The 72089-nt window shown below is 35.7% G+C and overlaps 3 protein-coding genes across 7 annotated transcripts; 1 reads left to right on the top strand and 2 right to left on the bottom strand.

Moving 5' to 3' along the window:
• Window positions 1-3401: 3401 nt before the first annotated feature.
• Window positions 3402-21203, bottom strand: LOC149781686 (SH3 domain-binding glutamic acid-rich-like protein 3). Its single transcript, XM_089935774.1, has 4 exons — window positions 21056-21203; window positions 9301-9468; window positions 8558-8630; window positions 3402-3816 (listed from the first exon to the last, which is right to left on the bottom strand). The coding sequence occupies exons 1-3, from the start codon at window positions 21098-21100 to the stop codon at window positions 8565-8567; spliced, it is 279 nt and encodes a 92-aa protein (XP_089791900.1). The 5' UTR covers window positions 21101-21203; the 3' UTR covers window positions 3402-3816; window positions 8558-8564.
• Window positions 21204-27799: 6596 nt separating this feature from the next.
• Window positions 27800-28276, bottom strand: LOC149781687 (uncharacterized). The gene has a single exon (XM_089935001.1). The coding sequence runs from the start codon at window positions 28274-28276 to the stop codon at window positions 27800-27802; it is 477 nt and encodes a 158-aa protein (XP_089791127.1).
• Window positions 28277-32786: 4510 nt separating this feature from the next.
• On the top strand, window positions 32787-58966 carry LOC149781688 (myeloid leukemia factor 1-like). Of its 5 annotated transcripts, none has more exons than XM_089935777.1 (7): window positions 32787-32805; window positions 37967-38177; window positions 38328-38459; window positions 40316-40423; window positions 46138-46297; window positions 51810-52024; window positions 56970-58966. In XM_089935777.1, the coding sequence occupies exons 2-6, from the start codon at window positions 37983-37985 to the stop codon at window positions 51983-51985; spliced, it is 771 nt and encodes a 256-aa protein (XP_089791903.1). In that variant the 5' UTR covers window positions 32787-32805; window positions 37967-37982; the 3' UTR covers window positions 51986-52024; window positions 56970-58966. The 5 variants fall into 5 exon arrangements, with proteins under 5 accessions (XP_089791903.1, XP_089791905.1, XP_089791901.1 ...); XM_089935775.1 differs by lacking the exon at window positions 32787-32805 and adding an exon at window positions 33096-33297; XM_089935776.1 differs by lacking the exon at window positions 32787-32805 and adding an exon at window positions 34307-34386.
• The last annotated feature ends 13123 nt before the right edge of the window (window positions 58967-72089 follow it).

The following is a 72089-nucleotide window of genomic DNA, read 5'->3' on the forward strand; positions in this document are numbered from 1 at the left end:
GTTTTGTTCTTTAATTCTGAATACAATGTTCCATACACCTTAAGCTCCGCCCACCTGGACTTGCGCAATTGGTACCGTTATACCTATAGCAAACCTTAATTTTTCCAATAATCTGTGAAATAGTTCGGGACTGTATAAGTAACAAATATACTTAGTCTCACTTGTGAAAAACAATTTGATGAGGTACTAACCTATGTCTTATATGAATGTGTAAAGAAATGTCATTGAGCTGTTTGAACTATTGTTTTCATACTTTTGCTTCACTATCAAAATCATCTTTTGAAATAAAATGAATTCTTTCAACTATGAGTTGTATCTTATTCATATCAGCAATTATTGAACTTCACATAGGTGATATGGGATAAATCACATTATATCATATTATGTAATAACTAGGTCAAAGGTCAATGTACCAAATAGTATGCACCTGTCCTACTTCAAAATGTACAATTCACCTAAAAGAAAGGAATTTATATTTGTTTGGTAGGTGCAGAACTTAACATCAGAGACAGGTGGACATGACCCAATCTTATTATAAAGTATAAGCTTTGACCACTTTACACTATCTACAGATACAAGAGGTCACTAACCACCAGTCCTCACACAAAGGTCCACCTACCCATCCTCTTTGTAACACAAATAGTAAGCTTTCCTCCTTTGTAATGTGAATAAAATTGTTTCAATAAGCCAGTCAGTCACCAAATATAGTAAATCGCAGCTTCTAAGTGGTTATGTTTTGATTGGGAGGTGAAATTAGGGGAATAAAATACAGAAAAATGCCAAATATAAACACTAAGTATAGCACATCAAATGGAGTTAAAAACAGGAGGAAAGTGTTTATCTAAAAGGGAGAGGTAGCTTATGATAAAGGAATTAAAGGTGGCAAAATCAGCAATGCGAAAAATGAGAAGTGAAAGTTTGATGACCTTACCTTGGACAAATATATGGGGCAGGGCCCAACAGGTCCAAGGACAGCCCAAAGGCAACTGTGCTATAACATCCCTTACAGGACCCAAATTTCAAGTGAAGTTGTGTTCATTTCCATCTAATATAAAAGGGTGAATAATTTAGATAATATAGATACATATAAAGTATATTTCTTCTACATAAGAATTTAATAATAATTGGCATAAGATAGAGAGAAACTTATCTCAGAGCCAAGCAGAACATACCTTATCAGTTTTTAAACTTGTAAACTTTACTGTGAGAAATTATCAAATTGCTTCTACTTACATTTGCGTCAAGATTGAGGGCTAATATAATACTTCACAAATCTTCTCTTTATTTTCATAATCAGTCACTGAAAATGTGAGATTTTATTTCCTTGAAATGTTATGACTGGTGTAAGGGAGATAACTGAATGATATACATAAGGTGTGGTAACCTTGAATACATTATCCATGTAATATAGATGAGTTCATCAACAACCTGTATTAACTTCATTGCAATTAAATTATCTCAAAATACATTACTGACAAAGTGAGAACCTAACATTTAGACTCCTATGTTTAGTGGAGACCTCAAGAGTCATGTAATTTTAATTTCTAAGATGACGCAGCTCTTTCATATCACATAGTTCATATTTTCTACAATGCCGGCATGTAGAGTGCAGCCTTCCATAACCATGCAGATATCATCTCATGCCAATTTGGATTCTTGCGATGGGATGCAAAGTTTCAAGAACAGTGTGGATTTGAATGGAATGAATACGCACTGTGTGACTAAAATGGTTATCATTCTTGTAATGTTGGACCAAACATGGAAATTCCACAGGAGCAGCTTGACAGAAAGAAATAGGATTAATTGAAAGTCAATAGTAGATTATAATTGGGCTTATACAAGTGCCAATGGGAAATGCTGACTTAAGGAAACTGTTCTTGTTTGTTGGTATTCACTGCTACTTCAACAAAAGGGAATGCAAGAGAACTGAACTAACTACATGAACAATTTCAAAGCAGGAGAGTGTAAAAAAAAGGGACAATTAGAGCAGGACAATTCAAATCAAAATGGGAAGGAATACCAAATCCTTAATAAATTACCTAAAAATTACTCATGCCAGAACATCCCACATGGTACAAGTGATCTATCTACAAGTGTACTTAGAGTGTTCTCTATCCTGGTTTATGGCATGCCTTACAAGAATAAGATAGTTGTTTTTGTACACATGATTTTTCATCTTTTGCAGGTACAATAGCCAATATTTGGCCAAAATCAACTATATTATGTTTACATAACTTATTTTGTTGCATGCATTCCAATCTAGGAGGTAACAGCACATACATAAAGGCATCAGGTAACACAAGTCTATATCTATCATAGCTATAGTTATCAAAAGTCCCCATCCAAAGCCATCTTGTGCTATTTTCTAAAGATTTTATACATTTTATTCTTAAAGAACTTTCAATATTTGACCAAAAGTGTTCAGCACACATTTGTTTTCCTACATCAAACTAGTATAGTTCATAAATGCCGCCCACATGTATGCGTTTCTATGGAAACACTGTGAGGCTATTCTTTCCTTTAGGTATCACGGTACCAATTGTTTTTCCATATACCTCAATGCTAATGTTTTGTGAAATAAATATACTTTCTGTCCTACTTGGGCATGCATGTCACACGCTGTCATATAGAACAATGCTAGATTGTCAATTTGACAATGACATAACCAGGTACTCCATTGCATTTAAGAGAGATAACTCTACTGGAACTAGACAGGGGTAAGAGTTATCTAGTCACAACAAGCACATTTTCAGTCATGTGTACCATATTTTAAAAAACTCATAAAAAATACAAAATATGATCTAGATAGAAATTAACACAAACTCACATGTTGCCAAGAGGCTCAACTTTTTTTTAAGCCAAACAGAAAGTACAAGTCTTACATAATGCACCAATCACAGCTAGTTTTGTTCTTTAATTCTGAATACAATGTTCCATACACCTTAAGCTCCGCCCACCTGGACTTGCGCAATTGGTACCGTTATACCTTATACAATGACACATTTAAACCTGTTCTGTTTAATCACTCTGATATACCAATACAATGACACATTTAAACTTTCCCTGTCATAATCACCTTGCTTTACTAATACAATGACACATCTGGACTTGCCCCGTCATCATCACTGTGCTTTAGAAATACAATGACACATTTGGACTTGCCCCGTCATTATCACTGTGCTTTACTAATACAATGACACATTTGGACTTGCCCCGTCATTATCACTGTGCTTTAGAAATACAATGACACACCTGGACTCGCACCGTCATTATCACTGTGCTTTAGAAATACAATGACACAACTGGACTCGCACCGTCATAATGTGGCTTAACAATCTCGACGTCGCTAGATGTCAAACTGCAGACAATGGAATTAAATTAAAAACACATGACTAATTCAGTGCTGTTGAGCAGATTTATTACGTACTTCTAAAAGCAATGATTATGTGAAAAAGTAAAATTGTTTTATTGGCACATCATATCACGTGGTACAAAGATAACATGACAGACATAAATTACAAACGATGTAGTTACGAGAATTTGGCAGGACAATGCATACATGCAGTTGCACAGCGAAATCTCTCTCTCTCTCACGCGCGCACACACACACACAAACACACACACACAGACTTATATATATATCACACACACACATTTATATATACATATAAATCTCAAGACAAATAGACCACGATATCAAAGGTCTGTTCTTTTGAATGCAGGCAGCAGGTAATAAGAAAAAAGAATGCTTGTGAACAGCTTGGCCATCTTTCATCTTTTGACGTTGATTTTGTCGCTCCCTGAGATGAACGTTACCTGAAATTAAAGTGAGGAAACCAAGATTCACTTGCGCTAAAAGCACGTTGGTAATAGTATTTATGTCAATTTTGGCACAGCTTGTTTTGTCGTTCATGTTGTTCAGTGTGTGTGTGTGTGTGTGTGTGTGTGTGCTTATTTTCAAGAATATAATTTGGGTGGTTTGTTTGTACAAGTTTTGGTTAAATTGTTTTAGTTTGTTCCCATGTTGGGTACTTTTTTACTTTTATTATTTCTTCAAAATGGTTTTGATATATGTTTTGAAAACCTGTTTATATTTTATTAATTCTATTTTGAATATAGAAGGCTTAAAGAGACTGATTTAAAAAGATAAAAAGTGAGCTTAAGTTCTCTTAACATCTTTACTGTTGCAATTTTATAATCGCCAAAATAATTTAAGCCATCAATATTATACCTTTTATCATCTAATGTGTTTAAAATAGTTGTATTTATCTTACAAACGTCCAATTTATGTTTTATTTGATCTCATTGTATGCACTCTGCTGGCTAATTATTTTCCATCAAATAAAATTTTGTATACAAGTCTTGTGATTTTAATACACTAAGATAAGGTGTACACGCTCTGCATTATTATTATTATTATTAGTAGTAGTAGTAGTAGTATTGAATATATTTTAAATCGTATAAATTCGCTAGTAGTTTTGCTATTTGTCCTATCTTTAAATGTATCACATAGATGGATCTTGTTTGTTCTCCTTAAAAAATGATGTTCTGGATAGTCAGCATAAAGACGTACATCTTCATATACATCATCTGTAAATATTGCCAATATATACATGTCTGCGTCGGTATACAATAATCTCACTTTCTCACCATATTTTATTTTTAAATTATTATAACCGAAAAGTATACAATAATAGTTCTGATAAGCATAGCACTTTCAGTGCAAATATTAGTTTTTATGTATTACTTTTTATATTAATTATTAGTTTTTGTTTTTATAATATACATGTCAACGAATCGTTCCTTAAATAATTTTGTGCTAAAAGTACTGGCTTTCTGAATGCTTTTCTTATTGTTTTTTTCTGATTTGCATAATTGCACAGATACTCTATGTCCTGCATCTTCAATTCATAAACAATTATTTATATAAATTAGATTCATGGTCATGATCTTGCTGGGTTTTTTAATCACTTCTTCTTCTTATTATTATTATTATTAGTATTATTATTATAGAGCTTCATCCATGGGGTTGTGTTTGAATGTCACTATTTTGTGAATGCTTGTGAGTTTAAATACCAGCAGAACATCTTATTTCAGTACTCTTTGATGCAGGACATGTTTTTATACTTTCATTAGAATAGGTACACATTTTTTAACTCCGCCAATTTCCTTTAAACGTAAACAACTCATGATAATCTGCTAACTGACTATACTTGACTTTAATGGCTTACGGTGCTAATCGACCATACTTGACTTTAATGGCTTACGGTGCTAATCGACCATACTTGACTTTAATGGCTTACGGTGCTAATTGACCATACTTGACTTTAATGGCTGACAGTGCTAATCGACCATACTTGACTTGAATGGCTTACGGTGCTAATCGACCATACTTGACTTGAATGGCTTACGGTGCTAATTGACCATACTTGACTTGAATGGCTTACGGTGCTAATCGACCATACTTGACTTTAATGGCTTACGGTGCTAATCGACCATACTTGACTTGAATGGCTTACGGTGCTAATCAACCATACTTGACTTTAATGGCTTACGGTGCTAGCTGACCACATTTGACTTTAATGGCTTACGGTGCTAATCAACCATACATGACTTTAATGGCTTACGGTGCTAATCGACCATACTTGACTTTAATGGCTTACGGTGCTAATCGACCATAGTTCACTTTAATGGCTTACGGTGCTAATCGACCATACTTCACTTTAATGGATAAAGGTGCTAATCGACCATACTTGACTTTAATGGCTTACGGTGCTAATCGACTATACTTGACTTTAATGGCTTACGGTGCTAATCGACTATACTTGACTTTAATGGCTTACGGTACTAATCCACTATACCTGACTTTAATGGCTTACAGTGCTAATTGAACATCACTATGTCCATCATGTACTTTCTTTCTGGATATTTTATACCAACTTCGGAAATGTATTCTGCATAATTATCATCATCAGTATTTAGTATTTCATCAATGTTTTTTACTGGAACATTCCATTTGAACTCTTTGTACGAAAGCGATTTTGTCATTGATCCGGAATGTATTATGGGGTCTTTTTTCTCTTCATAATCTGACTCAGATTTATCTTTTGCAGGCGTTTCTCCACCATCAATTGGTATTTAACATGTCATGTTTATAACTTCTCTTTTTATATTCTAAGAATATTTGTTTCTGATGACATAGTCACAAAAATAACTGCAATTTGATTAGTTACTTGTTCTGTTTCCATTGTTATATATTATGCATTCCACTTTTAAGCCTTATTTTAATTTTTAAGTAACTTTATATATATATATATATATATATAGAGAGAGAGAGAGAGAGAGAGAGAGAGAGAGAGAGAGAGAGGAATATAAAACACACCCTATTAGTCTATTATTGGACAAATATTTCGTAGCAGATTTTATAATGAAAAGTTACTCTTAGAGCGGATGATGTTGAATTTAAAAACTATAATACACTTCGTTTTGTTTGGGAATACTTTATTGGAAAAATTTCCAAAGTTAAAGTTATTCACCATGTGGATAATAACAAGATAGATAATAAGTCTGAACATTTACAACTGATGACAACGCGGAAAAAATTATTTTTAAAAAAATACAAATCAATATGACTTTCCTTTCAGAAGGAGTAGAGATAACAAGATTGTCAAAATTGCTTCTTTGGCGGCCAAATTGGACTTCAGATCGGCGCCTTTTTAATCTAGGACCAACTAGACATCATAAGATGTGTTTTAGTGAAAACCTAACGCTAATACTACCATTCATTCATGAGTAGTAGCGATTAATAATAACTCAATTTACATTTTCTAGATGGCTGATGTGACGGACATATTGGATGTCAGATCTGCACCATTTTCATTCAAACCCAATCGAACATCATAACAAGCACACAAAATACAAGCTGTGCCGGAATTGACAATTATCCTACTACTAACTTATCTGGTATTTCTGCAAGCGGAAAAGGCTTAAGTCCTTAAAATATTGGGTGTTTCTCTTAAAGATTCTTTTAGAAATTCCAATATTTTATCTAGTTGTACAGAGATTGATATTTCGAAACTTTAACAACATTATCGCACACGGTTGAGGTTAATACATTCGACACGAATGTTTTTCACAGTTGGTGGGTCTTGGCAACGTGTGCTTTCTGCTCAAGAATCATCTTACAATGGGTAAGGCCAACACACAAGCGTCACATTATTACCTCATCTCAGAGATTGGTCAGGAAGTATGGCCTACACATTAGCGTAACATTACTACCTCATCTCAGAGATTGGTCAGGAAGTATGGCCTAAACACATGCGTCACATTACTACTTGATCTCAGAGATTGGTCAGGAAGTATGGCTTACACATTAGCGTAACATTATTACCTCATCTCAGAGATTGGTCAGGAAGTATGGCCTACACACATGCGTCACATTACTACCTCATCTCAGAGATTGGTCAGGAAGTATGGCCTAAACACATGCGTCACATTACTACCTCATCTCAGAGATTGGTCAGGAAGTATGGCTTACACATTAGCGTAACATTATTACCTCATTTCAGAGATTGGTCAGGAAGTATGGCCTACACACTAGCGTCACATTAGTACCTCATCTCAGAGATTGATCAAGAAGTATGGCCTAAACACATGCGACACATTACTACCTCATCTCTAAGATTTCAGTGGGTATGCATCGGTTAGGAGGTATGGCATATACACAAGCGTCACATTAATACTTCATCTCTAAGATTTAAGTGGGTACGCATCGGTTAGAAAGTATGGCCTATATACAAGCTTCACATTACTACTTCATCTCTGAGATTTGAGGAGGTATAAATTAGTCAGGAAGTATGGCCTATACACAAACGACATATTACCACCCCATCTCTGAAAATTGGTCAGGAAGTATGGCCTATACACAACCGACACATTACCACCTCATCTCTGAAAATTGGTCAGGAAGTATGGCCTATACACAACCGACACATTACCACCCCATCTCTGAAAATTGGTCAGGAAGTATGGCCTATACACAACCGACACATTACCACCTCATCTCTGAAAATTGGTCAGGAAGTATGGCCTATACACGAGCGACACATTACCACATTATCTCCGATATTTGTTCCGAATGCAATTCTAAAATGATTGGGATAATATCCCATGGAATGATTGGGGTAATATCCCATGGAATGTTTATGAAGTTTACCGAGAAGATGCAGATTAATATAAAAGTCTGTATATGGAATCTTCCTGTTAGATCTGTTAGGCTACAGGGCGGCTTTGGCTTCTTTATCTGCTATCTCATTACCCTAAATATCAATGTTACCGTGTACCCGCTGTCTCATTACCCTATGTGCCAATGTTACTATGGAAATATGGCCAATTTTGGTTCGCAACAAAAAATAAAAAATGATGGGAACCACTCGATTAAATGACATTTTGGGAAATTCATTTATCTGAGACAAAGTGGTGGTCCGTTTGGCCAAACGAGAGAGAGAGAGAGAGAGAGAGAGAGAGAGAGAGAGAGAGAGAGAAACGATAAAAATACCTTTTCTTCATTCCAATCCTAAATATTTTTTCAGCGTTCCGTCTTCCACTGCGTCTTCGAATGTCTCAAAATCCTTGAGAAGAATATTTTTAATCGTAAGGATTTGATTTTCAGTTTCAAAATCAAATTATTAGATTTAATGAACTTAACTACCCTTTACTAAATACACGATGAAATAATGAGTTGTTAAGAAGGGCGCACTCCTTCTTCTAATGGGGGGTGGGGTGGAGAGAAGAATGGATATACTGTACTACTGCAGTCTTGATAAAACAGGAATAAACCGTTGCTCCTTACCTTGAAAAATTCCCACATGAATGGACTAGGGTAACTTTCTATGCCCCTTCCACATTTGTGGCGTTGATATAAAATTAACTAGTTTTATAGAAAGACCAATAAAAGGGATGGACTTTTTAAAGGGATTTTAAAAGAGTAGACCAGTTACATTTACATTCATCAACCTTTATTTTGATAAATAATTTGGAACAATCATAATTTTCAACGACCATTTAGACAATGTTATGTTATTTAGATAATGTAATGTTACTTAGATAATAGAATGCCGTTATGGGATCAGGAAAATATGGAGAGCTTCTTGAACAAACAATACTGTTTGACTCATTAATTTCCAATTATTTATATTTGCGGTCTCTAGGCGCAAACATTTTCCGACATCTAGCGTGCTAAACAGAATTTATGTTCTGATGCGCAAGCGAGAACCAGAATAGAAAATCGAATGAGCTCACCCCGCAGTATATGTTCTCATTGAAAAGTGCGGGAGGAAGCAGATCAGGAATTCCCGCCTTTTCTCGCATTTCGTTCCTCTTGTCCTGGTCTTTACTCAGATCTATCTCTTCGTACTGTATTCCTTTGGCGTCCAGAACCTGTTTGATCCGAGTCTGACGGTTGAAAATCTAAATAAAAAGATAAATAAACACAATAAATAAATATATAATAAACTTATAAATAACATAACATTTGTTTATTACTGGTCTGCCTGCTTGCACGCCATAAAGTCTTGAAATAGCCAAGGAGCTTTCATATACTTGCCATAATCACTACCCCGAATAGATCTTTACTTTTCTTTCGTTCGTTTGTTCGTTCTTTGCGTCTTTCTTTAGTTTTAATCAAAAACTTTTTACCACTGTTTTGTCTGATATCTTTTTCTTTGTTGATGTATATGTGTTCAGCCATGTTTAAATTTAGTTAGTCCTTAAACAGGAAATCTGCTTACACGTGGAATCGTCTCTTTGGATCCTTATACACACTGAATTAGAAACGTTTTATATTACAACGGTTATTTTTTTTAAATTAATGTCAGCACTGATCTTTCTTCCTCAAATTATTGGAGTTTTATAACATATTTGTTCCATGAACTACGCAACCGATTGTTTCAATGCACGCTGGAGTAGCGAAAACACCGTTTTCACATGGCCGCCCGACTTAAGAGTAGCACAATGTTAATCGAAGGCCAACTTTATCATGCGATGAAAGTGTTTGTAAAGTTAGAGGGCAACGTTCCAAGTAGTTTAGGAGAGGACTAACGATATTAAACATGTGCTAACGGACGAACGGAGACTGAACGGACAACAGACAACTGACCAATCTATAAGCTTTTCTGGTCAATGAATGGCAAGCTTTCTCACATACCCACATTGGCCGAACCCGAGACTCAAATCCACGCAGACAGAGGTGAGATGGCAGTGATCCGTAACGGTGAGCGCTTTAGACCACTCGGCCACTCGGGGCCCAACTATAGTAAGTATCAATCATTCTAACATGCCAAATAGCAGACGACAGTTTTGCAACAGAAAAAAATTAATTAAAACTTTCTTATCATTTATACACCAAGATTGGTATGAACAGAAATTCATTTTAATGGCTTTAGTCAAAACTAAGTCGCTGCTAGGATTTAAACGGTCTTGACAGTTTATGAATAATAAAATGAGAGAGAGAGAGAGAGAGAGAGAGAGAGAGAGAGTCCAGAGAGAGAGAGAGAGAGAGAGTCCTCACACGGTATATGGGAGCCAATCTTGTCTATCAAGTAAATACCAGGGACAGAATGAGTTGTTTCCCTTTCCCGATCAACTCGTTACACCAATGTTCTAAATGCACACGGTGAAAAATATGCTGTATTAACTGATGCAGTATTAGTATTAAATCGCGTCACATGAATTATTATTACGTAAATTTAACAATTAAAAATCGCAATGACACGCAAGAAGTTACCGTGAGGAATGTCAAGCAGTGAACTAACGTTATTGGGAGTATTTTTTGTAATTATATCGGGTACGTTATGTTTTGATATATGGGGACATGATATATGGGGACATGCTATATGGTGACATGATATATGGGGACATGATATATGGGGACATGCTATATGGTGACATGATATATGGGGACATGCTATATGGGGACATGATATATGGGGACATGCAGTCCATTCAACACTCAAAACTGCTTAATGACGTTGTCTTTCTTGAGTCTCTCATATTTCTACAATAAACAAATAATAACTTGCCTTATGCATTAAACAGCAGATAACTCCCTACACATGCATATGAGTGACGCCCATGCCAGACGCCCTTAAACGTGCATAAATATTGTATTCTATTTTGATTAAGAATAGCAAATGTTAAGATTGTCTATAGTCAAAGTCCAATAATCTAACTTGTTTTAGAAAATGTCATGACTGTCTATTTAAACAATCCCGTTATCTAATTTGTTTTAGAACAGCACATGACAGGATTCACTATATTCAGTCCCGTAGTATTACTTGTTTTAGAAAATGTCATGACTTCCTATTTAAACAATCGCGTAATCTAATTTGTTTTAGAACAGCACATGACAGGATTCACTATATTCAGTACCATAACGTTTCTTGTTAAGAAAAGCACGTCATGATTCAGAATGTTCAGTCCCGTAATTTAATTTTATTTGAGAACAGCAAATGTCGTGTATGACTGTGTTTAGTCATGTAATCTATAAAAAAAATAGTAAATGGTCAACGTCCTGTACCTTGTTTTAGCATAGTACATGTCATGAGTGACTGTGTTCAAAGTCCTGTAACTTGTTTTACAATGGTAAATGCCATGATCGACTGTGTTTAAAGTCCTGTAACTTGTTTTAAATAGTAAATGCCATGAATGACTGCGTTGAAAGTCATGTAACTTGTTTTAAATAGTAAAAGCCATGAATGACTGTGTTCAAAGTCCTGTAACTTGTTTTACAATAGTAAATGCCATGATCGACTGTGTTCAAAGTCATGTAACTTGTTTTAAATAGTAAATGCTATGAATGACTGCGTTGAAAGTCCTGTAACTTGTTTTTAAATAGTAAATGCCATGAATGACTGTGTTCAAAGTCCTGTAACTTGTTTTAGAATAGTAAATGTCATGACTGACTGTGTTCAAAGTCATGTAAATTGTTTTACAATAGTAAATGCTATGATCGACTCTGTTCAAAGTCATGTAACTTGTTTTAAATAGTAAATGACATGAATGACTGCACTGAAAGTCCTGTAACTTGTTTTAAATAGTAAGTGCCATGATTGACTGTTTTCAAAGTCATGTAACTTGTTTGGGAATAGTAAATACCATGATTGACTGTGTTCAAAGTCCTGTTACTTGTTTTAGAATAGCAAATGTCATGATTGACTTTGTTCAAGGTCCTGTAACTTGTTTTAGAACAGAAAATGTGATGATTGACTGTATTCAAAGACCTGTAACTTGTTTAGGAATAGTAAATACCATGATTGACTGTGTTCAAAGTCAAGAAACTTGTTTTAGAATAGTAAATGTCATGATTGAGTGTGTTCAACGTCCTGTAACTTATTCTGGAATAGTAAATGTCATGAGTGGCTTTGTTCAAAGTCATGCAACCTGTTTTAGAATAATAAATGCCATGCTCGACTGTGTTCCAAGTCCTGTAACATGTTTTAGAATAGTAAATGACATGATTGACTGTGTTCTAATTCCTTGTTATAGAATAGTAAATGTCATGACTGTGATCAAAGTCCTGTAACATGGTTTGGATTAGTAAATGCCATGATTGGTTGTGTTCAAATTCCTGTAACTTGTTTTAGAATAGCAAATGTCATGATTGTATTCAAAGTCCTGTAACTTGTTTTAGATAATAAATGCAATGATTAACTGTGTTCAAGGCCTGTAACTTCTTTTAGGATAGTGTATACCATGATTGACTGTGTTCAAAGTCATGTAACTTGTTTTAGAATAGTAAATGACATGAAGGGTTTGTTCTAAGTCCTGTAACTTGTTTTAGAATAGTAAATGTCATGACTGTGATCAAAGTCCTGTAACATGTTTTGGAATAGTAAATGCCATGATTGGCTCTGTTCAAAGTCATGTAACTTGTTTTAGAATATCAAATGTCATGACTGTCTTCAAAGTCCTGTAACTTGTTTTAGATTAGCAAATACCATGACTGACTGTGTTCAAAGGCCTGTAACTTCTTTTAGGATAGTGTATACCATGATTGACTGTGTTCAAAGTCCTGTAACTTGTTTTAGATTAGTAAATGCCATGATTGGCTGTATTCAAAGTCCTGTAACTTCTTTTAGGATAGTAAATACCATGCTTGACTGTGTTCAAAGTCCTGTAATTTGTTTAAAATATTAAATGTCATGACTGACTGTGTTCAAAGTCCTGTAACTTGTTTTAGATTAGTAAATGCCATGATTTACTGCATTCAAAGTCCTGTAACTTCTTTTAGGATAGTAAATACCATGCTTGACTGTGTTCAAAGTCATGTAACTTGTTTTAGAATAGTAAATGTCATGACTGTGTTCAATCTCCTGTAAATTGTTTTAGGATAGTAAATGTCATGATTCATTGTATTCAAAGTCCTGCAACTTGTTTTAGAATAGCAAATGTCATGGCTGTGTTCAAAGTCATGTTACTTGTTTTAGAATAGTAAATGCCATGATTGACTGTTTTCATAGTCCTGCAGCTTGTTTTAGAATAGCAAATGTCATGATTGACTGTGTTCAAAGTCCTGTAACTTGTTTTAGGGTAGTAAATGTCATGATTGACTGTGTTCAAAGCCCTGTAACTTGTTTCTGTATAGTAAATGTCATGACTGACTGTGTTCAAATTCTTGTAATTTGTTTTAAAATTATCTGAATGTACATGTCACTGTGTTCAAAGTCCTGTAACTTGTTTTAGAATAGTAAATGTCATGATTGACTGTGTTCAAATTCCTGTAATTTGTTTTAGAATTATTGGAATAGTACATGTCACTGTGTTAAAAGTCCTGTAACTTGTTTTAGAATAGTAAATGTCATGACTCACTGTGTTAAAAGTCCTGTAACTTGTTTTCGAATAGTAAATGTCATGACTCGTTGTGTTCAAAGTCCTGTAAATTGTTTTTGTATAGTAAATGTCATGACTGACTGTATTCAAAGTCATGTAACTTGTTTTAGAACATAAAATGTCGTGATCGACTCTGTGCCAAGTTTTCAAAATGACTTAAACAAAATATTCTCCTTCCTGAAAAGCAATGCATTTTTAAAGGAAGTTACCATTCCTGGAACATTTTTTGGGACAGAATTTAGAAAATTAAGTTGGAGGTCAAACTTCTGCAAACCATATTTTTATCAGGATTAAATTTTGATCAAAGAGGCTCTGCAACAGGTATATGTTATCATTAGATTGCTACTTATAATATTTAACCCCCTTAAGCCCCCATTTATCTCTGCAGTGATTACCACCGAAGAAGTTATTTTTAACGGCACTTTTGACAATTATTGGTAATAGATGCAGAACTAATTACTTTGCCCAAGGTGACACTGAGTCAGCCGATATAGGGCTTGGGTTGGTGGATAGACAATTGAGCTACAGAGGTTGACTCTATGGAGAAAAAAATGCACAAAGAAACAGAAACAAACAGCAATCTGTCTGAAATCAGCAATGGGAACTGTCATCCAAGACCAGCTGAAACTTGAAGTTAAACATAACAAGTAAGAATTTCGCTGGGAAGAAGCAAAGGAACAAGCGCTACACTAAATAATACGACTGTGAAAGCGAGTCAAGTAATGTATGTGGATGTTATTGTATTTCTCAGCGCTCGAGTTACTAATGTACAATGTCAGAAATATATGTCCAAAATCAATATACTAAGTATCGTCCTGAATAAATAAATAAATTTGCATTAGCATAACTATAGACTTTTGTTTAACTTGCAACACATTACCGGCCTGTCATTGTGGTACTTTTCTTCCCTTATTTGCAACACAATTTCTTGGACCTTCAATATTACCGACGTAAAATAATAATCTAAGCGGAACAACAGCTGCAAGATGAAATCACCAAGAGAACTGCACTGCTTCTAAAATACAGACACGCGAGACAAGCGTGTTTGGTACTAGATGGTACTTGTGGACTTGCCACAGCAACAACTGTTGTCTTAGCGAGGCTGGAGTGACAACCAAACAACTATCGTAGGTGTATCAGTCAGAATTATCGTCGGGACTATATCGAGATAGAGTTGATGGAAATGGAAAATCACCGAAAACTCTAGCCCAAATAAGAAACCACATAGCGGGTTTAAAGACAATAAAAGTCGAGTAAAACGTCTATCGTGATAGTGGCAATAGCGATTTTTCCCGAATACTGATCTGCGTTACGGAATGACTAGCTGTTTGCATGGGCCACTTCACTTTTGTAAATTATTAATGGTAATAATCCAAGGGATGAATAAAGCTTGTGGGTTGTGGGCACAAATCCAGGGAACTATAGGTTGTGACCTAGAAAAGTCATAGTAGAAGCAATGATTATAAAAAGGTAGTCAAGATCCATATTTGAAAATAAACCGGCAGTCAAATGCATGTGGTACTATCGACTAATCCAGTATACTAGTTACCCGGAGCTTAACAGTCCTGTATAATTAAGACAGTATGTTTACTCAAGAGCAGGTATGCACAAGTTCCTCCAGGGCGCGAGCCGGACAAACGATTTCCAAAACCACAGCCTGTTATACAAATAAGCGGATAAAACCAGGTCAACTCATGACTGACCAACGGGTCACAATAACCAGTGAGTTTTGACAATGAACATGATCCTACACTGAAGTTACTGTGCAGAAACCATAATTTTCCTATTAGTCCTACAATGACCGTGATCTCCGATATATTGGCTGCTTTTCCGACTTAAATGCAAGCTATTCATAAAATTTGGAAGTGACTGCTGAACAGGGGTTATTGTGCAAAACCCACTTTCTCTGAACCACATTAACTTTGTTCTTTGACATACTGACCCTAAAGTTAAGATACATCTACCATACCTGATGTGCAAGCCCTCCACAAAATGGTTGATTTGGTACTAAAACTAGAGTTGTTATACGAAAATCATTTGTCTTCTTTCAGTCACAGCAACCTTGATATTTGATTGTTAGATTCCAAAATCTACAAACGTCCTCAGTACTCCGACTGCAATCCATCTAAAACGTTCAGACGATGCTTTTCACGCATTTATTGTTCAGTCTCGGCGATCCTGACATTTGACTTAACAATTAATAGATTTTCCTATCATTTACGATGTAAATCATTGCAAAATGAGTCTCATATACCTTTCCATTGTAGTATTCCGAGTGTACAAATATTAACGAAAACAGTTTTTATTAGATAGACGTTAATAGCTTTAAACATTTCTCCTCAAATTTGGCGCCCAATATAACCTTGCGCCTAAAGCAATCTCCTAGTACGCATATATGGCTGGGCCAGCCCTGGTTGTACTTTACTATCAAATATTATTTTTTCTGATTTCCTTTAATTGTTGATATCACAATGGAATAAAGGGATTCGTCAGACATTTTTAAATGTTAAAGGAATGGTATTTTTTACCCTAAAACACCCCCGATAGTAACCATTATTATATTACAAACTGCTGAACATAACATAGCAAATGCTTTAAATATGCCATAATTTACGATAGGCAAAGAATTCATTTATATTATGGTTGAGCGAGCAGCAAGAAAAATAGCAGTTTTAAAATAATTTATGAATCAAGCTAACTTCATAGAATAGCTGTATGCTATCCATGCGAGGCAGACTTTTGTACGGTATGTTCCCAAGCGCCCGCAGAATCAATTACCGAACAGAGGGTAAATATGATTTTTCTTTCATTTACAACCTTAATGTATCCACATTTATGTTAAATAATTATATAAAAAAACATACATGAAAATGAACTTAAATATTTTCTTATAACCATGTGAGTAAGACTGCGTAAACATCATGTTCAAACGGTGTAGGGGTAAATTCAACCAACCGGGTATATCTTATTGTGCTATGCTGGTCGTAAGCATAGGACATTTATGATCCTGGTCATCTCTTGTTTGTTTCTGACAGTATCTTTATTTTCAAAACGACCTTGATAAATATTTTGATTTTTTTCTGTCATCAAATATTATTTTTCAACTTCCTTTCAACGTCTGACATTACAATAGATAATGTAGAAAAAATATTGTCAGACATAACTACATGTAAATGTTTAATGAAAACTATTTTCTTACATTGAAATCACCATCTAGTACTACCCATAATTGTATCCTGTATGGCCTATAATTTATTAAGCCATATCTTTGGTGGGCATAAATTTATTAAAGGTTAAACTTCACACTATATTTAGTATGTTTCAGCAAACAGCAAAGAAAAAATACAATATTAACATGGTTAATATACGATACGATGCTAAATTTCATTGTACGGAAATTATTTTTGTGGGTTTTACGCATCATTTTTTCATTTCAGCAGCATGTGTTCTCACGTTGGACTTCTTTGGATCATTGTCTAATCATTTCCTTCAAATGGTCCATAGATTTAAACCAGCGAAATATGCCTACTCTTTGGTATCGGGCTCGATACCCTCCTAGGTAAGCTGCCTCGGTGTGTCCTTGGGAGAGGCACTTTGCCTTAGTTTCCTTAGTATGATATAGCTAATAATGTACAAGAACACTTTTGAGGAGAGAACATGCAATCATTGTGACAAAAGTTAATATCGTGAGCTAATTTCATTATTTGTTCAATTGTCCAAAATTTCACAAATAAAGAAATAACTTTCTAAAACCATTCAATGATCGCAAACTCTGTGATGCAAAATTACAACACTTATATGCCACCAATACTTGCAAAATTCCATAAAAACGTGCTGAATTTGTTATTATAATAATGAATGAAATACCATATATATATATATATATATATATATATATATATATATATATATATATATATATATATGCCATTTGTTGTATTTGAAATGTCTCGTACTTCCGATTGATATACTATAATGTTTTAATGCGGTACAAGCAAGATAGTTCTCGTATTATACTTAAACTTGTTACCGTATTTAAATATTCACACATTTTCTCCCAATGTTTTATAATCATGCTGTTATTTGTAAATGTGGATCAGTGATGTCATGTGCATCACCATAAGTTTGTATGTCACTTTATTAATTCGTAGCAACTGTGGTATTCTTATATGGTACCTGTGCTGTGTGTAGCCTGAGATTTATCTTCATTAATAAAAAGTTTTTTTCTTATGTTTTCTGTTCTGTTCGTGGGCTGCCTTATCTCCATTAATTAGCTTTGAGTCTCATGTGTTCTAAAGTTCCCGTGTTCACTCAGGGCGAGCCAAAACCGCCAGAATTTTGTTCTGGTTGCATCACTTATTGCACACTTGCCGGTTTTATACAAAATGTTCAGAGACTGGTTCCCAGGGTTAAGATTCTAGTGCAAACAACTGTTACGTGACCGCCATTTGTATTTCTTCAGACTGTATAGAAATGAAACTTCTGTTTATTACGAGGTATGTTTCAAAATCATTTATATATACTCTTTCTTTTCTGTCTTTTGGAGTTTGTTTCGGTACACAGATGGCTACACTTTACATCCAAAACGCCTAACAACCTACCATGTTCACAACGATTTTCCAAACAAAATACTGTACTCACTGCGTAATAATGGCCATCCCGTTTATTATCATCGGGGCAACGGAGGTGCGAGGCACGCAACCGGGAAAGAGCACAGGATATGCTGTTAAACTTCCAGTACATACCACCTTCGAGGTTAACCCTAACGATCAATCCTCGAACGTATGCTAAATGTCATTCGAACCACACCGGATATTTAAGAAACAATGATTGTGTACGACGCGAATAAATCGAACTATTGTTTACTTTTATTCACTCAATCCAATTGTAGAAATAGCTCAGGTGGTTCAAATCAACGGCACTACTTTTGAGACGACCTTTCTAGCGAGCAAAATGTATGATTCGTCTGCAAAAGACAATTCTGACATCCATCGAAGCATACTTTTGTATCACTTGAAAAGCCGGTGTAGTCCGAATATATCCAGTTGGTATGGGACACCCGGACAGTCAGGATATATAACTTTCTTCCTTGTTCTCTTACAACGGCCTACTTTTACGCTATATTTGGCGAAACATTTGAAGATACTAAAGCAAAGTTATGAACACCCGATGGATACTTGTTTATGAGATAATAATGGCTAGTGGATTACAATTCGTATGTGTCTTACAAGATTGTAACATTTCATAATTTAGTTTTGCACGCATTAAGACGATGTCACAGTCATATACATGGCAAGTCACAAGCTGAAAACCCATTAGAATGTATCCATGTAAGTTTTATATATTCCAGTAACTTTAATATTGCGTATGAAGCCTCAATTTATTTTGGGCATATCGAAATGACCAGTGTTTAGAACAGACCAACTTAACTATTCTGCACACTGTCACTGGCGTTATTGTAAACTTGACTTACAGGAAAGTTAATTTCCTATCAATGTTTTTCATTCAGATAAACAATACACAGCACCTTCTCTGAAACTAAATTTAAATGTATTTACGTGTATGCAATGAAACGGTGTCTGGGCAAGAATATAGCCGCATTTGGAATGTAGCCCACTCTGATCTACAGTAACTTAAATGGTAATGTTTAGTTTCATAGACTTCAAATTCTTCTTGGCCAGAAGTATTCTTTACACGTGCAAATGACACCAAACGTAAGTACAACTTTCAATGAAACAATTATAATGAAGGCTCAATACTTGTGTTATATTTACTGAAAATGAATATGCCGTAGGTCAATAGGTACTTGTATGGTAGCTATTTTGATACACTTGGACACATTATGCTCAACATTTCAAACATGTATTAGATCGGTAAAATAAACTGTCAACATTTATTCGTTAATAGCGCATACTTGGTACTTCATTGAAGCATTTGACAAGGAGACGTTTTAGCTACACTATTTACGGACCCCTTTGTGCCAGTACGCAACTTCCTAAAAGTGTTTCGACCAGATTAATTAAGTAATGCCCAGTGAGCGTTTAGTAAGACTAATTAAGTAATGTGCAGTGCGCATTTAGTAAGTTAAAGCAGTCGTTTGACTTCAATATGGTCCAAGAGTGACTGCAAACAAACAACAATTTGCAACTGCAGTTTGTTCCATGAGAAACCCTTGCATACATATTGTACATTCGGAATACAAAGTACATGAACGTGACACTTTATCGTGAACAAGAATGGAGAGATCTCTTTATCAAACTATATATGGATGCTTATTCATCTATGTATCCATCATTCTACTGTGATGATGTGTTTATGACCACATAGCCGGATCAGGGAAAATATTGTTTTTTGTGAGGGATTTTATACGTTTAATTTTTTTATATTGAGTTATCACACCTTGTTTCATAGTGACTTATTGTCTTTTATTTTGTAGAACTTCACTATATTATTTGGTAGGATTTGTCTTCCAAGATTTGTTCATTTATTTTTAGAAATTCTTTTTAGTTGTGTTTTTAGAACTAAGCATTTAACTGGAATTATATCGTCAGTGTTATGCTGACGTACCATTCAAGCCTCATTCATACATACATACATACATACGGACAATCATACATACCATCATTCCATCCACCAATCTACATGCTCGCATACACATACACATGCAAACATCCATCGATGTATAAAGTCATGCGTACATGACATAAACACTCGTGTGTGCGCACATACATACATACATACATGCATACAGACAGACAGACAGACAGACATATGAACCAATCTGCAATTAATACCTCACTTTCCACTTTAAAAAGACGCTCTGGTTTAAAGCCTTACAGTTCATAATTTTGTATTCAAAGGAAAAAGGAAATGGAGCGATGAGTCATGGGTCTAGGCTCTAACGGAACGCTTAGTTTCCTAACATCTATCGATTTTCATTCGCTAGCCGTTACAAACAAAATTACCGTTCTTTATTCTATCACAGTAATAACATAATATGTTATTGGCAGTCGGCATGCCGTTTTCTTATATACTTATATTGGTGCTAAAACTGTCATTCAGATTTACAAGCAGGAAGTCCTGAGGATTTTTTGCATAGATAAGCATGTTTTATGAAAAAAAATGTATGTCCTTATTCCAAATTATACATTATTAAAAGCCAACTTACCTCTCTGCTTGTTGTTATGGATGTAATATACAGCTTAATAGTCATGTTTTGTACTATGGAAAGTGACGGCTACTGTGTAGGTATCTCTTACAACCAAACATCAGCATTTACATTGATTCACTTCAGATGTGTAATGCTCTTGAGATGGATGGGGAGTGCAAAGGGTAAATTGATGGAAAAATCTTTTCTTTTTTTTGTAAAAATAAAAAAAACTTCCATTACATTTCACCTCCGTATGCAGTTACTGTAATTTAATGTTACATAATGGTTCAACGAGTGTGTACGAGACGAATATATCTTACGGATGACAAAAAGTTAAAATATGTACATTAATTTAATGTGTCCGTCGAAACGTCCTCCCTCGAGCGCCCCTCAAGTACTGAGTCTGTATGAAATTTGATAGCACAGACGATGAGCTGTACCACAGTGTAACAAAGGGTTTCTGTCCATTGCTCAGCGTTCGTTTTCTTTAATATGTTAATATAAAGAGACATATTTAATGTTAAGCGCCTTAACACTTGTCATGATAAAGAAAAACAACAACCATTTTTGCCTTGAAAAAAGCATCGTATAGGATGCATGGTGATCAACATCTAACGCGTATTTCATTTACGCCCTCCTCGAGATTTTTTAGAAATCCTCGTTACTTTGGACGATTCCAAAATTAGCCAGACATTTCCCATGGAATTTTACAGAATGAGCGGAAATCGACAAGTATGAATGCTTGAAGTAAATTTTAGAACAAGTGTAGAAAGATAAAAATAAAAAATAAAAAAATTTAAAAAAAATAAAAAAATGAACAAACTGTAATTAAACGTGTCATGCATGTCATTATCCTTAACATCGCATGCAAATTCCGCATTCATGTTATCACTTTAGGTGCATTCCTTTAATTATGAACACTTTAAAACACTCTTAAACAACAAACAAAAGAGACTATAAAATAAGAAGTTGTGAATTTCAAACATCTGTAAGTGACTGAACGGAAATTTTTAGCATGGTTGATTGAAACAAGCGTCAGGAAAATAAGGGCACGTTTGTAGAAATAAATAAATAAATAAGTACGAGATGAACAAGCGGTAATTAAATGATTAATTAATATGCAAATTCATCGCCCATTTTCTCTTTTTAATCAAACTCCTTTTGTTTGGAGCATTTTAAAGGTACTTTTTGAAAAAGAAGAAGAAAAAATATGTAAAAATAAGACAATTCTGATTTTCAAATCTCTGGACATGAAATTAAAATCAACATTGATCTCGTCCTCTATTTTTCCAGGGAAAATAAAGCTTTGTACATGTTCTGTTTGTTTAATCTAGATAAGATATTTTACCGTGTCTAGTTCTAATGACAAGATAAAAAAAAAATAACGTGTCTAGTTCTAGTGACAAGGTAAAAAATAATAACGTGTCTAGTTCTAGTGACAAGATATAAAAAATAACGTGTCTAGTTCTAGTGACAAGATAAAAAATTAACGTGTCTAGTTCTAATGATAAGATATTTTAACGTGTATAGTTCTAGTGACAAGATAAAAAATAACGTGTCTAGTTCTAGTGATAAGATAAAAAATAACGTGTCTAGTTGTAGTGACAAGATATGTTAACGTGTCTAGTTCTAGTGATAAGATATTTTAACGGGTCTAGTTCTAGTAATAAGATATTTTAACGGGTCTAGTTCTAGTAATAAGATATTTTAACGTGTCTAGTTCTAGTGATAATATATTTTAACGTGTCTAGTTTTATTGACAAGATAAAAAATAACGTGTCTAGTTCTAGTGACAATATATTTTAACGTGTCTAGTTCTAGTAATAAGATATTTTACCGTGTCTAGTTCTAGTGACAAGATATTTTACCGTGTCTAGTTCTAGTGGTAAGATATTTTACCGTGTCTAGTTTCAAGAAGTTATTTTAACATGTCTAGTTTGAGAATGTACTTTACCTGGTCTGGTCTAAAGCTTAGGTCAATGTTATCATATATGTACATTTATTTAAATTAAATATTAATTGTTGTTCTAAAATTTAACACTAAAAAAAGATTTACGAACTTTTATTCAATCCTGATTGTTGGTAGCCAGGTACTAAACTGGATCAAGAAAAGAGGCCGTCGGACCAGTGGCGCACTAAGTGTAAACGGCGCTCGGGGCGACGATGAAGGCCCAAAATGGTTTTGGCGCCTCAAGACCTTTGGCGCCCGGAGCAACCGACCAATCCACCCCCACCTACCCCACCCCCACCCTCAGTTAGTAAGCTACTTAGTCGGACCTATCGTAAGTGATAACCGGTTATTCCGAATTTGTTGTCAACACACGCTGCTTTCATTGTGACATAACAGCGATACATTCAATCCGGTTTGTAATGCATCACACCTTTAGGTTGACCTCGCCTAAAATTCTCATCGTATCTGTCTAGTTTGATAACATACTTTAACGTCTCTAGTCTTGTTTGATAACATACTTTAACTGTTCTAGTTTGATAACATACTTTAACTTGTCTCGTTTGATAAGGTACCTTCATTTGTCTAGTTGATAACATACATTAACTGTTCTAGTTTGATAACATACTTTAACTTGTCTCGTTTGATAACGTACCTTCATTTGTCTAGTTTGATGTAAAGGGGCTCTCGTCGTTGACTACCTTAGGTTGGGGTGTGGTGCTCCCAGTAGTATCTTTAATTATTACAGAAGACTCACCCTGGCTCGTTTTTGTTAGAAATTGAAGTAGTGATAGAGATGCAAAGCTCCGAGCCCCCAGTCAGCGATGCCGACAGTTAATCTACTGAATACAAAAAAGGTGAAATTCAAATAAACAACTAATTTAATGACATTCAATTACAGATAATTGTCCCTCAATTGAAATTCAATATCCAAAACCCTATCACTCGTCTTTCACTCGACCAAGTGACGGCCTATTTCATCATCTGGCTTAGTATGATAGATTTTCCTCCTGTCCTGTGTTTCTACTCATCCCATGATCTGTAGTATTTCTTGACTGGTACCCAGTACGCCTTCAATCCAACAACCACGTCTTTCACCCTTCACTTCCTCCACTTCCGTTCTCTCCTTTTCTTGTCTCCCAGAGATTCGGGACCAACTGTACCAGGGTATTTTCCTTCTCTGTCTCCTACAGTTGCTCCGGTCCCTAAAAGCTTCATTTCCGAAGCTCCTTTGTAATTCCCAGAATAATAATGTTTCCCGCCAATTTCAAATGACGTCGGAGTAACTTAGAACTTCCTTGTGTAATTCCCGCAAGATGGTTTAGCGACTACTGACGTTTAGTTTCAAGACAATAGATTTAAACTTGCGATTCCAATGGTGGCCACGTCTTGCTCAATTCCTAGTGGATGTCAATTCACCCGTGGTCTACATAATTAGCAGACATTGCCCCCTCCCAGGCAGTCTGTCAAGGGTGGATTTACGACCCTCACTTGATGTTCTTTTGAGTCAACAGCGGCAATTCCTGCCACTTACCTGTGAATCTCACTCGGCAGAATAAAGCGCCAGGAACAAGTTCCTATGACCATGTTATATACAACTGGCTTCTCTCCGTCTTTTTGATGTCGTCGTACACTCACAACATTTCTGAAGCGACTAATTAGCCTCAGGGTCTAGCATATACATGTTGCAATCTGGCTATTGTTCCTTACTTATAACGTGACGTTTGATAACGTACTTTGACTGGTCTGGTCTAGCGTGAAAACATACCTTACCTCAGGGGTCGGCTACCTATTCTACACAGCGTGCCACTTTTTTCCAGATTAATTACAAAATGAACGAGCGCGTGACATTTGTAAGAAAATAACGCTTAAATCAAGATTTTTGGCTTCCCTTCATATGCCACACAAAACCTCGTGACGTTCCATCTTGTGGCACGCGTGCCGTAGGTTTCAATTTTTTCCGACCCCTGACTTAACTAGTCTAGTTTCATAACACACTGCAACTATAATAACTTGATAACGTACTTTAACTTGTGTAGTCTGATATTATACTTTGATATGGTCTAGTTTAAATGAGTATAATCCCCAAACATGCACACTAATTTTTGAGGTGAGACAGGTGTGCTTACCAACAGGTGGGGCTGTCCGACCATGTAGGCAGACTTGGAGGACGCCTAGGGTGGCAGTCTATAATATGCCATAATTAGACGGAAGTGATTTTTTTTTCTCGGGGTAGGAGGATAAGTGATAGTTGGCATTGGGAGACGAAAACGCTTGCATATTTTGCTCTGCAACGCACACACTAATTCAGTGAGGCAGATGTACTCCCCTAACATACACACTAATTAATGAGGTGCGGAGATGTACTCCCCAACATAAACTCTAATTAATGAAGTATGACAGTTGTATTCCTACATAAACACATTAATTAATGAGACGCGAGAGATGTACTTCCCAACATACACACTAATTAATGAGGTGGGACAGGTGTCATCTATAAACATGCACACTCATTAATTAGTGAGACAGATGTATTCCTCAAACACGCACAGTAATTAAGGAGGTGCGATAGATAGATGTGTTGTTTCTAAAGCCACTTCTGTAGGCCTATACATATAGCGGTGATTTTGATTACTTTTTGGGAAAGGAATCGTTCATTGGGGCGTTTTAAGAACCATGAACATATCATGGGTGTGAACAATGAGGAAAATATATGCGGTACTTTTCAGATATAAGGTGGGGGAAGTGTGTTAAAGGCAGGTAAATGTGAGCAATAATTTCCGTCAATGCATCGTAATTTCCAGATGAAAACTCATCTTTTGGGCCCGAGAATCATGTTATCGGATTTTGAAGGTAACGTGGATCCTTTACTTTGAGAGACATTTCCATATGCAATCTAAGAACATTTCTGTATTTGGCACCTTTTCCCTTATTTTCGTACTAGATTTTGTCAACGTCAACCTCCAGAACAAGAAACGTATGTATATTGCTATAGCAATTACGCAAGTTCAGGTGGGCGGAGCATAATGTGTAGGAACGTTTTATTCAGAATTAAAGAACAACACTAGCTGAGATTGGTGCATTATGTAAGAATTGTACTTTCTGTTAGGCTTAAAATAAAGTTGTGCCTCTTTGCAACATGTGAGATTATGTTAATTCATATCTAGATCATATTCTGTATTTTTATGACTTTTTTTTAAATGTGGTACACATGGCTGAAGCTGTCTGTTGTGACTAGATAACTCTTACCCCTATCTAGTTCCAGTAGAGTTATCTCTCTTAAATGCACTGGAGTACCTGGTTTTGTCCTTGTCAAATTGACAATCTAGCATTGTTCTCTATGACAGCGTGTGATATGCATGCTGAGGTCGAATAAAAATTATATTTATTTTACAAAACTTTAGCACTGCAGTATATGGAAAAACAATTGGTACCGTGATACCTTTGATAGAATGGATATATAATTCTGCTGTGAGAGTGCGTAGTAGGGACGGAATGGTTCCATAATCTGTCAGGCGCGACAAGACAGTTTTGTAAACCATTAGCCTCGACCCTAGGTTATGAAGAATCGTTGCACAATCCTGTACTAGTCTCGGTACTTACGATGACAGAAGCACGATATAGTGCAGAAACGTTCTCCATGGTAGTAATAATACAATCCAATTCAGAAATTTCGACAGTGTGATTGATAAATATGTCTGAGGAAAAACATTTTAGCAGTTAAGTTTGCCGATGTTCAAACATGCGGCCAAGGAATATATATATATATATATATATATATATATATATATATATATATATATATATATATATATATATATATATATAATGTTACTGTCAGACCTTCCTGCTTGCAATGGGTTGTAATAGCTGTCCTTGCTATATCTATATTCTTTCTCGATTTTACATTGGACAGCAGAATTCATCTTATTTTATTTATTACGACTGGTTCCGATACATCTCCCTTTGACTGGTTCTGATAATTATAGTCTCAATATGTCTGTACGAAGTATTTTTCTATATCTATCTCTCTTCGTCATTCGGAAGCATACTTTACTCTTTTGGTGATTTGATGTGCCCTTTTTGTGTTACCAGACGTTGAAAATAAAACTAAATATATCTAAGAAAGTATACGAATAAGAAAACCCAACGGTAAATATTTTCTAAATCATACTTGGTACCCTGGTGTCATTGAATTATGTCAACATAGGAATTACAATATTGGCATAAGAAATGTTTGTCCATCGGTCTCAATCATGGCCACAGCTTGAATTATGTGTTGTTTAGCGTTGTGTACGGAGATGACTAGTGAGATCAATCTGGGCACGCAAGTCTCTCCCGCATGTGGAGAACACAAGGGTTTGTGTAAAAGTAGAAGTGTTGCCAGCTCTGGCATTAAGTTTGATATGTTTTCTCTGCGCCTTCGTAATTTTCTGCTATTCTGCTGTGCGGCTGCCAGATGTGATCTTGCTAAGCCAGGAGAGACGGTCTTGCGGAAGGGTCTCCGATTAGGCACTGTTGATGTATAGGTTTTTAAAGGACATCTTCAGTGTGTACTTGAAACACTTCATTTGCCCTCCAAAAGTGTGCTTTCCGTCCCAGAGTTCGCCATAGAACAGTTGTTCTGGAATGCGTTCCTCGGGCATTTGAACGATATGTCTTGCCCATCTAACTTGGGCTCTCCGAAGCAACGTTATGACAGATGGGATACCGTTCCTAGCGAGAACCTTATCCGCATAGCTCATGTGGAATTGACTGAGTTGTCGGGAATTTCTTTTACAGGAGGGTGGTACGCACTGTAACATGGTAAACCATCAACTTGCTGATATTTCCTCTCCGTCCCACACATTTCCACGAAGTCTCCTGAAAGCTGGGCTGACTTTGGCAATTCTGCTGTTGACCTCAGTGCTAATGTTGACAGGTCTTGAGAGGTTGTTGCCGAGATACGTGAAAGTGTCGACAGCCTGGACTTCGTGACCATTCACTGTGATACTCAATACACAATATATTTTCCCAGGACCGGTTGGTACAGTCTTTTTGGTGCTGATTGTGGGACCGTATTTTTCGCGTGCCCGAGCAAATCTGTCCATGCTGGTATGCATGTCTTTTTCCGAGCTGGCATTGAGGACGCAGTCGTCAGCAAAAAGAAAATTACTAATAACTATTTCTTGCACCTTCGTGACTGCCTGCAGTCGCCTGGGGTTGAACAACCTACCGCCAGTCTGGTATGTGACATGGATGCCCTCAACACTGTTTTGGAACGTATCTGTGAGCATGGCAATGAACATCATCCTGAAGAGTGTCGATGAGAAAACTCAGCCTCGTTTGACACCATATTTCACTGGGAAGTCATCTGAGGGTACACCATCATCCATTACGTGGGCCATCGTGCCATCATGGAACTAGAGAATGACAGTAATGGACTTATTAAGGCAGCCGAATTTCACCATGATCTTCCAAAGTCCATCTCTGCTGACTATCCAACGCCCTGGTCAGGCCAAAAAAGGTTGGTCCAGTGATTTCTCCTGGAGTTGTCGTGCAGCGAATTTCATGTCGACTGCCCCACGGCCTGCACGGAAACCAAACTGGTTTTCTGGACGAAGACCCTGCTCACGATGGTGAATGAGGTAGTTGAGTAGGACACCAAAATGTGTCTTGCCAGCGATTGACAGGAGGAGATTCGTTTGTGGTTGTCACAGCACTGAGGGTTGCTATTTCGCTTGTAGAGGTGGAGTATGTATGCGTCTTTCCCGTGAGATCACTCCTTCATTCCATATCGGTTGGAAGAGGGCTGTGAGCTTTTTCAGCAGTACAGGTACCCAACTTGAATACCTTGGCAGGTATGGCGTCTGATCCTGGGGCTTTTCCACAGGACAACTGACTGATGTCTTCCTTAACCTCTTGCGCAATCGGTCGAGTTTCTAGTTCAGCGTTAGTTTCCATTTGAGGCTGATGGATGGTTCAGGACATCACTGACGTATTCGGCCGATCGTTCCAGGATCATAGCCTTTTCAGTCCGCAGATTTTTCCTATCATCACCGAAGACAGGAGAGGACCCAGAGGACTGTGGACCAAATACAGCTTTCAGGGCGTAGAAGAAGTGGTTTGAATCGTTTCTGGCCGTATAGGCCCGAATCTTGTCTGCTTTACTACTGAACCAGGAGTCCTGCATCTTGCGAAGGTTCTCCTGAACTGTCCTGCACATTCTTATAAAGACTGCATCTTGGAAGCTGATGAAGGGCTCTGTATATGCGGTGTTTTTCTACAGACAGTGTCTCTTTTTTTGATCGCAGTAAGAAACCGGGTTTGAATATTTAAAAATAAAAAATTTCAAGTCAAATCTGGTCGTTGACTTCGACCCAGGCGATCTTTCAATACATGACTCTTGCAGAGGAAGCTCGAGTGCTGGAAATCACAGAAGCCATTGAGACCAGGGGTGGGCATCTGTATAGGCAGATGGAATTACTGCGTGTGTAGACTCCCCAAAGTAATAACTTTATGGGCAGCTGGAAGACTGCGCGTACAGGCTTTCCAAAATAATACTTCTAATAGTAGCTGCAGTGACTGCATCTGTGATCTCCTCAAAGTAATACCCCTATGAGGAGCTGAAAGACTGACAATGCATGCTTCCCAAAATGAGACTTCTATCGGCAGCCGGAACTACTACATGTGTTGGCACCCCAAAGTAATCTCCTAATCAAGGACTATGCTTGAAAACCCGTAGAAAGACATAGCTATCTTTGGAACATTTTGAACTGATAAAATTCTTTCATCAAATTCCACGACCATATTTTGCTTTGCTCACTGCTAAGTTTACTTAATTTTGCCACAATCCAAAACAGTGACCTGTGTATGTTCACACAATCATCAATGTCACATTAAACTGTCGTTCTAAATTATTTGAATTTTTTTAAGTATAACATTTTATTTCTTTTGAAGCAAACCTTTATTTCTTCATATATTTGTGTGATGCTTCAGCGGTAAACTGATTAACATGACATGGATAGAGCTGTACTAACTTGTCTTTTAGTTTTGTCTTTACATTTAAATCTGAAACCCTCAACGTTAGTCAATTGATTCAGTGCTAAATCCAGTTCTTATTTTATAAGCTGGATTCCTTACTATTTTTCACAGGTCTACAAATGGACTACTGTATAGATATCTGTATCTAATGTCTATTATTTAGATTTTAATCAAATAAGATACTGGTTTTTATTATATATATATATATATATATATATATATATATATATATATATATATATATATATATATATATATATATATATATTACGTTGAGTAAGTGTTTTTCCACGTTTATACGTAATTATTTCTGAATTACTTTCTCCTTCATTTAAATTTCTCTGATCTGATGTATTTTAATTTGAATGATTTTACACGCTTTTTACCTCATTTTGAATTTCTCCCCCCACCCCCACCCCCATCCTGAATCTGCTTGCCTTGGTTACATTTATAACATTTTACAGCTTTAACCATAATGCCCACGAAGTCATTGAAAACAACCACAACTATCCAAAGAACAGAAACTAATGAAAGATTAGTGGGTTTCTGTGAAACTAACAAAGTAATTAGGCTCTGAATTTCGAAAAGGACACATGAAAGAAGGGAATAAAAAGCAATGGCGTGAAAAGAAATGAACGTAGTCAAGAAGTACAACCAAAGAACTCATTTACTTTAGGAACTTATACCACGACGCTAATAAGACTTTGTCAGATGTAGAACCAAAAGTAAACGTTTGTGAAATAACATAATTAAAATGTACCGTGATTCCTATTTCGTGAATAGATACAGTATAGGGCATACTATGATGCTATAATTTTAATACTGTTTGGTGCTTTTTCTGATCATCCTTTCTACTCATTTTTGTCTCTATTTCGATGTAAATTGATTTTGTTTTTGAAGAGCATGGGAATTTTTAACCCCTATGCACACATGCGCATACAAGCTTTTATTCATTTTGATCTTTTGTTTGTTTAGATTTTGACAATGATAGATAGGTCTCTTTTGCTTGAGAGGTATGGGTAGCACTATAAAAGGCCATCTAGCAAACTTCTTGGACTCTGCATCAATAACTCTAACTGCATTGATCTCTTGCTCCGTTTAAGCCCCAAGATCGCATCGTCGTCTTTGTTGTTTTATTTACTGTAGCTGCTGCGGATCATTTCGAATGTATGGAACGTATAATTACTTTCCTCTAAGACTTGATTATAGTAGTTTGATAGAACTATCTCATCTCTCCGTTTGGTCAGGATGCGGTTGCAGAATACAGTCTCTCCGTTTGGTCAGGATCCGATTGAAGCAGACGTACAGTCTGTTGATTGGTATAGATTTCAGGTCTAGCTGACGCTTGTCTCATCCTTGTTGTTGTATAAAAAAATATAAAAAAAAACAAATTCTTTCTCTTTCTGTCTTCGTATAAAAGTATCGTTTTTGTGGCTTTTTTTAAAACCATCGTATCAGATGGGGATCGTACGTAATTCTTGTTATGACAAGGCTCATGTATGATATATCTGTCAAGAGAAAGAACAGTGGGTGTTACAGTGTTCAAAATTGTCCCGTTCACACTGCGTACTTGTAAGATGGTGTTTTGGTTAGGAAATATTTGTGCTGGTCAGTAAGTGTCGGTTATGGTCAGTCCATGTTGCATTCATTAGCAGGTGTTTGTTAAATATGTTTAATATTAACATTTCCCCTTTTGCTCATTCGATCACATAATGTTAAATATATTGACATTTGTAACATTACCTTTCCCCTTGTACACATACAGTTCCATACCTTAAACCCAGGAACAATTGTAGCATTAAATTTCTCTTTGTGTGCGTGCAGTCCCACATCTCGTTCCCCTATGCTACTAATGTTAATAACTTAATTTGATTGTGGGTTGTGTTTATTTTCATTTTGATGATATAGTTTGATGGGTTTCATTCCTTTATTTTCTAAGTGTTCTGAGAGGTTTTTCTTCTTCAGTTTTTTTAAAGTTACGTTCCTCATCACACCCACTTCAGGGCATAGTTTTCAATTTTGTTAGTTTCCTTGCCTTTCATCTTTTCACATCTTTATCTCCATTTACCTTATGCTCCAACAGCAACTCTGTACCTGCTGTCGGTGGGCACGGCCTGCCATCATCAATGCTTTTTACCTGGGAGGCAGAGACTGAGTTTAAAATTATTACTGACCAAACATTAATGGTTCTCCCCACTAAGGTATGGGCTATGTGTGCATCAGTCTTGTCTGCATCGCATCCTTTATATCCGGGGACATATCTGATACAATTAAATTGTTTTGAATTTTATATTCATTTCCTAGACACACAAAAAACCGTGTGTAAGTGCATTTGTTTCTGTATGGTGTTTGCTGTAACTTCCTTTCATGAGATGCGCTTTTGTGTAAAAAGTTTCCAAATTATATCCCCTTTTTGCTAAATTTTTAATTAAAGACCTCGTTCTAACTTGGCATTCGTTTCGTTTTAATGCATATTCAGTACAATCGGAACATAATCAGGATATTTCCGTCAAGACGGAATAGGCAGAGGATAGCCCAATTATAATGCAGTAATAAGAATTATCGCCCTTACGGCAACTGTCCAAGTTTTACAAAAATCAGCATTCGCAACTTCAGTGTCAATGATTAAGCTGGAATGTCGATATCAGTCATTCGGACGATTTGGGCTATTTACAAAGCAAAATATTAATAGAGATTGTACGAGTGAACGTTTGGTCTGTGGGTCCTACAGTCACTCCAATCAGAGATAGCCAAAATTATTAGGATTAGACTGAGTTTCTTCTTTTGCGGTGAAATAGTAAGCGAACAAAATGTATAATTTTATAGGCAAATTACTGTGCCTACATGCATACCCGGTATCGTGAGTTTGAGTCTCAGGCTCGGCTAACGTTGGTACGTGAGAAAGCCTGCCAGTAGCTTCTCGTGGGTCGGTGGTTCTTCGCGGGGTTTTCCAAGGTTCTTCCATCACCAATTATACTGGCCGCCATTTACAGCCTATCTTGTGCTGAAAAATGGCGTTGAACCCTACAACAACAAATAAATATTTTGTATATTTTGTTTCGCAGAAATAGCCGAGAAATTCCGAATGAGAAACGGAAGTCGACACGCACTATTGTTTCCGTGACCTAGATACGAGATACCTTACCAATTCGAAACTTCTAGACGTGAGAAAAGGTTTAGGTGAGGCATTATTTGCGCAACAACTGAGACAAACTGCTAAATCAGTCTATCATTTGAAGATGTTGGGACGCTCACACTTCAGAGATCTGAGTGAAGATCCCTTCTTCGCGTAAGTTGGTCTTGACAGTTAAAATTTAAACAAAATGGTGGCATTTTGCTGGAATGACCCATCTATGTTGTAAATAGGCTGTTGGTAAATGCACAATTAAGTAAAGGTGGGTGGGGATGGTACTTTGATTAAAAAACACAGTCATGTCCCATCTCTTTCCACTAAGTGTTCTGCATGACTTCTCAACGAGTATGTCATAGAATAACTTTCCATCCACCGATTTTGATGCAGTGTACACAGTATGTAGTCTGTATGTAGTGAAACGAAATTTCACATTTATGAATAAATAATCCATTTAGTGACAACGAGAGGTGATTTTTTATATAAAAAAATTTGTATTACTTTCGATATATAATGCTTGGAAATGAAAGATTTTTGTTAATCGGGAAGTTACTTACTTTTAACAAAATGGTAGGAAGGTCTGTATCGGCCACAAGCAGCATTGTATGATGAAGACAATGACACAGTTATACATGATGTATTTTGAAAATACTGATCCAGTTTTTAGTCCCTAACATGATAATTTAGTCCTACAATGTAAAACACCTCACTTGAGATTTATGTTATTAGTGCGACATTTAGTCCTACATGTAAGACCTTGATGCTGATATTTATATTTTGGGCATCAGTGCTGTGTAGTGTATTTTGATGTCAACTAACATCGTAACGAAATACAAATTTTCAGGAATATCTCACACAACTGGCAATTAAAATATTGTCGCTCTTCTACAAAGTAAAGTCATAATGTTTTACTCAGACTTACTCTGATGTCTTTTCTCTAATAAATTCAGATTCTCACAAAAGAATCAGTTGACTGGAAAGCAATGAAAGCTGGGAATGCCGAAATCAGGTTAGGTTGAAATATTATTCTTTAACGAAACAAATAAAAATATATTATGCCTATTGGAACTAAAGCAATGTTTCGTTTCGTTCAAGAAACATATTTGCCACATGAACCTACTTAAACATACTTCTGCATACCTCAACTACTGTCAGATTGGAATGAATTCAAATGTATGTTGACGGAACATGAAAATGCTTTCATTTGCTAATGTCATATTTTCATTCCACCAGGATAAAGACAGCACAGTAAGTATAGTGATTACACATCAATTAGTGGAAGAGTGTCGATATATGCTGCCAAAAGTGAGATATTCCTGAAATTTTGACTATTCCTTCCGATGCCAATGACATTGGAACATGCTATACAAGGCAGTTATTTGGATAGTAAGACATAGCACTAAAACAAAACTGATGTGGTATGTCATACATTGTAGGACTAGTGTGATGTCTTACTGCCTAAATAACAGCTTTATTTAGTGGCCCACCTTTTAACTTGAATATAATTAAATGAACTCAGATATACTTGAACATACCATTGAAAGCTTATGATATAAGCTATGCACAGTTAGACAAGTTAACAAAGATGTTTTGTTTCACTAATTAAGCAATACAGATTAAGGTGTTTAACTTGGTATATCTAAATATTACCATACTTGCTCATCACATATGCTGATTTTATGATACTGTTAATAAATTTAGACTTCTAGAGTGTCTCTTTTTGTAGTGTCTGCAATCAGAATTTTACTAATGAATTGAAAGATTGCAGAGTTTTTTAAAAAGGGTTCTTGTTATTCCAACCGGCTCTGACTCGACACGTGTGTAAAAGCAATTGTCAATATCCTAAAAGTAAAAAAGAAAATGGTTTCAGACAATACCCATTTTTCTAAATCCATTTTAACTCATTAACCTCCGGCACTGCATTTACCTGGCCGAGCTCTGCAGCATCAAGGTCATGTATGATACACTAAAGTGGGTAGTATTCTAGAAAGGTAGACAGACATAGCTCTACAATGATACCAAATAATCGGGAAGTTTTAGTTGCACTTCAGAATACAGATGGAAAAACCTAAATTTTTGGACCCAATTTTTTTTTCCATCCAAAATTCACCTGTGGTCTAAATCCTATTTTTTGTCTGGATTTTAGACTTTTTGGCTTCAGAACTAAGGCAGGCCAGTCTGAGTGCACACAGATGAACCTTTGCAAAAATTTGGATAAGATGGGCATTTTGTATAAAGAGTGGTCTTGATATGAAAATGATGGGTCCATTAAGCAAAATAAAAAATAAGAACTCCCAACTTTTATCCTTCTGCTCGTGCACGAGCGAAATAGCCAATGGAAAGCAATGTTTCTATCACAACTAGACATTATGGTAATGGGAAATCACTTGGAACTTGATGTATTAGGATGTATTCAGAAATAGCCAACATAATGTTTTTCCTACATGCATTTCAGGTGAAGACAACAAAAACCTGAAAAGAGCACTGACATTTTATAGGTTTTGCATGATAAACATCTAAATTTAATTTACATAACAATCAAATTTAATAACCAAAGATGCTGATTAAATGAAATAAAAATAATTTCCCACATATTGTGCATATAACAAATGGGTATGTTAGAGAAAAAAAAATAAAAGGAAAGTACACTTAATTCTTCATTCCATATTTCCTTTGAATTTTCATTTCTTATTCATCATGGCATCAGATTTTTTATTACAAATTTATCTTTCATTCAGTTTTGAAGATCTGTTTGTATTGTATAATAGACTAATACTATGTTGAAAAATGATAATCTGCAGGTGGGACTGCATAATGCCCAAATATGGCCATTTTGGTATTATATTTTTAGATCCTGACAAAAAATGATTACATCTTTACCGATGTAACTTTGCATATTTTCACTTGTTTTTAAATCTAAACCTTGAAATCAGTTGGTAACATTGTCACTGCAAGAGGGATATAACATACAACAATTACAAAAGATCCAAATAGTCCTTTTTGGATGATCATTTACCACTGCTGAACCGTGTTGTTTTAGCAATCTAATTGTGAACTAGAGCAGGTCATGTTAGCTTGATTCTCTCTGATTATCAGAATCACTTTAGTTGTTGTTGTTGTAGTGCTTTACACCATTTTTCAGCACACGATAGGCTATACATGGCAGCCACTAATAATGGTGGAGAAAGAACCTGAGAAAACGCCCTGAAAAGAACCACCGACCCACGAGAAGCTACTGACAAGCTTTCTCACATATCCATATTGGCCGAATCTGAGACTCGAACCCACACAGACAGGCGAGATGGCAGTTATCCATAACAGAGAGCTCTTTAGTCCACTCAGCCACTCGGGGGCCCCGAAATCACTTCAGTAATTGACGCTTTAAATTGATGCTCTTAAGCTAGCATTTTGCTAGTTTCAAAGGTGAAATTGATAGCTGAGAAAACATGAAGTTTTGGTTTAGTGATATTTAAGTGTGATTAAGTTTTGATTTCAGCATATAAAATATGCAGGTTGACATTGAAAATAGCATGGTTTTCTCCAGTTGAACTATAAGTATGCTGCTGGGTACCCTGTATATATTATTTCTACATTATATATTACTCCTGTGTTACATAATTTTGCTTTTGTCATTCTCAGAGGAAATGAATTCTCATATTATAGATTCATCAAGTGATACATAATATTATATTTTGAACTTATTTTGAATTGAGTTCTGTTACAAATAAAAATAATAATAGATACAAAAGAAAATATATAAATGAACTTCCATTTTTGTGTCCTGTTGCATCGGGTATTTTGTTTAGGTAACTTCTGCAATTTCTGCATAATACAAATGTGTCTCAAATATGTGTTGGTACAGTCGTGTACATAAAAGTTGCACATTTTGTTCAGAGGAAATGTCTTCACAAGAAAGAAACCACGTGGATTGGATTGACCAAGAAGTTTTGAATGGAGAAAAAAAAAGATAGGTGCATTGGCAACTTATTGGTCAATCTTTGTTTTATAATTGGGTGCTGTTGTAAATGCCAGGTTTTGTGTACAGTTAAATGTGTTGGAGAAAAATTATACAGTTAAATGTGTTGGAGAAAAATTACCTCACTGAAAGTGAAAACTACATTATCAAGTTCTTATCAGTCTTGGTTTTCTCTTAATGCAGTTCTGTTATAAAGTCAATGATTTAAAATATACACAGGATGCATGGAGAAGAGTTATTATTGGCATTGTGTCAGAAATAGCTAATAACGACCATACAGGTTTCATCAAGAGTTATTGTTTACATTGTGTCCTGTTAGACTTAATTAAAATTTACTATATGGGTTTCATGGAGAAGAATTGCTATTGGCAATGTGCCCAGTCAGAATAAGTTTAAATCTACTATACAGGTTTCATGGAGATGAGTTATTATGGACATTGTTTTACATTCACCAGAATTCTACTTTCATTAGACAGTTAAACAGATCATTGTCTTACTGTCTGGCTGGCTGGGTGGTTGAAGGTGCTTACCTGTGTCCACATAGGTTCGAGTCTCAGCTTGGATAATGTAGGCATGGGTTGGTGGTTCTTCCTCCACCAAATATACAGGCTATCATCTGCAGTCTGTCATGTGCTGAAAATTGGCATTAAACCCACAGACTATTTTTAAAAAATCCTAAGCATTTTAACTGTAATTATGTCTTCTGTTCTATTCACATGCATAAAAATGCTGATATTTCAAGAAGGGGACACCAAGTGTTTGTGACGATATATTTTATTAATTTTGTTTAATGTGTTTTTATCCTGTGCAAATTTGTGTTTCAAATATTTTTTTCTTCTCATTATTATGCAGAGCCCACAGGGATCATATGAGACGAATGGATGAGATGTTCTCAAATCCTTTTGGAGACTTTGGATTTGGAGCTGGACCAGCAAGAATTACATATGGCAGAGACAATGACCGTCCACGTAGAGAGAGGAGAAATGATGAGTTAACTCCCTTTGGAATGTTTGACATGTTTGGAAGCATGAGACAAATGATGCAGAGTATGGAAAGCAATTTTGTAAGTTGCCTCGCAGAAACAGGAGTTGTCTTTTTACACTTTTGTTTTTGGTACTCTCCTTCGTTTATCTTGCTATTCACGGATATTACTGTATATTTTGTAACACTTGTTATTTTTGTTTATTTGCTTATATATTGTTTCATTTTGTAGGAGAGAATGAGGAATGATCCTAATGCTCACTGTTACACGCAGTCTTCATTCATGTCATATTCCAACACGGAGCAAGGAAAGCCTCCAAAAATATTCCAGGCCATGGCATCAACAAGATCAGCACCTGGAGGGGTAAGTCTTACCTGTACCACATAGATGATTATAAACTGGAAAGTTTTGTATGGATTGCCAACTGCTTTTCCCTGATGTTTCCAGAGTCTGATGACAAATCTGCCACCAGTTTCCAGATTATTATAGCATTTGATTTAAGAGAGTTAAGTTTTGAAAAATTAACTACAGAATGAAGTGTTCATTACATTTTGTTTACCTGCCAAATATTTTGCTTTTTGTGTAATAATGTTGTTGTTTTCGCTGAATGTTTTTGGCTTGTGTACATTTGGATTGCATTTGTTTGGTACATGAAGAAAAAAAGCAACCAATAAGATGTATTTGATTTTATTATCATCTTTTCATCCCACACATCATATAAATTTAAGAATTATTCAAAAAAAAAGAAGGCTTCTGCAAAGTACACTTATCCATTGTAGATCTGCAGGCACTTTTCAGATACTATCACTATGTCCTACGGCTCCGGTGGCCTGGTGGTTAGAGTGTCTGCCTCAGATGCGAGAGGTCACGGGTTCAATCCCTGGCTGAGTCATACCAAAGACTTACAAAAATGGTACTAGCAGCTGCCTTGCTTGGTGCTCAGCATTAAGAGGTTAGTGTTAGGACTAGTCAGCCTGGTGTCAGGATAATGTGACTGGGTGGGACATCATGCTACATGTCTGTGACATGATGCCCCAGTGCTAGGCATCGCTATAAACTGCCACACTTCAGACATCGTAACGATATGACTGAAAAATTATTAAAGCTATGCTAAAAATCCAAATCACACACACATCACCATGTTCTATTTATAACACTTGATATGATAGATTTCCAAGATAACTGATTTCTTAAAGCTTGATGTCTTGCAGGATCATTATAATAATGAGGCAAGAATTGGTTAGAGCACCAGTCAAGGGTAAATAATAGGACAGAATAGTTAAAGGACCAGTCAAGACTGTAAATAATAGCACAAAATGTTATGTAATATAGGCTTTAGCGATGTGACTTGTGAATCATAAATGGCTGAAAAATGTTGGAGGTAAGGGTTCTTTTAAAAATTTTGAACATGTCAGATCAGGCAAAGAACAAATCAGTATTCTACTTTGAAATTTAGAAAAAAACGAGTGATGTGACACATCACTATGCTGATTGCAGGATTCATGGAGTTGACTTTGCTATCACTCAGTGGAAATTGAAACGTGCAGATAAGTTGAAATGTGTGTGTTGTATCAAGTTAGTCCGAGTTTCCTCTGACCCTTGTCACCCCATTTTTGATACTTGGATATTTATGTTGGGGTGTATGGTCAGAGTCCATTCCCTATCAGAAATTTGGAATTCACCGACACCAGTTACTAGCTGGCCCAGCAAACTTGAACAACCTTTCTTGAAAATATACGTGCTTGTAATCGATTAGAATATGAGAGGAAAGTACGTCGTTGCTGAAATTTGACCTGGATCTCGCCATATGCATTCCTAGTCATTTGACTACACAACTCTTGCAGCCTACATATCAATGACATCAGAGGTCGTGCAATGGACTCTGACCCTACACCCCAACATAGGTGTCCATATATCCAAAATGGGGTGGCAGGGGTCAGAGGAAACTCGGACTAGTGTCAAGTGTATAAAATAAAATGTGCTTTGTGTTTGCATTCTGTTACTGTCCACATGGAGTTTACCCATTTGTGATAAGAACTTGGACCAGCTGCAGATCCAGGTTAGTACAAAAATATGTTTAAAGATATTTACATTTATATATGTACATTTATCATTTAGTTTATTGTAATTGTGACATTATGCTTTTTTGCCTCAGCAATTATATTTGTACCTCTTGGGTTTGGCAGGTATGCATTATGATGTCACTTTTTTATATACAGCCTGCTGTATGGTGTCTGTCCTTTTGTCCATTCATTGCTCTGTTACCAGTTTCATTTCACACAACTAAAGTTGTCAACCATTTACAGTTACCAGACCTTACACTTTGGGTAAGCGAAAAGCCTCTCAGTTTCAAACTCAAAATCTCTGCGGTCATAATCACATACTGAAAGAAGAAAAAGGGTTACTGTACAAAAGCTCTAGTTATACACCATCTGTGCTTATCACACTTTGTGTTAGGTTTCACATGGGTTAAGGAAGAACCCTATTGATTTCAGAGTCAGAAGGTCAAAGATTAAGGTTACTGATTGAAAACAAATTCTGTATAGTGACATTAGCTCTAAATCACATACCTCAGCCAAACTTTGTGCATGTTTTGCATTTGATGTAGGGAAGAAGACTATCGCTTTGGGGGCTTTAAGACCAAATAGTCAAGGTTACTGTAACTGAAAGAAGAATAATGGTTTCTGCAGAATAACATTTGATCTCAGAGACCATGATCAAAATTTATGGATGGCTTTTACTTAAGTTAATGAAGAAACTTATTAAATTTGGGGCCAAAAGTTCTGGTCTTTCTCAGTGTAAACATCATGGGATACAACTCGGGTAAATAACTGCAGTAATCATCATCAGTATAAAATCTTGGAAAATCTGTAGCAATTACAACTTAATGTAAATCAGCCATGTGAGCTTCCTGTTGTGGAAAACCAATATGGTTTGAATAATTGTCACATTGCGTACATTTTCTCATGAGATGTATTATTCTTTGTGTATCTGTTCGATAATTGGAGTCTGTGATCTTCAGTTATTTGCAGATTTGATACATTTGTAAGTTCTCATTCAGCAGTATTTTTTAAATACAATTCATGATAGGCTATGTTTTCCATATTCTTCTGTTTTCTAACTCTTATTTTCCTATTAAGCAAGAAGTATTAGAAGAAAATGGAAATTAATCTTTACATTTTTGAGTGAATTTGGATTGCTTGAACATATTTGTAAAACCATTTGTTTAAAATTAAAGTTTAATACTCCAACTTTACACCCATAAAAGTCATGCAGGTTTTTTTATTATAACTGATTCCTTTAAAGTCATGGAGGATTTTTAATTGTGACTGATTTTTTAAAAGTCATGTTGACTTCTCAGTTGTGATTAAAGTCATGCTGGCTTTTTAGCTGTGACTGATTCCTTCAAAGACATATGGCTTCTCAATTGTGACCAATTCCTTCAAACTCGTGCAGGTTTTTCAATTTTACTAATTCTTTCAGAGTCATGCAGGCTACTCAGTTGTGACTTGTTCATTCAAAGTCATGCACCCTTTTCAGTTGTGACTAATTCCTTAAAAGTCATGCAAGCTTTTCAATTTTCAATTCGTTACATTGGCTGAGGACTTTTCCATAATAACTGACCTTGGTCATACTTTAAAAAATGGGAGAAAAACTCCTTTGATAAAAAAAGCAAAATTTTCAAAGGTTTGGGCACTTACATTGAAAAAACTTGTACTGGCAAGAGAGCTTATGATATAACAACTCTTGTCCATGTGGTCATTATTACAGTAAATGTTCCTTTTAGATGTTGCTCAGTTTCTTGGACACTGTTGACTGTACAGATCATGTGATGATGAATATTGAAGTATGTATACAGGGAAGATTTGCTAGACCACCAAATCCAATACAAGGTCAGTTTAACCTGCTTATTACCTATTATTGAATATGTCAACCTTTTATTTGGGTCACATTCTTAGATACTGTTGTTTACAAAAGGCAAGTAAGTTGTTTGCAGAGCTCTGGGCTTGGAATTTAATCAGTTGGGGTTTTACTTAAGGAACTGTTGCATTTTATAAATTTGAGTGGTACATATTTTGAACAATGCAAAACACTAACTTGAGTCTTCATCATCATGGTTTTAGTCATACCTTTTTGGGGCACTCATCATCATCATGACTATAACTATGCCTTTTGGAACACTTGTCATCATCATCATGATTATAATCATGCCTTTTGGGACACTCATCATCATCATCATGACTATAATCATGCCTTTTGGGACACATCATCATCATGACTATAATCATGCCTTTTGGGACACTCATCATCATGACTATAATCATGCCTTTTGGGACACTCATTATGATCATGACTATAATCATGCCTTTTGGAACACTTGTCATCGTCATCATGATTATACTCATGCCTTTTGGGACACATCATCATCATGACCAGGGATGGTCCTGGCTTTTAAAAAGCTGTCGCCCCAAAAAATCGCCAACCTCAATATTTTGTCGCCAATTTTCAAAAAGTGTCGCCAGAACAAGTAGTGTACATTTTTTGAAGTGTTAATTTAGTCTATTAATGTAACAGGCAATGAAAATTACAAAAGATGGGTTAGTTAATACTCTAAGTACAATAAGCATTAACAAAATGTTACAAAGTGTTATATGAAGATCCGTTGCGATCTTAGGGCTGCCAACTTGTTGAATGCAGTTTCAAAGTCTAATTTTTCACATCTGTACATTTCTGATGTCAGTTTTTATGAGGTTCATCTTACTGAATCCACGTTCACAGTCTACAGTGCTGACAGGTGACACCAGTAGTCTCTCGGCAGCCCCCCCCCCCCCCCCCATGGCTAGCTTCACAAAGCTTGAAGTGAATTGCTTCCTAAATCCCAAGAATGATCACTGAATGCTGTATAAATTTTCTCGACCAGCAAACTAGGATCTCCATTCCCACGAATGAAACTTACATGAGTCAACACCTGGCAATATTGGACCGTATATATAAGCATAAATTCACACCCAATTTAGGGATTCTTTCACTCCTGTATTTTGAGAAATAAATAATTATTATTAATTATGCAAAACTGGTTTTTTTTTTTTTTTGCGCTATTTCTTGTTGCAGAGTTTAAGTCTCTGCAGCCATAACACATATTGATGGCAAAAGGAAAAGATCAATGAGTAAAATGCTGCACTGGCGACAAATATAATTGTGATTGAGATTTTTTCCATTTGCTTTGTATTTATACGCAATAGTCGGTACTTCAAAGGTTATCAGTTTTCTTTGAAGGTTCAGCAAAACTATTGTATTGGTATATGTAAAAAAAACAAAAAACAACAACAACTGAAGGATTAGCCATTCAATTAATTGTATCTGTTCTATTCACGTCTTCAGAAGTTGGTCAGTTGTAGGTATAGTTCGGTAGCATGATTGACAGTATCACAGCATACAGTACTCAGCCCAGATGTCAGCATAAGCAGATTATGATGTAACAATGCACTCTAAAGATGGGGTTGTCAATACGAACAAAGGATCGTTTGTGTAACAGATTGATTCCAATGCATTGCTCAGTCAAGTTTATGGCTTCCTTTCATTCTCCCTTTTAATTTATCCAGTCAAAATCCATGATTGTATGTACAAATTAAATAACCAAAAAGTCTGTCGCCAAGAAAATCGCCAGATGGGATATTTTTGTCGCCAATAAGGAAAAAAAATCGCAATTTGCGACATTGGCGAAGCCCAGGACGATCCCTGCATGACTATAATCATGCCTTTTGGGACACTTGTCATCATCATCGTGATTATAATCATGCCTTTTGGGACACTCATCATCATCATCATGACTATAATGATGCCTTTTGGGACACTCATCATCATCATGACTATAATCATGCCTTTTATGGTTGGGGTGGCATGCTCCCAATATTTTATTTAAATTATTATAAACGTCCCACCCAGGCTCGATTTTGGTTGGAAGTTAAATTAGTGAAAGATAGATGTAAAGCTCCAGCAATGCCAATGGTTAAATGATTGAATATACAAAAAAAAGTGAAAGTCAACAAATAATTTAATAACAATTCAATATGCAGAGAAAAAAATGGAAATTTTGATTAAATGAAGACAACTAGTCTGAAATATCCTTGTAGATTGACAACTTACATTTGTGTAGTACACTCCACAATGTGTTAAATAATATACATGTGCATAAAAAATCCATGAATTCGAACATTAGAAAATTCATGTATCTGTCAAATCCCATCAGAAAACATAACTGAAACATACATATAAAAAAACATTAGTCCTCGTTTCATCTTCATCCCATTGTCAACAAACACATTTTACGAAACAATTCACTGTGATATTTATTATCCTAGTAGCACATGGCTGGATATGTTTATATGGTACATGTACTTAAACTGGCCTAAGTTTTGGTACGCTAGAGACAGTTGCCATGATGCCGAGGCTACCAAGGGATGAAGTTATTCAGAGGGAATTGAAAACGTGAACAAATTAAAATGTTTTAACATTCTTGTGAGATGTCCCACCTTCATTTAATTCAGCAGCCAAATATCTATAGTTTAAATTATTGGTACTTTAATTTGGGTTTTAAATTGACATTGGTAGCAATCATAATCAAGAATTTTTTGTTGCAAATAGGAAACTTGAATGGCATAGTAAATCTGTTACAATCACTGAAAAAAGAAACAATGTTTTTATTTAAGTTTGTTGCCAAATTTCTTTTATCAGAGGTCTTTGGCTTGCTTTGATGAAGGTTTGTGTGTTATTGAAGCCGCCACTAAAGACGCTCTGTGAAGTACCAAACAAATGACTGTTATTGCTGCAGCAACATCAAATAATTGTAAAACATTGACAGAGACAAAAAAATCATTTGCTTAGTTTATATACAGAACGATTAATGTTTCAAATGTAATCAGTTTTCTTTGAAGTTTCAGCAAAACTATTGTTTCTGGTACATTTTTCAGTAAGGGAAAAAACTGATAGATTTGTAGTCATTCCCATTCCTGCCGTCAGAGATGGTCAAATGTAGCTAGTGAGGTAGCCTTGACTATTTGGGTTATATTACAGCACCAAATACTAAGGCCACACATCAGCATAAACAGATTATGATATAACAATGCTGTGTTATGGTGGTTTGTCAATATGAACAAATTATTTGTTTATGTAACAATAGATTCCAGAGCAATTTATATATCCAAGTCTGTGACTTTATGTCAAAGTGCCTTTGAATTTCTCGACTGCAAACCCAAGACTGTATATACAGTTTTTAACAGCAAAAGATGCTGTCACCACAAAGATCACCAGATGTTGTTTTTTTCGCCAATAAGAAAAAATAAATTCCAATTTGCAACATTGGCGATCCCTGGCTGGACCAGACATTGTGGAAATCCTTGCATTTGAAGGTCACTAGGTCAAAACTATGAAATGAATTGGTCTGTGCACAATAACATTTCATCTACATCACAGACCTGTACCAAACTTTGTAGATGACTTTTGGTGCTTAGAAATGAAGTGATAGAATATGGGGCATCAAATGGTTGCAGGTGCTGGTCAAGAAAAATAGTTTTTGTGCTAATCTGTCATTTTTTTGCACATACCTTCATCGATGTATGTTGATGATTGATACAGCGGATATGAAAAAGTCCAGTTGGATTAGGGTCAAATGTCATGGATAAAAAACAATGGATTTTAAGAATTTCTTTGACCTCACATTATGGATGGCGTGCATTTAGGGCGGATATAAGAAAGATATGTATAGCTTATTTGATGGAGTCTGAAGGTCAGAGGTCATAGTTATGGGTGGTTTCTGCAGAGTAAATTTAGTTCAAGACTGCAGACATTGGCCAAAGAAGCAGGTCACTGAGACCTGTTAGTAGGTAATCTCAAGGGTTAGTCATGCCCGATTAGTGACTAGGTAAAAGACTGTTAAACATGGGACAGGTGTAAAATGTGTCATTCACAGTATATATGTTAGTATTTTATTAGTATTTATGTATTTGAAATGATTATTGCTTAATTTGTTTATTTCAAAAAGATCAAAGAAACTCGCAAAGCTCTCCGTGACTCTGAGAGAAATATTGAGAAAATGGCCATCGGACATCACATCAACGATCGAGCACACATCATTGAAAAGAACAAGGACACAAGCACAGGAGATTTGCATGAAAACCAGGAATTCATAAACTTAGAGGAAGGTAAATTTACAGTGTTCACATTCTAATCTTTAGAAGAACATGGGGCTAGTTCCCCAAACATGTAAAATTCTTGTAAAATGACACTTCATTTTGCATTGATGTACAGAAGACAATACATATCATGTTATAAGATTTACGAATTTATACAGATGACAGATGAACTATTTCATACATTTGATTTTAACTACTGTATTTATTCCTGTACAAGTCAGATCCATCTACTGACTCTGTAGACCCAGATCTGTCATTGCATAATGTCTGAGTCTATGTTGTTTGTATAATCAACAAAAAAGCACCTTGATCTGCCGACACATTATGCGATGCTTTAATCTAACCTAAAATAGTTTATTCTTTTTATTCTACATCCGATGAATAGGTTATTTTTCTCCATCCCATACATTGCCTTAATAAATCTGCATTTGGAATTAATGTAGCTTTCCCAGAAAGACTAACACAGTTTCTTTCCAGCCCATATACAGTATAGTTGCTTAAAAGTAGTAAAATTAGGGAAGTAACTCTTCAGAGGTACTTTTAAAATTACCTTCCCTTGCCAGTACTAGGTGCCAACCTGTATACTGGATATTCTTCAGTTAAAACTTGGCCACTACAAATAACATTATGTTCGGTCACTTTTCTGCAAAACCAGAATTGTTTGGTTTTATTATCTTTTTGCATTGTTAATTGGTCCATTTTTGGTTGAGAACATTAGTACATTACTGTTCATGTTGTTTTACGATTGTGCATTTTGCATGATGTAATAAAGTTCTTTCCACACCCAAAATTTTGGAGACACCAAGATTTCTCCTTCAGATACGTTCTGTGATCACATAAATATTAGAATGTGATCCTGCTACCTTCTGAATGGAGCCCAACTAAAAGACAAAAATTTGTGTTCTGTCTGTCTCATAGACAAAAGGCAGTAACTCTCTGGTCCATTACATTCCCATTACAGCCTCTAGGTGTCAATAGTTTTTAGCTTCATTTCCATACTAACAGCTTCATATTGATACCTATGTAACAACCCATGCCAGTAAAAGTGAAACTTTTTAACCATCCACCTCGAAATTGAATTTATTGTCTGTAGGAATCATTCCTCTACAGGTTGTTTGCATTATTTTTCAAATTTCAGGTGATTTTGTCTCTTTCTGTAGACATAGCTATTTCAGCAATCTGTATAACATGTTATCATTGATTGCATGTTGTTACAGTTTAGCAGAATACTATTTTGACTTGCTCTGTTAGTAAAGGGTACTGTATTAGCCACTTCTTAACATGCTTAATTGCTAATTTATGCTTATTCTTCTCTTCTAATGTTGTTTCAGCATAAAATGTCAACCAAGTGCAGTAAGTGCAAGACAAGTGAAGATACAAGAGTCTTGTCTACTATGTATAAAATACATCTCTTCCTTGCAGCATCTGCTCTGTGTGATCAGACACCACAACAGTGGCCTACTGGTTAGAGCGTCCGCCTCGGATGCGGTAGGTCGTGGGATCGATCCCTGGCCGAATCATACCAAAGACTTAAAAATGTTACTAACAGCTGCCTCACTTGGCGCTCAGGATTAAGAGGTTATTGTTAGGACTGGTTGGCCTGGTCTTAGGATAATGTGACTGGGTGGGACAGCATGCTACAGCATGATGCCCCCGTGTTAGACATCACTATAAACTGCCACACTGCAGACATTTTAGCGATATGACTGAAAAATTATTAAAGCTATGTTAAAAATCCAAATTACACACACACACTGTGTGGTCAGAAGAAGTTTGGACTGTAGTTCTACTAAAAGGACCAAAAAAAAAGATATCAGTGATATTCTAAGTATTCAGCCAAAGTCAGATCTTATCAGGCTATTTGTGCTGCTTCTCATTAAGCGAATGGTTTGATCCTTCACATAAGGATCTTTACCATTGTCTTCCAAAATGTGAACACGGTAGAGGTTGGATGCTTATGCATTCACTTAACCTATTATCCTCCGTTTAATATGATTGGATAATGTACTTGCCAGAAAGGAAATTTAAAAATGATCTTTATTTGCAAATACATACCTGATCGAATTATGATCCATCCCTCCCACACCTTCCAGGAAATGTGAGCATCCTTGTTGATGGATTGCTCTTGCTTAAACTGGAAAATGCCTGTTAATCTGGTAAGAACTGAGCAGTGACAAGAGAGGAAATTATAATAGTATCATGGAAGAGTTACTTCCCATATGTAATATTTTAGATGTATGTAAATACAAAGGAGAAATTGTGTTATCATTCCTGGGGACTGGAATTCATGGCAGAAATTGATAACAGTTGTCAGACAGGTATTCCAAGAGAAACATAATTTACAATAAAAAATTTCCTTTTTATCCGCATGTTTTGGGGGTTGTTTTGAGTCAGTGTTGATAAAATGTAATAACTTGGCGCTCTGTTAAGCAGTGAGGTGCATAGACAATTACTGATCTTGAAGGGGCACAGTTCCACAAGAAAGACTGCATGACAATCTTGAAACGTTGCACATCTCAAACTGAAGGCCAGAAATGGTGTGGTATGCAGAGCTGGGGTGGAGTCCCACACCCCTCTGAGACTGCTCCAGTGGCCAGGTGATTAGTGTCCGCCTTGGATGCAAAAGGTTGCAGGTTCGAACCCCAACCAAGTCCTATCAAAGACTTATAAAAATGGTACAAACAGCTGCCTCACTAGGCACTCAGCATTAAGAGGTTAGTGTTAGGACTTGTCATCATGCTGTCAGGATAATGTGACGGCATGGGACATCATGCTACATGTCTGTGGCATGAAGCCCCAGTGCTAGACATCACAATAAACTGCCACATTGCAGACATTGTAATAATACGACTAAAAATTTGTTAAAGCTATGTTAAAAATGCAAATCACACACACACCTCTGAACATGTGTAGCTGGGATATTGTTATAGATCCATCACCCTATCACCTTGATCTGTACCTGTTACTGCATAACTTGGATGTGTTTCACACCCCTCTTTACCTGTCTTGCTCTGATAAACTTTTTGATCCATTTCCCCCGCCCCCATACCTGTCCAGCTGGGATAAACTGTTAGATTCATTACCATTTCACACCCCTCTGCACCTGTCTAGCTGGGATAAACCTTTAGATCCATTAATGATTACCATTTCACAACCCCGCTGCACCTGTCTAGCAGGGATAATCTTTTAGATCCATTACCATTTCACACCCCTCTGTACCTTTCTGCCTGGGACACTGCTTGAGACCAGTATCATTTCACATGTGTCTGTACCTGTCTAGCTGGGATAAAGTTTTAGATCCATTACCATTTCACATCCCTTTGTACCTTTCTGTTGGAACTTTGTTTTAGATTCTTTACTTTATTAATTTATTCATTAGTTGAAAATGGCTTCTGTGCATGGATTCACTTTAGTCACTAAATAACTGTGAACCTAATGAAATCAATGCAAACATGACTACAGTATTGAAATTTGACTAAAGTAATTTCTTCCAATATATTTATTTGAATTAGCCCAGTTTACTTCAACTATACATTTATTTGTCTGAAAATGTTTGCCCTTGTTGCAGCTATGACATTTTGATGTGTCCATCTGTATGCCTGTCACAAAAAGCTTATAGCAAGACTGCAAAAAAAACCATTCAGCATAGACAATTCAGTATATAATTAGATGCATATGTACACTCGAGGACCTTTTAAGAATTAGCGACCATTATGTACTGTAACGTTACTTGATTAAACCTTGTTGGTGCTATTCAGCAAAAACTACTTCGGGTAGACAAATGCACATTTGTGTATTCTTATGTAGATGATCAGATTTTCAGATCAGTGTAGCAGTATTTGACATTCATTTTAAAAAAAAAAAAACTTTCTGAAATTTTTAACAAAAACATTGTTGCAAAACATCACCTACTGTAGACAAATGAAATTTGGCATGCATATTTAAATAACCTCATCCGATTTCTGAATTTTTGTACTTGGACTTTGTGGGATCTGCTGTGGGGATAAAGATGATTTTCTAATACTATTTTTAGCTGACCAAATCTGTCCCATAGCCACATCTGGTTTGGTCATGCGCAGTTGACTAAGGCAACTCAAGTGGTCATGCGCAGTTGACTAAGGGCAACTCAAGTGACCTACTTCTTTTACATGAATAGAGATGTTGATATTATAGCTCACCCCAAATAGTAAACAGTAACATGCCAGTCTATTGTTGTGTGTTGGTTGTAATAGTGGATGACAAACAGGATGTGACAAAATTTGTCAGGATTCTAAAAGAGGAATTGTTGATGAATAAGTGGATTGCTGACATCCTCAGAGAAGATGGGGAACTCACCGATCACACCATGATTTGCAGTAAACATTTCATTAAGTAGTAACATGGGATGATTTTTTTCCCCTCAGAATTATTGAATATAAAATGGAATGTTTTCTACATAATTTGAGAATGCAGAATTCAAAAACATTTTTGTACAAAATATATTCTTGAGCCATAAGTTGAAATTATATGTTGCTCTTACAGTTCGATGTTTTTGGCATAATTTGAGTATGCATAATTAAAAATGAACTAATCTTCATGATATCTTTTTAAATACATTTACAGGAAGCATTCAAATACATGCACTGTCCACCATTTTTCTAATATTGGTCTTTGATCACTTTTTGTAAAATCATCACTTAGTGGTTATTTCAAGCTGAAATTTCTTACATATGGTTATATAGAAAAGTTTTGTAAACTTTCCTCTTTACGAATACATTCACATTTTAGTCGTTACAGGTGCTTCTGAAGCCCATTTGTGCCTCTTTTTAAGCACCCCTCCAAACATTTTTGCGTGAAATAATGAGTCACCCACACGTTGAAATTATAGTTTGCTCTTAAACAAATAGTAAATATTGATTACAATGTTCTTTTACATATGTACATTGATTTGAAATTAAAATTTAGTAAGCAACAATTGCCACTTTAGAATTTAATTATGGTAAGATAGTTTTTGTCAAGTTTCATATTTTTAAGATAAAATTAGGGACAGAATATTAACAAACATGAAATTAACCGACTTTGAATACTTCCATAATTTTACAAAGGATGTCATATGGACAATAATTCTTGACAAATTCCTTTTTCACTTTTACATATTATGCAGGTTTTCAACTAATGATTTATTATGTAACAGTAAATTTGCATTTATATGGTGTAGAATGTGTATGTTGTAGTATTGAATTTTGGATGTCAAATTTTCAAAAAGATATACTCTTGATTTGCTAACTCACTATTTCTGTAAATGGTTTAAAGTGGTCAAGCCTTCATGTCTTTGTCATAAACTTTCTCCGTGAACATGAACTCAGGTAATGACAATCACTTAAAAGATGTCCTATGTTGATTGCACGTGCGTTAAATATTGGCATGGAAAAACCCCAGATTTGGCTTCCAGAAAAAGACCTATACATGTTTTAAACATTTTAAAGATTTTCTGTGTTATGGATAAATCTATCTTATGATTACATGCACTGTTATATTACAGATGATGCTCGAAACTTTGATCGTGAGTGGCAGGAGAAAACACAGGCCATAAATAGCAGACACTTAGATTATGGCAAAAGGGGAGAGAGATCTAGGCAACCAGGGTTACGAAGAGGACAGGAGCGCCAGGCCCTGCCTTCCAGCGAGAAGCAAAGGGGCTATAGAGATCGAGAATAAATACGGAAAATGGTTCCAATCGTTTCTAACACATTTCAGGTTTGATTTCAGAATTATTTCATGAGCGAGAACATCCTTTTTAGTACTATCGCTTTCAGACTGAGGGCTGTTCCATTTAAACATATAGTACCCAGGTAAGACGAATTTTTAAAACTATATGCCAAGGTACTTGATTTGACAGAGTTCATATTAAAATGATAAGAAAATTCTAAATTGCATCTATTGGTGAGTACCCAGCATTAAGAGTGCCAGCTCTAGGTCAAGGGTGTGTTTTACTGGAACAGCCCTGAAAGAAATCATTGATACAATGTTGAAAATTCATTGAAGTTTATTGGGTAAACTTGAAAACTCCTATAATTTAAAATGAGTTGCATCTTACCTTGATAAGTCCTTCATATTGTTATCGGAGTTAATACTAAATGTTGACACTGATTTAAAGATTTTATTTACGTACAGATTTTCCAAAAATAATAAATATAATGTATGAAATTGGTTGGATGAATACTAGTAGGTACCAGATAGAGTGGTGTACTTTTGCAGTACTGACATGCTAATAACATATGCAGATGGGACTGATTTACTAAGCAATATAACCTGGCAAGGAAATGAGATGTGTTTACAATTTAAATTTGAGCATGACCCATTTTCCATAAAACGAATAGTCCTTGAAAACTTTTCCAGTTCTTGAAAAGTCCTTTTTAAAATAACAGGGTTGCTATGAATTATAAAAGAGTTTATGTAATGTCCTGTCATTCGTCGCAAGTTTATGTAATGTCCTGTCATCCATCGCAAGGGTGGGGGGCGGATGACCTGAGTATGTTTCATGGTGGGAGATAAGATTCACATCTTGATATTGAAGAGGAAAAGACAAAAAGAATTACATCAAGTTGAGAAATGGCAAGAAGCCATTGAGCTTCATGGGGTTTGGAACTGTAGTTTGTGAAACTGTACAGAAAGTGATTAAGGTGAGAGTGAACTTCAGTAACGTTTTATTTGAACATTATGTTTACCATCACTGCATCAGTCTCCAATCACACTTCTGAACTTTTTTAATGCTCATTTTCCAACTTGACAATTGTAGTGCCTGATATTTTGTTGCACCTTACTGATGTTTGGTCTGACTTCTGAAAAGATGTGGATTACCATACTGAGGTCTTATTATGGATGGCAGGCCTGGCTTTCTTTTTTCTTTAAAAATGCATCTTTCATATGTATGTAGCATATTGTGTCTATTATATGCAAAAACGAGAGAGAGAAGCTATGCATTATTTCTGTTCCCTTAACCAATTGCAAGCAGATTAATTTGCTTCTCTGGTGTTACATTCAAACCTAAACTTTTGTGCAGTGTTTGCAAGCTTGTATTCTGGCTTGGTTGTAGATGCTGTGTTCAGTTTTCAGTCGCTAATTAAAAAATTGTCTTACTATATTTAGTCACAAATTTGGGGTGGGGTCTTCTTAAAAATGTGTACTGTTTGTCATAGAGTATTAGAGGTATACAGTACTGTATTGGTCATGTAAATTCATTCACTGACAGTTTCCATTAAGTCTTAGTTTTTGTCATTTGGATTTCATACCTTGGAATTTCTTTATGGCACCTTATTGATTGCATAAATGTACACTAGAAGGTCTCAAGTTGACACAATATAAGATCTCTACATCATGACTTAGAGGAGGTGGAAGGGAGAGAGAGAGAAGGAGCAAAAAGAAAAAAAATTAAATAGGCATAAAGATGGAACTATGGCTCTAAATAAAAACATAAGGACATATATGCTTCTAGCTGGAAGAAGAATGTTTCAAAAGTGGTATCTCGAATGTGGCAACTTAAAAGTGGTATTAGTTACTCTGATATCATTTCTGCCCCATGATATATTTTAATATTTCATTATGAAATATATATTAAAAATCTGTACATCTTTTTATGTGCAGAAAAAACTCTTACACATGTGCTCATTTCAAATGAAATTCACAAAATTTATTGCATAATTTCAATATTTTGCACACCAAGGTTACAAAAGTTCGACAGTTTTCATAAATTATATTTGTAATGAACATTCCTAAAAGATCCTGTCATTAATATAACAGGTTTCAAACTATTATTGTCTAAGAGCATTCATACTGTTTTTATCTGGCAGGGTTAACACTGTATTCAACAGGCTTCATACTCGATTTCTTCAACATACTTTACACTGTATTTACCTGACAGGCTTCATACTGTATTTACCTGACAGGCTTCATACTGTATTTATCTAAAAGGCTTTATACTGTGTATCTGACAGGCTTCATACCTTATTTATCTGACAGGCTTTACACTGTATTGATCTAACATGATTCATATTGGGGTTTTTTATTTAAAAAGGGTTTGACTATGTTCATCAGACTGACTATCTGTGTGTAATGATAGTGCTGTGGTGACTAAGTGGTCTAAGACACTTACCTTTACAGATAATTTGGATCATTCCTTTGCCCCTGTTGGGTTGAGTCTCAGTTTGGCCAGCATGGTTATATGAGACAGTTTACTGTGGATTGGTGGTTCTTTCTTGGGTCTTCATGGCTGTTCCTCTGCCAGATATATTGGCCTATCATTCATTTATGAATGGTATTAAACTCACAAAAGCACAAACTCATTGATAGGTGCCATCAGATTTCCCATCTGTGTAATGTAAACTACATCAGACTGCCTGTCTCTTCATAATGATAAATGCATTTTGCTGCCTGTCTCTGTGTAATAATAAGCCCATCTGTCAGCCTGTCTCCATGTAATGATTAGCCCATCAGACTGCCTGTCTGTGTATTATGTAGCCTACCCCTTAAATCAGGCAGCCTGTTTATGTTATAATATGTGCTTTTTAAGAAATTGGTATTATCTAATGTGGCAAAATTCATTTTTCCTATTTCAATAACTGCTAAAGATAGTGTACTTTAGACTAATTCAGGCTGGTTTTTTGAGGATATGGGAGTCAATTTAGTTAGCTGTGTGCTTAGATCATGTACAGTTTCCATAAGTACAATATCCAATGAAATTTCAGCTACAGTGCATGGAAGTAACATAGAGGTATGCCAACATTATCTCCATTGTGTATGTTGCAGATGCAAGCAGCTTCACCTTACACTTGTCACTCTCTCAGTAGTTCATAATATCTGTAGAGCTATGTAAGATGAACCATCAGACTGCTGGTTTGTAAGTAATGATAAACCCATCACACTGCTGGTCTATTTGCAATGATTAACCCGTCAGACTGCTGGTCTGTGTAATGGTGACCCTATACCCTGAATCAGACTGCCTGTCTCTGTGTAATGACAAACCTGTAAGATTGCCTGCCTGTGTAATGACAAACCTCTCAGACTGCCTGTCTGTGTAATGGAGAGCCCATTCCCTGAATCGGGCTGCCTGTCTGTATGTATTGATAAGCCATCAGATTGCTAGTCTCTGTATAACAGTAAGTCTATCAGACTACCTGTCTCTGTAATGACAAGCCCATCAGACTGTCTGTCTCTGTAATGACTTGACTAACTGCCTCAATGTAATGTTTAAGTCATAAGACTTCCTGTCTCAGTATAACAATAAGCCAATTAGACTGCTTGTCTCTATGTATTGACAAATCTCTAATATTTCCTGCCTGTGTAATGACAAACCTCTCAAATTACCTGTCTCCATGTAATGACAAACCTATCACACTGCCTGTCTTTGTAAAGACATGACTTGCTGCCTCAGCAATTATAAACTTATCAAACTGCCTGTTCTGTGCAGTGTCATGCACATCAGACTGCCTGAACTGTGCAGTGTCATACACATCAGACTGCTTGTCTCTTTTTAATGTCATGCACATCAGACTGCCTGAACTGTGCAATGTCATGCACATCAGACTGCTTGTCTCTTTTTAATATCATGCACATCTGACTGTCTGAACTGTGCAATGTCATGCACATCAGACTGCCTGTCCCATGTAATGTCATGTACATCAGACTGCATGTCTCTTTAATGTCATGCATGTCAGACTGCTTGTCTCTTTTTAATGTCATGCTCATCAGACTGCCTGTCTCTGTAATGTCATGCACATCAGACTGCTTGTCTCTGTAATGTCATGCACATCAGACTGCCTGTCTTTGTGTAATGTCATGCACATCATATTGCCTGTCTCTGCATAATAATGAGCCTAAATCCAACTTGAACAAAATGTTGGCAATTATTTAATTAAAGATATCTTTTCTGATTACAAGTTGGCCCTTTACATTCTAATAAGTGTATTTGACCTGACCCTCGCCTGATGATAAGTTGACCCTCTACATTCTAATAAGATTATTTAACTTGACCTTTGTCTGGTGAATTGTTCTTTATTAAAAGTCCAAATAATGAAAATACCCATAAACTTCGGACTTCTAATTCAAAATCTGAATGATGAAAATGCTCATGAACTTTGGACTTCTTATTAAAAGTTAGAATTATAAAAAAAACCATAAATTTTATTGTTATGAATTGTACAGTGGTTCTTCAAATGCAGCCACCTTTTTGCTCTGTAAATTACCCTTATCAAATGGGGTGGCCACTATTTAGTAGGACAGAATGGTAAAATTAAAAACAAGTTCTCAGGTGTGGTGGTCTTTCTTTAGTAGGACAGAATGTTAACAATAAACACATGGTCTCAGGTGTGTGGTGGCCTCGATTTTTTGGAGGCCATCAAAAGTGTGAACCATTGTGCTGACATTTTTACTACCATATCTTAAAAAGTAGACAAAATCTTCTGTGAATTTTTGTACTCACTTAACATTTTTTTCTTGTTTCCTCTGAGTCTAATTTGGGATGCTGTAGCTGCTTCTGTTTATTCTTACCACAAAACATCTTGATGTCTTGCTCTGTAAATAAAAGATAACATTTTTTATGTCTCAGAAAGTTTAATTTTTTTTTTCTGTCTACAAAACTTGACATTTTAAGTATCTATATCTGTAACATTATCATGTTGAATGTTTTTTATATTTGCCTTTTCAGATCTGTGATAACTAACAGTGTTACACAAGCTAAATGGTTTGGGAATGGACAGTGCAAATGTGATGTGTAATCCATGCAAAAGACTTCTGTTTAGTAAAGTGTATTTTGTTCTTCCTTCTGTGTCCATCATATTCTGAATTAAGGAACATGCCTTTGATTTGAACATTCCAGTTTATGCTGAATTTATTTATATTGGTTGCCATACATGTTGTAAAACTGGTTTTATTGCTTTGTCATTATTAAATATCAATAATTGCCTGTAATGTATGCTGTTAATAATTGTGCAAAAAATTTTAATTATGTAATTATTTGTTTTATGTAAAGAATATTGAATATAGAAAAACAATATATTTCAAGATTCAAGATTGTGGTCTTGAGTACATCAGACCAATTTGTTAGCATAATGTGAATTTTTGTTTAAAAATGTTTAATTGGCATTTTGTACTTTATTACCTATAATAGAGGTTTGGCTGTGTTATTTAATTTTATAAAGGGTAATAAAGCCATGTGAAGTATGTTTTTCTTTGATATGAAAAGGATTTTTCAAAATCTATGATACATATTAGATCAGGATTCTTATGGTCTTTGATGGTCTTTGACAGTTTTGGAAAAATGAGGTAGCATTTTCAAGGCCTTGAAAGTTTTGGAAATTTAGCAGGTCACCCTGAGGTTTTTAAAAGTCTTTGAAAATTGAAATAAACCTAAACATTTTAGTTTCTGTTAAGAGAACAATTTATTTTGTATTAAATCTGATGCGTAAGTTACATATTTTTGAAATAACAATGAATGTTAACCTAGTTTACAGATCATTTTAAAGCAATTTTAGGAAATTAATTATAGTTTGAATGTCATCCTTAAATAATAATGCAGTATTTTGCCTTCATTGTTTTCTCGTATAACATAACTTGTATACAAAATGTTAGCAAAAATAAGTCTTGGAAATCTATGTTTGTGGTCTATAAAAGTTTGTGGAAAGGTTTTGAATTTATCATTCAGAATTCTATATGAACCCAGTAGATATAGAAATTAATTATCTGGTTGGAAAAAAGTTTAATTATTGGAAACTTATGACAAGGGATATGGTGTGCTGAGTGGGTTCTTTTTCTTTCTCAAAAGTGTTTAAAGTGAAACCTTTACAGATAGAACCTTGAATATCATATTATCTGTAACTTACAATTTGTTGCTTAACAGTTAAATAAATTATTTCTTACATGCTACCAATTTTTTGCAAAACTTTGTATATGCTTTTTGATTCATAAGAGAGGGAATTGTCTCATACCTTATTTTTGCTCCATATTTTGTGGACAAAGGACACGAACATGTTCTTTTGAGTTTTGTTATCTTGCAGTACATGGTAGAACAGACACAGGTGTTACAGTAAAATGTAGTACAGACACTGATGTTACAGTACAGTGTAGCACAGACTCTTATACATAGATTTCATTTGTAGTTGTTTCCCTTTTTCGCTGTGTCCATGCCCTCAGAGTGAATGTAAAGCATGAACTGCATCATCGCAACAGTTAGGGATCTAAAATGGCAACATTTCACATTGTGTATCTTTGGAATAGTGAGGTTTTAATATGATAACATTTCACATGGTGCATCTTGTGAATAGCAAGGATCTAATGTGGCAATGCTTCACTTGGTGTACTGTATGTTTTATGTTAACTGCATCAAGGAATCTTCATGGGAGGTAACTCTTACATGTACAGTACATCCCTTGGTGCCATTCTTTGCCAGTCAGATATGTTTGTGCCATGTGATTGAATTTTAAGTCTTTAGTGAATGTACATTACAACAGAGAAAATGAATTTCTTTTCTTTTTTGATGTTTGTATCAGAGATAGTTTAGCACTTAAACCAAGACCTGTACATGGTACTCGATGAAACAGTAGATAATCAGCCAGAACACTAGAAACAAATGATTCTTGTTTTGAATTTTTTAAGTGTGTTGTGATAGAGATATATATTTTGCAATAAAAAATAAAATCTATAAAATGTTTTCTTGTGAATCCTAGTCATCTCATCATGGAGACCTGCATTATTTTCATGTATAACTAAAAATTGCATAAGCATTTTGTTCTCCTTCCTAACATAATCAGCCAATGGAAAAACAACTGAATTCTTTATCCATATGAAGGGGACAAAAAATATAACATCCTGAAAATGCTGAAGGATGATTCTGATGAAAGGAGAGATAAAACATGAAATCTTGTCAGATGGAGTGATTGCATCAAGTGACATATTGACATTGTTGCTTGTGTTAAGGATTTTGATGATAGAAAGGATATTTTGCTCCCTTGAAAGTAATGCTGCTTTTGTCTGTCCATCATTTGGTGAAGCGCATTGTGTTGTTACCCTGTCTGCCTGTCCATTGGTTAACATTTTTTGCATAAAAACTTAGTTACACAGGAGCTGCCTTCAACGATCATTACAGGTAAGTACTACTTCTCAAAATAAATGACTCTGCTTGGATTCCAAAGGTCATAGTTACTGTGACAGAGAAGACTGGTTTCCATAATACAACACTAGATCAACATCTGTTACTACTAATGTCCTAAACAAAGTAACAGAAAAGATTGAAAACCATCAAGTTTTGTAATATTGAACAAGTTATTTATTTCCCTAGAGTACAAAAAAGAATGGACAGTATTGTGAATTAATACCAAATAGTCCTTAAAGTTTTATCACATTTTATCACAACTATTCCAAATCTAACGTTGAATGTGTAGATATGCCTATAGTCTTGAATGTCCTGGAATGTGGCAATGTGTTAAGTCTTTTGATATATAACATTAATATCATCCAAAATGTCCTTGTCTGAATTCGTAATTCCAGATTAATTCTTTAGTCCAAGAATATTATTGAGCACATAGTAATTCCAGTGAGTAATAATTTGAATATATAAATTTCCCCAAATTAAAAGCTGAACAAAACAACAAGACTGGATGGGAAGAATTAATAATCTTAATGTAAACAAGTTTACATAGCCCTCTACTGGACCTAGGTCACAATTACCATTTTCTGGAAATACTGTCAACTTAGTTGTAAATTTCTGGAACTTTTTATGGTTGAAATCAAACTCTTATCTTTAATTTTCTGAAAATACTGTCAACTTAGTTGTAAATTTCTGGAACTCTTTATGGTTGAAATCAAACTCTTATCTTTAACTCAAACTGAAATCAAAATATTTACAATTAAAAACGATCTAAATATTTAATCTTACTTAGAAAAATATTAACTATGCTTACAAGATAAATGTTACAGGTCGGGTACACAATTGATTTTGGACAAAGGTAAAGTACAATGTACAGAAGATATACATAACTTGTAATGATGGAGAAAAGACAACAAACAATACAAGTTAAATGTACACATAACATGCCTGAATCATACTGTGTAAATTTACACACTGGGTAAGGGAAAGCCTTTTGTTTCTGGGGTCAAAAGGTCAAAGATAAATTCTACTGATTTGAAGAAAAATGTTCCTGCACACAATAACATTTGTTCTACTTAATGATCTTGGATCAAACATCTTGTCTTGCACTTTGTTAGTGGGTAAAGAAGTCTTGATTTTGGAGTTGATGCTCAAAGAGACCAGCTTTAAAATAATATTTTTGGCATAATAACTTTAGTAATACACCAAGTACATTGACCAAAACTTCAAGAGGACATGTACTTAAAGTTAGAAAGTGGCATGGTCATTTTGGATGAATGAAAAATGGGTTTGCTAGAGCTTTTGTTCTTGAGTATGTTCATTGACTAGATTTTGTGGATGGCTTGCTCATAGGCTATTAACTAATTTTCTATAAACCTTTCCAAAAAAGTCCATCCTTGCCACACAAAGGAAACACTGGTTTACATTATCGGATTATTGGATAGTAGATCTTTAAAGGTAAATTAAAGTTAATAAATTTAATTTTAATGTAAATCAATTTGACATGCAGTACTCAAACATTCGTGCATCAGTATAGTATGTGTTGTCTCCTGCTCAGAATCAGCATGTGTAAGCAAACAAATGAACTCGTCCTTCATTATTAAAATTAAAACTCGTAACCTTTGGGAGACAAACCCATCATTATGTTTGCACTAGTTAATATCCTAAGATAAAGTTTTAAACTGTTACCCTACTCTTCCTTGTCAAGAGCATTCAGTGAACATGTCATTTGTACTAATAAACATGGATGGCTTTTGTGCTGTTCTGTAACACTACATGGTCAGGAAAGAAAATGACCCTTAAATAAAGACAGAGACAAAACTATGCACATTTGATTGGAACTTGCTGGGTTTTTTTAATGTGTCACTGCAAATTGTTAAGAACAATATGCAGAATAACCATGGGCAATAACTATGGCAATGTCTAACTAGGGTGTTTTTAGCATGAAATTAGGCTGACCAACACCAGGATGTTACTGTGATGATGTATTGTAATGAACAGGAGTCAATCACTTAATTACCTTGTGTCATCATGTTGAAGGACCATTCAGTCCCAACAGTTGTCAAAATAAAAGCCAGGCTTAAACTCCACAATTTTTCAGCATTATAATGGATTTTGTTTCGAGTTGGTACATCTGGAAACAAGTGCTCATATTCTCATATTAGCTGCTTTAACTCCTTTTCCTGTGGCTGTTGATGTGAAATTTTCTTGTCCAGTATTTTTAATATTTCAGAATTTTGAAAACTGGTTGAACCAAAGTCGTTTTAATCCGGTTGTATGTCATCCTTTAAATCGTCATTGTGTTGGACAGGAAAAACTAAATTTACTGAATAATTTGCAGGACTATCTTGATCAACATATTTTGTAAACCTATTTTCATGATTGAGTTATTTGTTCCCACCTCCCAGAAATGTTGATATAATTTAAATCACTTTCATTTCAACTGTATAATGACAATACTATTTAACCTGGAGATGATTTTGAACTATTGGCAAGGGAGATAACTTTATCATCAGGTTGAAAAGTTCTTACCTTGATAGCTTTTGCCTGCCTTGACTTTATTTTTGAATGAGTAGACAGAAGATTATGTCTTGCTACTTCACAATCAGAGGCATGGTCTAAAAGATAACTGTCAGAATCCACTGTTGAATATGTTTTTCTTGTAATAATTCCAAAGGTCCGTGTACAACATGTCCAAGAGAAAATTCAAAAGAACAAAAACGTGTTTTTTGACAGATAAAATAAGATCTACAGTATTTGGAAACATCACTTTTAATTTCAGGGCAATAAATATTATGTAACGTCTTTTTGATTTTTAAATAACCAGTCAAGTGAGTTTCATCGGCTACACTAAGAATTTCCTGTCTATGTAACTTTGGAACAACAATTTGATAACTCACTGGTCACTCGTCATCAGCGGGTACCTGAGGTGGATTAAGTTTTCTCATAAGAACCCTATTTTTAAAAAAAATATAGCAAGTTGGTACCTCTGCAGAATTAGCATCGCTAATAGCCCCCAGAAACAAACAGATCTCAGGATAGTTTTCCTGTTCGACGACAAGTGATTATCGTTTTTCATCCTGATTAGAAATAAGAGAATGAGTGGTTAAAAGAGGACCACAGTGATCAATACATTTTGATTCATCAGGAACAGGAGCAAACGTGACCTCATAAAAAGTCTGACTAATACATGTGTCAGCCAAAGGAAGTTTCCTGATCAACTTCATTTTTGCCATAGCTCTAGTACCTACACAAGCAGGGTATAAATCAGGAATTTCATTTTGAATATAATAAACTTTTGATCCAAAAAAGGGCTGTCCATTAAAAGTAGATTAACCACACCCTTATCTCCAGCTAAGCCATTGATGAGCGATAAATAAACACCATCTTTGCGCAAAGAATTTAAAGATCCGATAGTCACTGGTCTTAAAATTAAGACTGATGACAAATTAACATTATATAGTAGAATCTTAATAAAGCTGCACTCTACTCCCTAAACAGAAACTTTCACTAGACAAAGACTTCTCAGACAAAGGCAAATTCTCTGAAAATAAAATAGACATTCCTATATCTCTTAATATTTTAATCGGGGTAGGATTGGCAGAATCATCAATAAGTGATATAGAACCTTTCGACATGGGTGATTTACAATTTTATATAATAAATACTGGATGTGGCTTGTTTGACCCAATACATGACGTTGAACTGATGTATCACAATGGTATTGTCAATAACTCATCTGAATAAATTCATAATATTTAGTCCCAGAATAACACTTTAGTTCAATTAGCACTTTGTAATTCCAACGAATAATCCAAATAAATGTCTCCTCTCAAATTATACTTAAACACAACATTAACTACACAGGCATATTGATTTTAACACAAAAACTTATAAAAAAGAAACCGAAATAGGAACGAAACCAACGTATGAATATTTTAATTGATCAGTTCTCTCTTTATATAGACTCCAAGAGTCTATTAGGACTATGTGTCGGAATATACCTCACGTGACAGGCTTACTAACCAATCTAATATTTCACAATAACTATTCACTTGACCTATGTCGCAGTACTCAACCATTTGGCTTTAACTAGCCAACTAAAAATAACTCAAAATTCCCAAACATGTTCACTGTTAGAAACTTCAAATCTATTATAGATCCTATGCAATCCAAAGGCACTCTTACTATCTTAAAATGTGTTGTTGTTTTGATTTTTTACCAAGACCCTTCTGCGATAAATAAACGTTTCCCATGCCACGACTTCGCATCACAGTGAACCCCTCTAGCTTACGAAGATGGACGAGCCAAAACAGTTCTAGTCGGATATTTACAAAGAGTCATTCAAACATAACACTCCAATAAGACTTCTGTATAAACTTCAGACAAACTCTCGAAATAAAAGCCGAGATAATTATTATGCCTGTCAAGGGGAGGGGCATTTGGCTCTGGAATGTTTACAAGGGGAAAACAGTAACCTCTAAGACAAGAGAAAAGAGAGACAAACGTAAAGATCACTGGTTAGCAAATAGCCAATTTTACTTATAGTGAGGTCAAAATCAAGACTTTCGGGTTACAATGGTTGATCCTCACAAAAACTACCATTGTTAACAATCAAATTATTCGTTGACCTCAGAGCTTCTACAACAAACGGGTGCGACTTCCCGATCACAGCACGTTACTGTACGAGTAGGCCTACCGTTCTCCGGTATCTGAAAGGGACGTGTTATAACATATGCGTATCATTGCGAGTACAAACGCTAACAGAATCTGTGTGATGCTATGCCTTGCGAACAGAGTCATGTTGTACACTGCGACAAGATGAAAGCAGTGCGGTTTCATTCCGCTGTCCGTGGCGTTCTTCACGTTCGTCATCATCCACAAAATCACCAGCCATTCTTGTACGTAAAAAATTACGAATTGCCTGACTATGATGATTATGAAAGTCGGTTACACTCGTTTAAACTGATATGTCCATTGCGGCTAGCGAATATTTAGCTACAACAGGATTGGTATATGTCGGTTACGAATATAGAGTGCATCGTCAAAGCTGTGATGTGAAAATTCTTCAGTGAGATTAAAAAGATTCCCATCGTCATATACAAGGAACATGGAGATGGTCTTCGTCCTGTCGTAACGTTCACTTGGTGACTCAAAAATATGAACCAGTAGGAAAGTTAAAGAACGTCAGATCACGTGGGGGATTGAGCACATTCTGAATCTACCGTTAGAGCTGTGAGAATATGTTTACAGTACGTTTGCCAAGATTCAAACGAAAACGCCAAGAACGAGTACATCCTCTACAACATACATACAGCCGCCTAGGGCGCTGATGTCAGGGGGCGCATTTTAAAATTTTTTTTTTAATTCTTTATAAATTTTGAAATTGATATTTTCGGGGGGGGGGGGGCGCCGTCAGAATCTAACCTTGCCTAGGGCGCCAGATAGTCTGGCCGGGTCTGGCGCCGGCCCTGTATAAGATTACAAGCACTCGAGGCAGAGGCGTAGCTGGAGTGGGGTGGCGGCAGGGGGGTACATATGTCCCCGGGCGCCAAGGTACAGGGGCGCCAAAATGAGGCTTACAACGTTACATTATAATAAGTAAACAAGGGTAATATTCAAAAATGTGATTAAAGGGGGAGGGGGCTGGGGCGCCAATTTTATAGTTCGTCCCAGGGCGCAAAATATCATAGCTACGCCTCTGACTCGAGGAAGTCCAATATAGACGCAGCAGATCATAGCAGCAGACAAATTGTACTGCAGCGATCTATATAAAAAAGAAGCGCTAGACTATTTCCGGTTTTAAGTATCGACCTTTCAGTCAGCTGGTTAATATCAAACTGCACATCAAAGCGTGAAATGCATGCACGTTTCGCGCATGCTCGAGTAGACTCGAAAGTATTAAGGAATGCTGCAACTACCTGATTACTTTCGTTGTGAATGTCTCGTGTATTCTAGATATTACATATGTTGAAAACATGTACGAGACTTAGTCAATTTAAACACAGATTATAGTTAATTACACATGTACTTGACAAGATTTTATTATGAATTATTTAAGTCAGTATATTTATGCATTTATTAGGACAGAATTTTTTAGTATAAGTATTAAGATTTAAATTTTCTCTGAATTGTAATAAAAGCAATCTTTCCTTAAATTATATTGAGAGTAATTTTCCACTAAAATATATTAAGATTAATTTTATCTATTTCTGAACTAAAACTGTATACTATTTTAATAAAGATTACGCTTTTGTGAGCAAACTATAAAATACATTTCTCTTGTATCTAAAGGTAATTTTTTTTAGATTCGGTTGAAAGCTGTTTAGCAGGCAAATTCCTAAATCCCTAATGGAAGAGTAAGTTAGATGATTTACACGTTTCCCGTGGGAAAGGACAAAAACCTCGTTCTGATTCGAAATGAACGAACACAAGTACCTAGACGATTGTCCATATTTGGTCGTGATCAATCATTCAGAACTTCGTATAAATTGAGAGAAAGCTTGCACAAAATCAATTCATTCACCGAGAATCAGAAGACCTTGTCTTTCCTTATAGGTAAGCATCGTCTGTGTTCGTAGTCTTCCATAAAGGATAGGAACTTTTTAATCTTTGAGAATTTGTACTCATTTGTATTTATGGTATGTATTATTGGAAAAGACGAATTCGATACCAACTTCATGTTCAGATTTAATTTGGAAATAAAAGATTCTTTAAGTAATAAAAAACAATGTTTAGTAACCTATTCCAAATTAGTATTATATTTTAAATTTAGGAAAATAAATTTCTTCAAAACGAGTGTTGCATTATATCACAGCTATTGAATTGTATACTCTTTGGCTATCATGAATATAGTCGAGATCTAAGCATCTGTATTATATTCCAAAAGGCAGAAATCATACAAATGTGTGTAAGTTTGGTAAGCTCGAAGGAAAAGTGTAATTTTATATGTATATCGTGTATTTTAAATATAAAGTTTAATAGAGCTCTAAAAAAATAAATTATTTAAATAAAATTCGTTCATTGAGGGTCAGAAGACTCTGTCATTCCTTACAGCATATATGTTACCTCTCGCATCGTCATTTTTCCCAAGATGTAGACGCATCTACACCGTTATGAGTGACACCTCTTTTAACAGAGCCTGAACTCTTTTTTCCTCTCTCTCTCTCTCTCTGTCTCTCTCTCTCTCTCTCTCTCTCTCTCTCTCTCTCTCTCTGGGCAAAGACATTTCTTAAGTTATGAGTATTTCCTTCTCTTAGCAAGAAACAAGAAGAAGGTTATGAGAAGAAAATAATTTTTTCATAACACATTGAGTATTACAATAAGAATCAATGACATACGATTACGCACAGACGATAAACAGGAACTACAAAGTACATTGGTATATGTAATAGGAAATTTCAACATCTGAAAACGTCTAACTGCCAAGTCGAAGCCCCCTCCCAAGCCGGATCATCCACAGAGCAAAGTGGGCAACGTGCCCAAGGCCCTCGAGGCTCAAGAGACCCCGTATAGTATCGTCTGATTTCACAAGCATTGTTGTTAATAGTACTGTAACCATATCTATGGACAAGGCAAGATAGCTATGGACCCCTCTTTTGGCCGTGTACAGGGCCCCAAAAGGCTTTAATCCGGCCCTGCCTCCACCCCCATCACCACTAATGTAATGGTTCATCAGAAATAGGTTGTGATATTTAAGGAGAAGAATACACAAATCGGTATGAAATATTGCATATTGCATCATTATTTCACCATTGAAGTGAAATACATTATTGCGAAAATGTCACATGGACATGTGAGAATAATAATCAAATTACGATTCAAATAGATCTTTTCGGAATAAAATAAAAATTAAGGTGTAAAATTAAGTAGAACTGAAAAAAGAATGATTATGAAAATTAATGGATAATAGAACGACAGATAGATGAATGCTGTTAATATCCCATTCCCAGCCTAATCAGCAAAATCAAGTAATTGAATGGATGTATGTTATTCAGCTGAAAGTTAGTCAGTCTAAATGGGGTGTGTGGGTGGGAGTATGTCAGGCTGTATTAATCAACGACATCTGAAAAGAGAAATGTTCATGGCAGTACTACTACTCTACATGAAAACATACAAAGCATGATACCGTTCCCAGATTTATTGTAGACCACCATCTTTTTTTTATTGCAAAGAACTCTCTTATTTATCCTTCAAAAAAAGTATATTAAGAACTGAGCACAGTCTTGATTGACAGAATTTATTTCTGTGTAGACGTTTTGCTCCAAAGAATTTATTGTCCACTAGTCTAGGTAAATTGAATGACAAAATTGTTGTGGTTGACGTAGAATTTAATCTTGACTGGGCTTCTAAATTTGCATGCTCTGCTTTATATCCCCAGCTGATTGTATCTGAACATTATTGGTGCCTCATAATTCAGAATACGCGCCCTATTTGACAATAAAAAAGACCCCACCCCCCTAAATGTGACTTCAGGAATGCGTGAATTGTGTTATTCCGTATATGACAGACATATTTGCCATTGAATTAGAAATAAACATGTAAGTGCTTGTAGAGTTCGCCCTAGACTGTTTGCAATAAATTTAAATGTTATTTTCCAAAGCAAATTTGAGATCTTGTTTATTAGCATCGCTTTCCAGTCTGCCAAACAACGTATTTCGTTTGACGGAGTATTGGCCGTTAAGGCCAAAAGTAGTTGCTCATCTTCTAACACTGTGTGATGAAAATTGTTAGGGGTCTCGTCTAGCTTTACTGATTACATTTAGTAAAATTTACTGCATCACTGAATTTATAAAGAAATTGATATTTGAAACAAAAGTATATGAACAATTCTTTCCCCAAATTAATTTTTTTTTATATATATATTTCAGCTGAATAAGCAAAAAATCATCAAAATTGTAATAAGACTTATTAAGTTTGGAACTGTGAAGTGTCGAATTTTGAATTACAGAAGATTTTAAAGTTGAATGCATTGAGCAATTAAAGTCTTATCGCAGTTAAGCCAGGAAAGTCTTCGTGAATGGTCACTTCGACCTTTCTTCGTTCATCTACCCTCCCCCCATGCCAGTGTAAAATTCTAAGTAACAGCATTCCGACCCAGTGAAATTGTACGGGGTATCTTAACACGGTCCTTAGAAAGTAAACATTTGAGCTACCAACCCTAACCTCTTGGTAGGAACCTATGTTCACTTATCATATTTTCAAAAGGAAATTGTCACGCACTGTCGTACACAGATTCTGAGCTGTCTAAACCTGCTGAAGATAATTATTTCTTTGGGAAAGCTTAGGGACCACCGCCTACGATTGGGTAGAATAAATTAGGGCGTACACTTTAGAGCAATCTGACTTTAAAGTGACGACCCCAGTCGAAATTGTTTAGTCTGAAAATTTCCTAGAAGAGGAAACTTAGTCTCGACTCCGGGGAGGCTTAAATACATTAGTGTTCTCCCCGTGAAACAAGAAAGGGACCAGGTGGTCGTCGTGTAAAAAGAAAGGCATGTTTAGTGCTAGGACGCACAAGTCCTGAAAGAAACGGCGACAAGGTACGCAATTTTAGTTTCACGTAATATTCTATTATTTGATTGCTTGTTTTATGTACATGTGATTGCTATGACTAGGTTTCCCTATTATGCATCGTTTATTCCATTCAGGGGAATGTGTTGATGCTAGAGATGTTATGCAATTTATCTTATTCATTTCATCGAAAGTGCCGATGCTAGGAGTACGGGGAAAAGAGAGAAAGAAGGACGAGGTCAGAATAAAGGACCAGGAAGTCCCTGAAGGGGCAGAACATAGAGTTTAGGAAGGAGGATCTAGGAGAGGTTGATATACGGTCAAAGTGAATAAAGGTGATGCAATCGATCGTATACATTGCGCTCTTTTCACCTCTCGTTATGATGATGTAATAAATCTAAATTGGACACACCTATTAAATTCTACTTGTATAATCTAAATTGAATTGGAATTGCCGGTATTAACTTGCTCTGATTAAATTTGTTATTTTCTTGTAAAAAGGGGGCTCGTATTGATCATTTCTTCCCAGAATTCTCGCTCAGTTCTCTTTTGAAATTCTATTCTTCTTTCATTCCAGCCGGGCTATAATATCGAGGGAGGTCATTCTCTGGATAACGCCAGCCAAACCCAATTAACCACCCCTCTTACTAAGAGGGCGACGTCACAGGACCCAAATGTGAAGTTCTGGCCAGGAGGAAAAAGGCAAATACGAAAATGCCTCAACAGGTTGTTTATGTTGCGGAATACTTGCAATATCGCGTAAAAATAATTCCAGTGTCATATGATCTGGTTGTCTGTTATAGTGAGGATTAAACCTTCCTATTCCTCATAAATATAAATCCAGTTCATACTGGTTTTTAATAGTTGAAATCTAAATCGCAGAAAAAAGTCTTAATACTTGTGTAATAATTCTATATTGAATCCACATATTGAATCCACATAAGCAAACGATCGAGATAAAACTTTTGTAAATAAACACAATGTATTTGTATTAGTTGGACGGGGTTTGAGTCCAAATTATTTGCAGAAAATGAGATAAACTTCCCATTTGATCTTAAAATTTACGTAAATACCATTTATAAAAGCTGATTTCATTGAATGTGCTATTAAGTTTTCAATTTCTTCAGATGGTCACCTGAAATTAGATGTAGCTATTATTAGTAGCAGCAGGGAGACTGAGCCCACCAACTATTTCGTCAAACAGAACCTTCTATCGAAAACACTCTTGATAGAAGATTTGTCTTCACAAAATAAACCCTTCTGGTCAGAAAACACTGATAATAGGCTTTCTTCGCTGACCAGAAGGGTTATCTCATGAAAAATATCTACCTATATAACTACTTCTCGATACAAGGGTCTACTAGACGAAACATTCGGTGTTGTTTCAGTCTCTCTGCTGCTAGAAATACAAAGTATTCTAAAAATCCTAGGATTTCTAACTAAAAATTGTATCTAACCCAACTCGATACCGTGTCCGAGGATCATGTAAATTTATCGTTACAAATCCGTGTGGTTTTGCTTGAGCACGACTAAAGAAATTTCTGAATTTATTTATGTCCATGTCACCGCTGCACCAAGTCTGATGAAAATTTCGTAACGTGTGTGCGTCAACGCCGTTAAATACCGCGAGAACGTTACAGTTATCTCTGATCACTTTTGGTATTTGTGTATACCGTTGAGTTACATAAATCACATCAGTGTATTTGTGTCGTCCACGTGAAAATATCCTGGCAGGGTTTGATTGTCGTCGCCATAAATTAAAAATTTAAGTTAACAATAATGGCCAACATTGGAGAAGCACATTCTGCTAGACTGGCTCGAGAGCAACTAGAAGCAATAAAAAAATTTCTTCCTGTACGAGATAGTGTAAGACAAAAATTACAAGCACGGCAGCAAGCACAAGTTGAATTTGCAACAGGTGCAGAAGAATTATTTAAACCCGTTACAACAGCTACTGAGAAAGCTGCGGCGGTCACTGAAAGAGCTTTATTGGGAGATGAAAAGGGTATTCTTCCAGTGCTAAAACAAACCGCTGAGCAAACTGAAAAGATTGCTAGAAGAACCAAACAAACAAAAACGATTTTACAAAACCTTCCAACTGATATAGTTGCAGCTCAACCACAACTTGAAGATGAAGGAGAAGAAATACTTGAAGGTGCTGAAGTCGCCGAAGCTCCGCCGGAATACGAACCTAGTAAAGCAGAAATCAAAGAGAGTATTGCAAACAATATTAAGATGAGAAATTACGATGTCGCGGTTGATCTTGTAAGCAAATTTAGTGATTATGGAAACTACCTGGAGCCGGGTTCACCATCGTTAAAGTATGACCAATGGGAACGGTTGGTGTTTACTACCCATAAAGACATTAGTCGGGTCTCGAAAAAATACAAAGCTGATTTTGATCAATTTAAGAAAGATGTTAAAGCAAGGAGAATTGTAGGTCCTGTTGTGACTGCAGATCTGTCAACGCCATTAAAAATATCTCCGATAGCAACACAACCAACTAGCATAAAAAGAACATCCGGCAAAGGTTTGGGGGGTGATTTTATTCCCTGTCCTGATAATATCATCAATGATGTATCACGGTTAGAAGTTCTCATAGGAGGCAAGCGAGCTGGAAATAACTCACCAGAAATAATTAATGAAGCAGCTGATATCTGTCAGCGATTATTTCGCGGCGGCATCATGGATACTCACATCTATCGAGAACTTATTGATGAACTCGTGGACAACGACTAGTTAAATAAATAACTAATTAAATAAAATGATCGTACACAATTCTCATCGTAGACCAGTCATGGTCAGGGTGGTAAATTCACGAGTACCCGTATACAGGATGACTTATGGAAACGGATTAGGCGATGTTGTTCAGGGTTTATTTGCGAGAATGGCACCTAAAGCAATACCGATCGCAAAACAATTATCAATGAAAGCCATTGATGTTATCAAAGATAAAGCTACTGGCGCTGTTGGTAGCGCTGCCAGTAAATCATTCCTGGCAATCAAGGACAGACTAGCACGATTAATACGCAGAACCCAAGGGGGTCCACCTCCGGTAAAATTACCAGCCACCGCAGACATGCCTGCAAATGTTAGTAAAGTAATAAATGAAGCCGCAAATCAAAAACTAGCAGCGCTGATAAATCCTGAACAAATAAACACAAGTTTCGT

Source organism: Sinohyriopsis cumingii, chromosome 15, assembly GCF_028554795.1.
Source record: "Sinohyriopsis cumingii isolate HCF-2022 chromosome 15, ASM2855479v2, whole genome shotgun sequence".
Lineage (NCBI taxonomy): Eukaryota > Metazoa > Mollusca > Bivalvia > Unionida > Unionidae > Sinohyriopsis > Sinohyriopsis cumingii.

Bases quoted from the DNA above. Each gene is read 5' to 3' on its own strand.
- LOC149781686 (XM_089935774.1), bottom strand. From the start codon at position 21,100: ATGACTATTAAGCTGTATATTACATCCATAACAACAAGCAGAGAG. The intron at 9,469-21,055 runs GTAAGTTGGCTT...CTTTTTATTTAG, and splicing joins CCATAACAACAAGCAGAGAG to ATTTTCAACCGTCAGACTCG. The intron at 8,631-9,300 runs GTGAGCTCATTC...ATTCTTCTCAAG, and splicing joins ATGAGAACATATACTGCGGG to GATTTTGAGACATTCGAAGA.
- LOC149781687 (XM_089935001.1), bottom strand. From the start codon at position 28,276: ATGATGTTCATTGCCATGCTCACAGATACGTTCCAAAACAGTGTTGAG.
- LOC149781688 (XM_089935775.1), top strand. From the start codon at position 33,248: ATGTTGGGACGCTCACACTTCAGAGATCTGAGTGAAGATCCCTTCTTC. The intron at 38,460-40,315 runs GTAAGTCTTACC...TTTTATATACAG, and splicing joins CAAGATCAGCACCTGGAGGG to CCTGCTGTATGGTGTCTGTC. The intron at 46,298-51,809 runs GTAAATTTACAG...GTTATATTACAG, and splicing joins ATTCATAAACTTAGAGGAAG to ATGATGCTCGAAACTTTGAT.